Source organism: Cervus canadensis, chromosome 1 (assembly GCF_019320065.1).
Source record: "Cervus canadensis isolate Bull #8, Minnesota chromosome 1, ASM1932006v1, whole genome shotgun sequence".
Taxonomy (NCBI): Eukaryota; Metazoa; Chordata; class Mammalia; order Artiodactyla; family Cervidae; genus Cervus; species Cervus canadensis.
The window spans coordinates 45973495-46045583 of record NC_057386.1 but is presented as its reverse complement, the minus strand read 5'-3'; the positions used below and the strand labels follow the sequence as shown (position 1 = coordinate 46045583).

The 72089-nt window shown below is 43.7% G+C and overlaps 1 pseudogene; it reads right to left on the bottom strand.

Moving 5' to 3' along the window:
- Positions 1–20651: 20651 nt before the first annotated feature.
- On the bottom strand, positions 20652–57367 carry LOC122434720 (annotated as a pseudogene).
- Between the last annotated feature and the right edge of the window lie 14722 nt (positions 57368–72089).

Here is a 72089-nt window from a genome sequence, read left to right as displayed (position 1 = left end):
TAGAGAAAGCTTCTGACATAGACATCAGAAGGGGGCAGAAAGAGTATCCGGTTGCTAGTGTTGAAGGAGGAAACAGACAGAACAGGCTCCATCTTGAAAGCAGGACTCCATCTTGGCCTGGACTGTGGCCTTTGAGCTATATGCCCAGTATCTATGGAAATGACATACCAACTGGAAAACCAGGCCCCCCAGATGGAAGAGCCCCAGGGCGTGTACCTAGATCTCTGTTGCCTAAAAGAATACCCTAATTATCTGTGTAACCAAATGGAATCATAAATTCTATTATGCTTATTGGGGTATGACCACAGGCCTATTGATAATTGTCCACTGTTAAATACCTAGGCTTAAGGCATATGAATCATGGGTTAACTTTGACTGTATCTTTCTTTTCCTTTGTTCAGACTAGTTTCAGGGAATTTGGGGAGGTGAGTTTGGGCACGTACACTTAGGGTATATAAGGTTTTCAGAAAAACTAGTCAGGGTCCTTGTCTAAGAGGAGACTCTGCCTTGGGCCCGCTGGTGTAATAGTGGCCCGCACTCCACTATCTGCATTGTCCTCCTGAGTGAGTTTGTTTCCCAGAACGCGTGGCTACAACATTTGGTGCATGAGTCGGGAAACTCCTCACTTTGAGGAGACAAGTCCCATTTGGAACTCCTCCGAGGCCTTGCGGCTTGAATCTTCTAGAGGGGGGAAGGTGCCTCGCCCTTCTGGAAGGATTCTGCTTCTCAACGCCCAGACCTTTCACGTTAGCACGTAGTGGATGGCAGCAGGGGAACTGAGCGCTCAGGTGAGGAGGAACCCACCCAGCAGGGTGGAAGAGGGGTCCTGATCAACCCCCTGGGAGGGAGTAGAAGGGGCACAGACCCACAGGAGCCTGGAATAAGCAGGTGGCAACGATTGCTTGGTACACAGGTCGAGGAGTGTGCTAGGGCTTAGGAAGGAAATTTGTGAAGGTCGTTTAGGAGGTGGTGTCCATGCCGTCTTGGGGAAAATTATTACCAAGCAATCTCCAGGGCATTGTTAGGAGAAGAAACTTGGCTTTTGTGTGCTTGTATGCTGCCCTCCCCAAGGAGGTGTCCCATCTGCTATGAAATTCTTGACCCCCTTGGAATTGTCAGGCTAGAAGGAGGGGGATGCATAAGTATATATTGGCTTTTCCGGAGATGGCCTGGGACGTGGGATCTTTAACCCATCTGTATTTTCATCTGCACCTGATCAAGCCCACCAAGGCAGAATGGACTTTAAGAGTTAAGGGAGAAACAGTCTTGGACCACGTGGTGTTCTGGTTGGGCCGTGCTGACCGGCAGGTGAAGACACGCCGATCCCCCTTCTCCCTCTGGGATCTGGCAGGTAAGGCTCTTCTAACCCCAATTAGGAAGGAGGCAGAATGGCAATTTAAGTGTCATTGAGTGGAAATATCAGAAGCACATATGGTACTGAGAACTTCATAGAACAAAAAGGAAAAGTAGAAGAAGGTCTGAGAAGGTAAGCAAAATGGGGGGAAGTGAATCTAAGGCGACTGTATTGGAGTGCATGATTAAAAATTTAAAGAAGGGATTAGGAGGAGACTATGGGGTGAAGATGAAGCCTAACTGCCTCCACATACTCTGTGAGGTCGAATGGCCCCCTGTGGGAGTAGGACGGCCACCAGAGAACACCATGAACTTAAAAATAGTGGAAGCAGTCTATACAGTAGTCACAGGAGAGCCAGGACACCTGGATCAACATCCATCTATTGACTCATGGCTGGGGTTAGCTCAAGACCCTCTTACTTGGACAAGGTTCTGTATCCAGAGGGAAAGGGAAAAATATTAATGGCACAAAAATCGACTGATGATAAAAAAGGAAATTCTAAAGGATTTGGACTGAGATGACCTGACCCCTCCCCCATACTGGATAATGACGCGCCTGCCTCCCAGTGCTCCACCAGGACCAGAGGCCGCCTTAATGCCTGATCCAGGGCCAGGTGAAGTTCCTGCAGTAGCCACTGCTCTTCCACCAGCTCTCCCGGAGTTCATAGAGCCGCCCTTTCGGCAGGCTCCAATCCCAGCAATGGAGACCTCTGGTCAACGCCCTCAGAATTCCACCTCAGCTGGACCTCCTAGATTGTATCCACCTCTCCCGGTGAGTACCAATGGGAAGGGGGAAGAAAACACAGCAATTAGACAGAGGCTGCGCTCCGCCAAGGAACAGGGGGAAAGAACCGCACTTCAGATGCCCCTTAGAGAGCTACAACAGCCTCCGGTTCAGGACGCATGTGGGCACTACCATCAGCCCCCCTGTAGCCTGTTATTACCAGCCATTTTCCTCTACGGATGTATTAAACTGGCAGAGACACACTCCACCGTACTCGGAGGGGCCACAGGTCATGATTAGGCTAATGGAGACTATTTTTCAAACCCACAGCCCTACATAGGATGACATAATCCAACTACTAGTCTCCCTTTTCAGCCCTGAGGAAAGACACAGGATCCTAACTGAGGCCAGAAAATGGTTCAGAGAAATGGCACCTGAGGGTACTGCAAAGCCGGGGCTGTGGGCAGAACCAGCCACCCCCGATGAGAGGCCCGATTGGGACTGTGACCCAAGGAAGTGAGGGGCCACCTGGAGAGATATCGGGTGACTATTTTACAAGGTCTCAAGAGGAGGGCCTGAAAAGCTATGAGTATCGCAAAGTCCGCCGAAGTGATTCAAAGGGAAAGCGAATCACCCTCTGAGTTCTGCGAAAAGACTGTGCGAGGCCTATAGGCTTTATATGCCAATAGACCCAGCCAGAGGCTCCTGGGTCTCAGATGGTGATAAATGCAGCCTTTGTGTCTCTAGCCTACCCTGAAAATGTCAGCTGGGGGCACACCAAGTGACTCATGAATTTTTAATACATCCCTGAACACCCAGTACCTTTGTTTGGAAGAGACTTGCTGTCTAAATTGCGGGCACAAGTGACCTTTCCCCCCACAAAAGACCCAGTGTTCGAGTGGGCTCAACCACCTATTTACTCTTCCTCTCAGTAACCCCTCAAGATGAATGGAGGTTGCACAATCTCCCGGAAAGGAAACCGGACAGGCTAAACAGTCGCAAAAGAGAGTTAACTCAACAATTCCCTGAGGTCTGGGCGAAAGACAACCCTTCCCCTCCCCCAGGCTTGCAAAACTAGTCCCACTGGTAATAGAACTCAAACCCGGTACAATTACGTAAGCACCCGCCTTGGGCCTGCCAGACTTTGCTAAGCCGTTCACTCTTTATGTGACTGAAAAGGATAAGGTGGCTATGGGAGTGTTGTCCCAGACTATGGGGACATGGAACAGACCGGTGACTTATCTCTTGAAACAGCTGGACAATGTTGCCCCTGGGTGGCTGGGATGCTTATGGGCAGTTGCTGCAGTTGCCTTACTGGTCCGGGAGGCAACCAAGCTGACTTTGGGCCAAGATCTGTTCGTAGAAGTCCCGCATGAGGTCAACATTCTCCTGTGAGGGGACCCCCATAAATGGCTGTCAACATCCCAGATTACTCAATACCAGGGACTGTTATGTGAGAATCCCCATGTTACTACCAAGCCTTGTCAGGCCCTGAATCTGGCCACTCTCTTTCTTGTGGGAGAAGGTGGGCCCTCACATGATTGCAAGGAAATATGCCAGCAGACCTGATTTGAGAGACCAGCCAATCCCGGACCCAGATTTGGTCCTGTACACCAGTGGCACCAGCCTGGTGAAATGAAGACTGTTGGGATATGCAGAAGTCATGGAAGAAACCATCGTTGAGGCTAGCTGTCTGCCCTCACACTGGTCCGCTCAGCTATATGCTCTAATCCAGGCCCTCCAAGCTGTCAAAAGGACAAATTCTCAGAAATGCACTGCCTGCTCACAGGTCAATGCTGCCTCTCAGCACAGACAGAAACCTCCAGGGATTCAGCTAAAAGGCACACTGCCCTTTGAACACCTGGAAGTGGACTTCAGTGAAATGAAACCTCACTGACACTACCATTACCTGTTGGTCATAGTATATACGTTCTTGGGATGGATAGAAACTTTTCCTACCTGGACTGAAAGAGCATCAAAAGTAGCCTGGTGCCTGCTTAGGGAGATAGTTCCCAGATTTGGATTTCTTACCAGCATTGGATTGGACAATGGCCCGGCTTTCATAGCTGATTTAGTATAACAAGTAAGAAAGACTTTAAACATCAAGTGGAAATTACATACAGCATATAGCCCCCAGAGTTCTGGGATGGTGGAAGGAACCAATCGGACACTTAAAGAGACTCTCCAAGTGGATCTTAGAGACTGACTGTTCCTGGGTGGACTTGTTGCTGATGGCTCTGCTCAGACTCAGGATGACCCCATGGTCCCATGGCTCTTCTCCTTACAAAATTGTGTATGGGAGGCCCCCTCCCATAATAAAGCAGGTGTCAACAAATTTGCCTTAAGTAAGAGGAGATGAGATTTCACAGCAGATGTAACAACTGGGTAAGGTAATAAACCAGTTAGCTAAGTTTTCACAAGAAAGGCTGTCATTCCCCCTTGGAGAACAGATTAATGAATTTGTGCCCGGGGATCAGGTGTGGTCAAGGACTGGAAACACGACTCCTTGGCCCCACATTGGAAGGGTCCATATACTGTTATTCTAACCAGCCCTCTTCAAGAAAATTAGAGATACCAAGGGAACATTCCATGCAAAGATGGGTTCGATAAAGGATAGAAACGCTATGGACCTAACAGAAGCAGAAGATATTAAGAAGAGGTGGCAAGAATACACAGGAGAACTGTACAAAAAAGATCTTCATGACCCAGATAATCACGGTAGTGTGATCACTCACCTAGAGCCAGACATCTTGGAATGTGAAGTCAGGTGGGCCTTAGAAAGCATCACTATGAACAAAGTTAGTGGACGTGATGGAATTCCAGTTGAGCTATTTCAAATCCTGAGAGATGATGCTGTGAAAGTGCTGCACTCAATATGCCAGCAAATTTTGAAAGCTCAGCAGTGGCCACAGGACTGAAAAAGGTCAGTTTTCATTCCAATCCCTAAGAAAGGCAATCCGAAAGAATGCTCAAACTACCGCATAATTGCACTCACCTCACATGCTAGTAAAGTAATGCTCAAAATTCTCCAAGCCAGGCTTTAGCAATACGTGAACCGTGAACTTCCAGATGTTCAAGCTGGTTTTAGAAAAGGCAGAGGAACCAGAGATCAAATTGCCAGCATCCACTGGATCATTGAAAAACCAGGAGAGTTCCAGAAAAACATTTATTTCTGCTTTATAGACTATGCCAAAGCCTTCGACCGTGTGGCTCACAATAAACTGTGGAAAATTCTGAAAGAGATGGGAATACCAGACCACCTGACCTGCCTCTTGAGAAACCTGTATGCAGGTCAGGAAGCAACAGTTAGAACTGGACATAGACCAACAGACTGGTTCCAAACAGGAAAAGGAGTACATCAAGGCTGTATATTGTCACCCTGCTCATTTAGTTTATATGCAGAGTACATCATGAAAAACGCTGGGCTGGAAGAAGCACAGACTGGAATCAAGATTGCCAGGAGAAATATCAATAACCTCAGATATGCAGATGACACCCCCTTATGGCAGAAAGTGAAGAGGAACTAAAAAGCCTCTTGATGAAAATGAAAGAGGAGAGTGAAAAAGTTGGTTTAAAGCTCAACATTCAGAAAACTAAGACCATGGCATCTGGTCCCATCGCTTCATGGGAAATAGATGGGGAAACAGTGGAAACAGTGTCAGACTTTATTTTGGGGGGGGCTCCAAAATCACTGCAGATGGTGACTGCAGCCATGAAATTAAAAGACGCTTACTCCTTGGAAGGAAAGTTATGACCAAACTAGATAGCATATTAAAAAGCAGAGACATTACTTTGCCAACAAAGGTCCATCTAGTCAAGGCTATGGTTTTTCCAGTGGCATGTATGGATGTGAGAGTTGGACTGTGAAGAAAGCTGAGCACCAAAAAATTGATGCTTTTGAACTGTAGTGTTGGAGAAGACTCTTGAGAGTCCCTTGGACTGCAAGGAGATCCAACCAGTCCTTCCTAAAGGAGATCAGTCCTGGGTGTTCATTGGAAGGACTGATGCTGAAGCTGAAACTCCAGTACTTCGGCCACCTCATGTGAAGAGTTGATCATTGGAAAAGACCCTGATGCTGGGAGAGATTGGGTGCAGGAGGAGAGGGGGATGACAGAGAATGATATGGCTGGATGGCATCACCAACTCGATGGACATGAGTTTGGGTAAACTCTGGGAGTTGGTGATAGACAGGGAGGCCTGGCGTGCTGTGATTCATGGGGTTGCAGAGTTGGACACGACTGAGCGACTGAACTGAACTGAACTGAACTGAACCAGCCCCACTGCAGTTAAAGTTGCAGGTGTCACCCCCTGGATCCATCACATGAGGGTGAAGAGAGCATACCACGCAGACCTGGAGGACACTGAATGGACTACATAAAAGGACCCCACTGATCCTCGTGAAACCAAGATCATCTTAAAGAAGAAAAAGAGATGAAGCTCTACAATCAACTGCTGCTACAAGGACTTGCTGGTATCATCTTGAGATTAACCATAGTTTCATTACAAAGAGGGACCTGTGCTATAATTAAAGTTGAATGTTGTGTATATATTTCTGATGTATCTGGCTATATATCAGCCAACCTAGATGACATGAAAGGTCAGGTAAAAGTTATGTCTGATGATAATCTTCCTTTTTGGACTTCAGTCCTATCTTGGGTGAAGGGTGATTGGTGAAAAACTATATTTACTATTGTTATAGTTGCCTTGATAGTTCTGCTTTGTGGACCCTTTATTTTACAATGTATTATGAACTTTGTAACACAAAGGTTGATGTCATTCTCCCAAATTGGAGGTCGGAGAGTCAGGGTGCAATTATCCCTAAGAATGATGCTCATACTATGAGTTAAGAGCATCAAGAGTGGGGAATGAAGGAGGAAACAGACAGAACAGGCTCCATCTTGAAAGCAGGACTCCATCTTGGGCCATACTGTGGCCTTTGAGCTATATGCCCAGTATCTATGGAAACGACATACCAACTGGAAAACCAGGCCCCCCAGATGGAAGAGCCCCAGGGCGTGTACCTAGATCTCTGTTGCCTAAAAGAATACCCTAATTATCTGTGTAACCAAATGGAATCATAAATTCTATTATGCTTATTGGGTATGACCACAGGCTTATTGATAATTGTTCACTGTTAAATACCTAGGCTTAAGGCATATGAATCACAGGTTAACTTTGACTGTATCTTTCTTTTCCTTTGTTCAGACTAGTTTCAGGGAATTTGGGGAGGTGAGTTTGGGCACGTACACTTAGGGTATATAAGGTTTTCAGAAAAACTAGTCAGGGTCCTTGTCTAAGAGGAGACTCTGCCTTGGGCCCGCTGGTGTAATAGTGGCCCGCACTCCACTATCTGCATTGTCCTCCTGAGTGAGTTTGTTTCCCAGAACGCGTGGCTACAACATTTGGTGCATGAGTCGGGAAACTCCTCACTTTGAGGAGACAAGTCCCATTTGGGACTCCTCCGAGGCCTTGCGGCTTGAATCTTCTAGAGGGGGGAAGGTGCCTCGCCCTTCTGGAAGGATTCTGCTTCTCAACGCCCAGACCTTTCACGTTAGCACGTAGTGGATGGCAGCAGGGGAACTGAGCGCTCAGGTGAGGAGGAACCCACCCAGCAGGGTGGAAGAGGGGTCCTGATCAACCCCCTGGGAGGGAGTAGAAGGGGCACAGACCCACAGGAGCCTGGAATAAGCAGGTGGCAACGATTGCTTGGTACACAGGTCGAGGAGTGTGCTAGGGCTTAGGAAGGAAATTTGTGAAGGTCATTTAGGAGGTGGTGTCCATGCCGTCTTGGGGAAAATTATTACCGAACAATTGCCAGGGGATTGTTAGGAGAAGAAACTTGGTTTTTGTGTGCTCGTATTCTGCCCTCCCCAAGGAGGTGTCCCATCTGCTATGAAATTCTTGACCCCCTCAGAACTGTCAGGCTAGAAGGAGGGGGATACATAAGTGAGTATGAACTGGCTTTTCCAGAGATGGCCTGGGATGTGGGATCTGTATTTTCATCCGCACCTGATCAAGCCCACCAAGGCAGAATGGACTTTAAGAGTTAAGGGAGAAACAGTCTTGGACCACGTGGTGTTCTGGTTCGGCTGTGCTGACTGGCAGATGAAGACATGCCGATCCCTCTTCTCCCTCTGGGATCTGGCAGGTAAAGCTCTTCTCAAATGGCAATTTAAGTGTCATTGAGTGGAAATATCAGAAGTACATGGGGGTACTGAGAACTCCGTAGACAGAAAGAAAAGGAAAAGTAGAAGAAGGTCTGAGAAGGTAAGCAAGATGGGGGGAAGTGAATCTAAGGCGACTGTATTGGAGTGCATGATTAAAAATTTAAAGAAGGGATTAGGAGGAGACTATGGGGTGAAGATGAAGCCTAACTGCCTCCACATACTCTGTGAGGTCGAATGGCCCCCTGTGGGAGTAGGATGGCCACCAGAGAACACCATGAACTTAAAAATAGTGGAAGCAGTCTATACAGTAGTCACAGGAGAGCCAGGACACCTGGATCAACATCCATCTATTGACTCATGGCTGGGGTTAGCTCAAGACCCTCTTACTTGGACAAGGTTCTGTATCCAGAGGGAAAGGGAAAAATATTAATGGCACAATAATTGACTGATGATAGAAAAGGAAATTCTGCAGGATTTGAACGGGGATGACCTGACCCCTCCCCCATACTGGATAATGACGCGCCTGCCTCCCAGTGCTCCACCAGGACCAGAGGCCGCCTTAATGCCTGATCCAGGGCCAGGCGAAGTTCCTGCAGCAGCCGCTGCTCTTCCACCAGCTCTCCCGGAGTTCATAGAGCCGCCCTTTCGGCAGGCTCCAATCCCAGCAATGGAGACCTCTGGTCAACGCCCCCAGAATTCCACCTCAGCTGGACCTCCTAGATTGTATCCACCTCTCCTGGTGAGTACCAATGGGAAGGGGGAAGAAAACACAGCAATTAGACAGAGGCTGTACTCCGCCAAGGAACAGGGGGAAAGAACCCCACTTCAGATGCCCCTTAGAGAGCTACAACAGCCTGAGGTTCAGGACATATGTGGGCACTACCATCACCCCCCTGTAGCCTGTTATTACCAGCCATTTTCCTCTATGGATGTATTAAACTGGCAGAGACACACTCCACCGTACTCAGGGGAGCCACAAGCCATGATTAGGCTAATGGGGACTATTTTTCGAACCCACCGCCCTACATGGGATGACATAATCCAACTACTAGTCTCCCTTTTCAGCCCTTAGGAAAGATACAGGATCCTAACCGAGGCTAGAAAATGGCTCAGAGAAATGGCACCTGGGGGCACTGCAAACCTGCAGCGTGGGCAGAACCAGCCACCCCTGATGAGAGGCCCGATTGGGACTGTGACCCAAGGAAGTGAGGGGCCACCTGGAGAGATATCGGGTGACTATTTTACAAGGTCTCAAGAGTATCAAAAAGCCCGCCGAAGTGATTCAAAGGGAAAGCGAATCACCCTCTGAGTTCTGCGAAAAGACTGTGCGAGGCCTATAGGCTTTATATGCCAATAGACCCAGCCAGAGGCTCCTGGGTCTCAGATGGTGATAAATGCAGCCTTTGTGTCTCTAGCGTACCCTGAAAATGTCAGATGAGGGGACACCAAGTGACTCATGAATTTTTATACATCCCTGAATGCCCAGTACCTTTGTTAGGAAGAGTCTTGCTGTCTAAATTGGGGGCACAAGTGACCTTTCCCCCCATGAATGACCCAGTGTTCGAGTGGGCTCAACCACCTATTTACTCTTCCTCTCAGTAACACCTCAAGATGAATCGAGTTTGCACAATCTCCCGGAAGGGAAACCGGACGGGCTTAACAGTCGAAAGAGAGAGTTAACTCAACAAGCTGAAGGAGTCACACCCAAATCTATACCCTTAGGACACAAGCCTGGCATATTTCACAGAGAGAAAAAGGGCGACACATATGCTACTTCTACCCATTTCCCTTGTTTTCTACAGAACCAGTCTAATTGTAAAACAGTATTACAATTAAGAGACCCTCCAACCGGCCACCGTTTGCCATCCTCCAATGGATACGTGGCCATGCAGTATCACATAGGAAGACCAGGTGTGTCTTCTTTAAGCCCTGGGGATCAAATCTATCCCAGTTTTTCAGGATACAGTTCAAAGGAGTGAGGCTCTAATTGTTAGCTCCCATCTGTAAGAGAGAAAAAAAAGCGACCAGTGCCATCTTTCTACCGGAGACATCCCTCCCTGCTCTAGATGGGGGTGTAGACAGATTTTACACCAAAGCTTTCCTTCCCTGGTCGGGCTTAGTCTGTCCCTTACCGACACAGGTGACCTACTTGTCCCTCCCGGTTCTACCACTGAGATGGGGTGGAGATGAACCAGGGGTAGACCTAATGGCATCCCTGAATGACGTCCAGCTCCTCAACATTAAAACCATGCTTACCTCTGATGCCACCCGGGATGCAATCAGAGTAACCTTCCAGAATGCCTCCCAGGCTAAACTGCTGGGGGAAACATTCATCACCTGAGTGCCTGTGCATGACCCTGAGTATATTCCTGACCTCAATAAGACCGATACGAACATAAAACTGAGATGTGTCTTCCAAGTGTCACCACAGCAGTATAAGAGCCTCCTAAGTGTCACCACACCAGTATAAGAGCCTCCTCTGGTCCACTAAGAGCCAGCGTTACCAAAGGGGGAAAAAAAAACCCCATTGCAGTTCCAATCTAAGTAACCTTTAACCTCAGAGATCCTCTTGTAGCTAGACCTCCATCTAACTTCTGAACTTTTGATTCCTAGTGAGGCTAGGTGCTTCCTGACTACCAATGCAAGTTTGGGATCTAAGTAACAGCATAGATCACAAGTCCCTTGAAAGTCTATGATGCGACAGATTAGGTTAGTACTTCTAATTTCCAAGGAGTTATGAAATGGTCAAAGAGACTGAAAAGTTTGACCGAGAAAGGAGAGTTCGGTCCACACGCTTTGCCCACTTCTGGTCGGTCCCCGAAGGAGACGTTGGGTGCCTCTTGGCATTGGCAGGTCGGAATAAACCCCCGACAGGTTTCTGCCATAAGCTGTATGAGGTCACTGTGGAACCACAGAGCAGGGCTCCTCACTTGCTTTGTGCAGGGTGTTTCATTCATTCACACAAGCACACCATAGAGTTAGTAAAGTACAGCAGAAAACGTGTTCGCTAGGAGAACAAAGAACTGGAGCTCCAAGCATCTTTACCTTGTCCTGAGAAATTCCGGACGAGCCCCTAAGATGAAAGGTTGTTGCTGAATCTCGCAAAGACGCCGGGATTCTTGGCCTCTGGAGAAGAATTCAATCCAGGGCCAGAGACGAGGCTTGATCGCTCAGAGCTTTTGTGTAATAAAGTTTTATTAAAGTATAAAGGAGATAGGGAAAGCTTCTGACATAGACATCAGAAGGGGGCAGAAAGAGTACCCGCTTGCTAGTGTTAACAATGGAGTTATATACTCTCCAATGAATCCAAAGAATGTCTGGAGGTTGTAAAGACCTCACCAGACCTACTCCCATAATTTACATTTTAAGATAACAGGATTAGCTGGAAGGTTTAATCCAGAGACTGTCCTCAGGCAGGATACATTATTGTTATACAATCCCAAGGAATATAGAAGGAAAAAAAGTTTGTCCTTTCTTCCTCCTTGAGAATTCCAGACCCCTCTCTCCTTGGGGACCCCTAGACTTCTTATCAACCTGCCTAGGAAATGACTCTTTCAAGACTAGAGATCTCTTCAAGAAAATTAGATATACCAAGGGAACATTTCATGCAAAGATGGGCACAGTGAAGAACAGAATTGGTATGGAACTAACAGAAGCAGAAGATATTTAGAAGAGGTGGCAAGAAAACACAGAAGAACTATACAAAAAAGATCTTCATGACTCAGATAATCACGATGGTGTGATCATTCAACTAGAGCCAGTCATCCTGGAATGTGAAGTCAAATGGGCCTTAGGAAGCATCACTATGAACAAAGTTAGTGGAGGTGATGGAATTCCAGTTGAGCTATTTCAAATCCTAAAAGATGATGCTGTCAAAGTGCTGCACTCAATATGCCAGCAAATTTTGAAAACTCAGCAGTGGCCACAGGACTGGAAAAGGTCAGTTTTTATTCCAATCCCAAAGAAGGGCAATGCCAAAGAATGTTCAAGCTACTGTACAATTGCACACATCTCACAGGCTAGAAATTCTCAAAGCCAGGCTTCAACAGTACATAAGAACTTCCAGATGTTCAAGCTGGATTTAGAAAAGGCAGAGGAACCAGAGATCAAAATGCCAACATTTGTTGGATCATAGAAAAAGCAAGAGAGTTCCAGGAAAACATCAACTTCTGCTTTATTGACTACACCAAGGTCTTTGACAGTGTGGATCACAACAAAATGTGGAAAATTCTGAAAGAGATGGAAATACTAGTCCACCTTACCTGCCTCCTGAGAAATCTGTATGCAGGTCAAGAAGCAACAGTTAGAACTGGACATGGAATAAGAGACTGGTTCCAAATTGGGAAAGGAGTATGTCAAGGCTGTATATTGTCACCGTGCTTATTTAACTTATATACAGAGTTCTTCATGCAAAATGCCAGGCTGGATGAAGCATAAGCTGGAATCATGATTGCCAGGAGAAATATCAATAACCTCAGATATGCAGATGACACCACCCTTATGGCAGAAATTGAAGAAGAATTAAAGAGCCTCTTGATGAAAGTGGAAAAGGAGAGTGAAAAAGTTGGCTTAAAACTCAACATTCAAAAAACAAAGATCATGGCGTCTGGTCCCATCACTTCATGGCAAATAGATGGGGAAACAGTGGAAGCAGTGACAGACTTTATTTTCTTGGGTTCCAAAATCACTGCAGATGATTGCAGTGATTGCAGGTGACTGCAGCCATGAAATTAAAAGACGCTTGTTCCTTTGGAAGAAAAGTTATGAAAAACCTAGACAGCATACTAAAAATCAGAGACATTGTTTTGCTGGCAAATGTCTGTCTAGTCAAAGCTATGGTTTTTCTGGTAGTCATGTATGGATGTGAGAATTGGACCATAAAGAAGGCTGAGCGCAGAAGAAATGATGCTTTTGAACTGTGGTGTTGGAGAGGACTCTTGAGAATCCTTTGGACTTCAAAGAGATCAAACTGTCAATCCTAAAGAAAATCGGTCCTGAATATTCACTGGAAGAATTAATGCTGAAGCTGAAACTCCAATAGTTTGGCCACCTGATGCCAACAACTGACTCATTGGAAAAGACCTTGATGCTGGGAAAGATTCAAGGTGGGAGGAGAAGGGGATGACAGAGGATGAGATGGTTGGATGGCATCACCGACTCAATGGACTTGAGTTTGAGCAAGCTTGGGGCTTGGTGATGGACAGGGAAGCCTGGCGTGCTGCAGCCCATGGGTTTGCAAAAAGTCAGACACGACTGAGTGACTGAGCTGAACTGACTGAAGGACACAACATACACCGATGAGAATCAAATGGGTCCAAGATGGCAGACAAGTGGACTTTGGTGAGACCTTGATCCTCAATCAGCAATCTAAATCACACACCCAGAGGCACCGTGACAGTTCCAAGGCACTGTCAAAAGGCCAAGGAGTGGGCAGTGGCCCAATTCCTGGAAATCTCCACCCCTTCCCCAAAATAGTTGGGGTAATCTCCCACTAGTTAGCATATGAAATTACCCAGGTTATAACAACTAACCTGCCACACTCACCCTCTGCGATGACCCACACTCTGTCTGTGGTGTGTGCTCCTCTCTAAATCTGAATAAATCAACTACTTATTTATCACTATCTCTCACTGAATTCTTTCTGCAATGAGACATCAAGTACCTGAGCTTCTTTAGGCCCTGAAACCAGGAACGGGGTGGAGTTTTGGCTGGGTTTGAGTCCCAGTCACATAGGTTCAAGTCCCAAGCAGGATTTTGGCCAGGTTCAAGTCCTGGCTGTTGGGACCAGCCCAATAACGAATCGACCTGAAGGAGCGGTGCCACAGAAGAATAAGGAAAATTAAGACTCAGAAATAAAAGTGGGGATCAAGGGGCTGATGCCATTCCCAGGCAAAAGCCCAGATCCTAATCCTTGCATGCCTTTTATGGCTACCATCTACTTCCTTGTTCATGCTCTAGAGATATCTGTTGTTTCCAATCTCAGATCAGAGATGAAGATATACAAAGCATAGTCCTCAGTGTCATTTCTCAGCAACTCCCTCTGGTTATGAGAACAGTCACTAATAGTTTTCCATCAGTCACATCAGTACTTCAACATCTTGTTTTCAAGATGTCTTTATACAATGTACATTTTACTGCTCCCAGCCCTTTGAGTGGAGGTGATGAGAAAGTCATTCTTATTTTTCAAAGAAGCCCTGTTAATTATAGTACAGGCCTGTGCATAGCATATTCCCTACACTGGCCACACGGGTTCACGTGCCAAACAGGATTTTGGCTGGGTTTGAGTCCCAGCACATGGGTTCAAGGCCCAACCTGAGGTAAACAGTTTCACTGCCAGGACGCCCCAATCACCTTTCGAGTTTTGAGGGCAGACCCTGCAGCTCTATGTTGATGGTGGGGAGGATGACAGGCTCGACCCCCTGCACTCACATCATGCTGCTGCATGGACTCTCCTTTGAGGACAACACACATGGGCAGCAATGGGCTGTGAGTTATACTCATTCTCTCTGAGCTCTGCATCTTGGATCCTGGATCAGGACACAGGTAACTGCAACTGTAATCCCTGATAGGCAGCTGACCTTTCTGGTTAATCAGACCTGGGTTTAGTGTTGAGTAATGTTCTTTCAAGTAAGCTCTCTGAGCCAAAAGAAATAGCTTGTTCCACCATCAAAACTACTAAAGAATGGAGGCTACTTTGAGTGACAGAGGAAAAGGAGGTGGGAAGAAAGGGACCTGGTATATACCTGGCACTTCTATGTAACAGATTTTATAAACAGATGCACATTGATACATATATGTATTTTAAATATATATAATTGTGTGTATGTGCTCAGCCAGCCAGTCACGTCTGACTCTTTGCAACCTCATTGACTGGGGCCTCCCAAGCTCCTCTGTCCATGGAATCTTCCAGGCAAGAATATTGGAGTGGGTTGCCATTTCCTATGCCTGGGGATCTTCCCGGCCCAGGGATCAAACCTGAATCTCTTGCATTGGCAGACGGATTCTTTAACACCACGCCACCTGGGAAGCTTCAATATACATATAATTACATGTCCATATAATTATATATATACACACACATTATCTTCACTCCTTTTCAATATCAAAAATACTCTCTCAAGGGTTATCTCCATTTCACACATGGGGAGATAGTCACTTCCCCAGATTCACACAACTTCTTAATTACCCAAGTCTTTCTGACTTCAAATCCCAAGCTCTGTCCTCCACCCGACACTGTTTCTGCCTTTTCCTTACAAATTGCCACTCACTAGAGTCTAGACCCAAATGTTAATTTTACAGGGCTCAAGGCTTGACCTAAGAATGGGCACTGGCACCCTCTCATTTCCCCCAACCTCCATGGAACTCTAGAATTCCTTCCTGAGTCACATAACCTGAACTGCTAACAAGGAGAAATTCCCTTTGGTAAGTTAAGTTTCAAGCAATGCTCAGGTGGAAGGAAAACCCCATATCTGAGTATAATAGCTGTTTTCCCTCCTTCTACCTTGTACAGAATCCTCATGGCCCCTTTTACCACAGGTTCTCAGAAATGTGGACCTAGTTTTTCCACCTGCCAATGCATGAGACATGGGTTCAATCCCTGGTCCAGGAAGATCCCACATGCTGTGGAGCAACTAAGCCCGTGGGCTACAACTGCTGAGTCTGCGCTCTAGAGCCTGAGAGCCACAACTAATGAGGCCAAGTACTGCAACTGCTGGTTCCCAAAATACCACTTGGAGGAAATCTTGCCTGCTGCTCAAGAGTACCCGTTTTCAATTTCACATATATGATGAGAAAACATAACTGATTTAAGCCAGTAAGATTTGCAGATTTATTTGTTCCAACAGCTATTTAATACACTGTGAACTCTAATTAGTCCCATCACTCTTTTTTAATTTTTCTATTTTGATCACATAACATGCAGGTTGGTTCCCCAATCAAGGATCAAACCTCAGCCTCTGCAGTGAAGGTGCTGAACCATGGCCACTAGACCACTGGGGAACTCCCCTGTACCATATCACTCTTGACAAATCCTTTTAATCTCTTGCCCCATCCTCCCCCCGCACAGCTCCCCCCACCAGTCAACATATACACACACTCCACTCCTAAAGATATTTGAGGGGGGGTGGAAATTCCAATTTCTTGAAGTCACTTATTTTTCCTGAATAATGGTGGTAGTGCAGCCATTACAGAATACTGCATTCTTATGGCATTTAGGATGTGCCAGCCTGTGCTATAATTCAGCTGTGATTTCCTTCTTTCCTTATAGGCTATGAGGTTAAGGACTTTGGGATAACCCCATTGTGCATTTTATTGGCCTAGGAGAGGGAGTATTTGTGAGCCCTGGGATTTCAGCTTGAGGTTGAGAAAGTGAAGCTCAGTGAAGGGGAGAAAAGGCTAAGGTGGACAAATATTTTGGAGTTGGTCCAGCTGGAAATAAGTACAGATTTCTGGGCTACCGGTGACTTTCCATTGCACAGACACAAATGTACCAGCTGGCTAGCAGGTGCTTCCGCAGGTAGCATCATGTAGGCTTTAGACTCCAGGGACATCGCAATCTTCTGTCGGCTGAGATGGTGCTATTCTCACAACCCAATGTTAGAGGTTCCCTCTCCCTCCCCTCCCCGCATCATGCAGCATGTGGGATCTTAGTTCTCAGACCAGGGATGGACCAGCACTCCCTGCAGTGGAAGCACTCGAAGCATGGAGTCTTAACCTCTGGACTGCAAGGGAAGTCCCAGAAGTTCCCTCTTTATCTCTCAAGCTTTCAGGAGGACCCCGTACCCATACTCTCTCTGTTAGGGATTGTTTGGTTATCTTTGCCCTGAGACTATGTAATTGCTCCAGGTCTTTCAAGCTCTGATGGCTTCCCTGATAGCTCAGTTGGTTAAGAATCCATCTGCAGTGCAGGAGACCTCAGTTCGATTCCCTGGAGAAGATCCCCTGGAGAAGGGATAGGCTACCCACTGCAGTGTTCTTGGGCTTCCCTTGTGGCTCAGCTGATAAAGAATCCACCTGCAATGCAGGAGACTGGGTTCGATCCGTGGGTTGGGAAGATCCCCTGGAGAAGGGAAAGGCTACCCACTCCTGTATTCTGGCCTGGAGAATTCCATGGATTGTATAGTCCTTGGGGCCGCAAAGAGTTGAATGCAACTGGGCGACTTTCACCTTCATGTTTCAAGCTCTTGGTGGCCCAAATTGTAGCATAGATCCTGTAGCAAGTCACTAACCAAGTGTTATGAAACCCTGCTGTGTCAATTCCTAAGGCCTCAAACACAATGAATGCTTCCCACTGTAGGAGCGTGGTGAGTATAATAGCTTTCAAAGTGATTGGTTGGAATTAAATTTCCAGACTGACAGTGGGGACTGGCAGGCTGCAGTCCATAGGGTTGCACAGTGTCAGGCACAAGTGAAGTAACTTAGCACGCACATGCATCCTGCATTTTTGAATGTGGTATAGTGAGAATCCCCATGGACAGAGGAGCCTGGGGTTGCAAAGAGTCAGACACACTGAGCGACTAAGCAAGCACAGCAGAGCACATAGTATAAGAAGAAGAAGGAGTTTGGGAGCCACTAAAATCTGGATTTAAATGCAGGTTCCACCACATCCTGGCCATATGACCTCGACCATTAATCTCTCCATGTTTCTCCATCAAGAGTTAGAGGCTCAGCATACTCAACTCATGGCTGTTATAAGAATAAGGAAATAACATCGGGGAAGTATCTGACATGAATAGTATACCAAATAAAATATTTTCCTTCTCCTCTAAATGCTTCCTTACCCTCAGTTGGATTTTAAACTCCTAGAGGCAAGAGGTTATCCTTTGTGACCTCTCTGGAGCATCTGTTACCATGAAAAGAACCATAGGTTTGAGAGCTGCCCTGAGGATCTAGGCCTGGATATCCACTATGGCGGCCATTAGCCACCCGTGGCGAGTGAGCACTTGAAATGTGGTTTGTGCAACCAAGGAGCAGGAGAGTTTTACCTTTATTTAGTCAACTGTTAGATCATTTAAGTTTGCTTTTAGAAACAGATATTCAGCTTAGTCATTGGAAACATTTAAGCATGTTTGGGACAAATTTGGTACTTGAATCTTCTTTTTCAACTGTACATTTTGTGAAATCTAAGTACAAGTCAAGAATTTTTGATGAAAATTTAAAGCCCAGATTGAGATACACTATAAATGCAAAATACACACTGGACTTCAAAGATTTAGTGTGAAAAAAAGAAGGTAAAATATCTCACTAATTTTTTTTTTTTCACTGACTACATATGAATGCTGAGCTAAATGTTAATTTTACCTATTAAAAGAAGAAAAAAGAAAAGAATTTAGTTGTCAGTCACTACTTTGGGCATCATCCTCCAGACCAGGGGTCCAACAAGGCCCTCAGCTACTCTACTATCTCCAGAGATCATTTGTTTTGGAGTGTGCTAGCTTTCCATTCCATGTGCCCTGCTCAGAGGGTCCCCATGGGAAGTGCTGTTTCAACTACATGACTGGCCTCATGCAAGTTTCAGTGTGTGTGGTAGACCACAGGAACTTTGGTTGGAGTCCCAAAGTGTGTTGAGATGGAGCTTGGAGCCAATCCCAAGGAAGCAGGAGGCATGCACTTTGAGGAAAGAAAGTGGGGGCAGGGGGGACAGTGGCGAGGAGGTAAAGAAGTAAACATAGACAGACAGTGGTAGCTGGGATTTCATCTGTGGAGTGGATGGTTCAGTTCAGTTCAGTTCAGTTCATTTCAGTCGCTCAGTTGTGTCTGACTCTTTGCGACCCCATGAATCGCAGCACGCCAGGCCTCCCTGTCCATCACCAACTCCCGGAGTTTCCTCAGACTCATGTCCATCGAGTCGGTGATGCCATCCAGCCATCTCATCCTCTGTCGTCCCCGTCTCCTCCTGCCCCCAATCCCTCCCAGCATCAGGGTCTTTTCCAATGAGTCAACTCCGCATGAGGTGGCCAAAGTATTGGAGTTTCAGCTTCAACATCAGTCCGTCCAATGAACACCCAGGACTGATCTCCTTTAGGATGGACTGGTTGGATCTCCTTGCAGTCCAAAGGACTCTCAAGAGTCTTCTCCAACACCATAGTTCAAAAGCATCAATTTTTTGGCGCTCAGCTTTCCTCACAGTCCAACTCTCACATCCATACATGACCACTGGAAAAACAGATGGTAGCTGGATTGAAATATGGAGTCATGGGTCTTCCTGGTGGTCCAGTGGTTAAGATTTTGCCTTCTGATGCAGGTGGTACATTGGATCCTTGGTCAGAGAACTAAGATCCAACATGCCTTGGGGCCAAAAAACCAAAACATAAAACAGAAGCAATATTGTAACAAATTCAATAAAGACTTTAAAAAAGGGTCCATATCAAAAACTCTTCAAAAAAATCTCAAAAAAAAAAAAAAAAAAAAGGAAATATGAAGTTAAGGCACAGTTGTGTGAGAAGTAGACAGATTCAGTAGCAAGGGAGACTTCTACCACTGGAGATAACAATTAGAGAAGTCTTTGATGGATAAGCAGGGGTGTTATCCAGACTGTATGAGGAGGCAAGTTAAGCGTTAGTCGTGACTGATTCTTTGCGACCTCATGGACTATAGCCGCCAGGCTCCTCTGTCCATGGGATTCTCCAGGCAAGACTACTGGAGTGGGTTGCCACTTCCTTCTCTAGGGGATCTTCCTGATCCAGGGATCAGATCCCCGTCTCCTGCTTGGCAGGCAGGTTCTTTACCACTGAGCCACCAGGAAAGCAGGGAAGCCCATAAAGCAGAATAAATGGGTACAAATATACAGGGATAGAAAAGGAGGGAATTTCTATTACAAGTTGTAAACTTGCACTTTTTCTCTTTAAAAAAATATTAATATATTTTTGGCTCCATCAGGCCTTAGTTGTGGCTCTTGGGTCTTTGTAGGAGCATGTGGGCGTCTCTCCAGTTGAGGCGGGTAAGCTCCAGAGTGGCATGTGGGACCTTAGTTCTCTGACCAGGGATTGGACCTGTATTCCTCACATTGGAAGGCAGATTCTTAACCACCAGATCACCAGTGAAGTCCCACAGCTCTTTTCTTAATGAAAGATGTGGCGAGAAAGATGGTGAGACTGGAAGGGTGGAGGTTGGAGTAAGAGGTAAGATGACATGGGTGTTTGAAGAAAGAGAAGTGTGACATTGTCACCTTGGTGGTTGGGAGAGTGAATTTTCTGAGGGGGGGGGGGGAAGTGTGGTTAGGTATCCAGACAGTATTGAGTGCCTGGACTGGTCCCAGAAAAAAGGATGAGGAGGAAACAGGCCATGAATTGTGATGGATAATGAAAAAGAGAGAAGGTCCGCGGATTGGGGTTAAATACTTATTTGCAGTGGTGATCCTAATGTAAGTGAACTAGAAATTTTACATAGAAAGGATGACTCAGGTTGGATAATGCCACAGAAATCATTTTATTCAGAAAAAAACACAATTTTTGAAGTAGTCATGCCATGAATCATCAAACAATTGCCAGAATTCAACCCTTAAACTTAGCTATTTTGGATCCACATCCTGTGATCCTGGGGTTCCGGAAAAGACAGTAAGAAAGCACAGATTCTCAGAGTAAAGATGACATTTGGAAACAATTACTGAAGGAGGCCAAGGTTCATTTATCATCCAAATGGATAGTGAAGCCCAGATCCTAAAACACAAAGATCATTATGTTACTTTTCAGAAATTCCTGCTCTTTGCTACCAACCAGCTTTTTCCACGTGCCACCCAGACTCCCATGAGCAGAGGGGCAGCTGGAGTCCCTTCTGGGCTGGCAAAAGCCAGCAGGGACTCAGCCTCCCCGTAAGTAGCTCCCCTATACTCACAGGGACTTGGCAAGATTTTCCACAGCCAATGCTGCAGCATTTTTGGCCCGGGGGACAGGATCCATCTCCTGTGCAGCTTTCAGCACAAGTTCCAACCATTCCTTCTGGCACCCTTGGACACGTTCCAGGTCTCTGTTCTGCTAAAAAACAAAACAGACTTTCCACAACCCAGGCTGGCTCTGTAGAAGGGAGTGGGACCCAGTGTTGAGAGATAGAGAGAGCTTAAGAGTCTCACGTCCTGAGGTACCTCTAGCCTCTTCCCTTCTTGATGTCCCCAGTCACCCTCCTTTCTCAACTTTGGAGGCACACAGGACTGCTTTGTCTATGAGAAAACACACTGATGATCAACCACTGTAGTGTCTTGGCAGAAGAGGAGAGAGCCTTGCCACTAACCCCCTTCTTTTTGTTCCAGTTGAAACTAGATAATTAAATCTCAGATCACAAACAGCGCCAGCTTCCCACCAACTCTACACGCCTTCAGGTGCCAATGAACAATGAGTCCCAAAGTGAGAAAAATCATCAGACCATCAGCAGCATCATTCTAGTACAGGGTTCTGATGGCTGTATTTGGAAAGAAATAGCAGATGAAAGACAAAAGGCCAGGTTTCAAATTTTTAAAAGGGTGCTCCCTGGCAGTCCAGTGGTTAAGACTCGGAACTCTCACTGCCACGGACTGGTTTCAATCCTTGATCGGGGAACTAAGATCCGCAGTCCAATATCCAGTGCTACTCAAATTGGATCCCATGACCTGGCAGGATCAGCATCCCCTAGCAGCTTGTTAGAAATTCGATTCTTGGGCTCCACCCCAGACCTACTGAAACTCTAGGGTTGGGGCAGAGCAATCTGGATTTAACAAGCCTTCCCCCCAGGTTATTCTTACACATGTAGATACTGGAGAAACTCTGCTGTATATCATCCCCCAAAACAGTCTACCCTATTGAGTTGGGGGTGTGGAAAATGCAGGCTGGTTATTACCCTTGTGCATCAAGTGAAATGGGGGTTGACAATTCTCTCTTCTCCGTGTTGGGCAAAGACCTCCTTAATCTGTGGGATTCCCTTACATGCTCCTCCATCACACACCCCTCCTAAAAAACATCTAAGTGTGGTGCTTGAGCCGAGACAATGGAGAGGTGTGTTAGCAAGCTGTTCTTTGGATTATACATGCAGTCTTAACTCTACAGCCTCCCTAATTCCCAGGCCACTTTATTTGTTTGTTGTTTGCACTGCATAGCATGTAGGATCTTAGTGCCCTGACCAGTGATTGAACCAGCGCCCCCTGCATTGGAAGCTCAGAGTCTTAACCACTGGACCACCAGGGAAGTCCCTCTCAGGCCACTTTGATTCACCCACCAAAATTACAGCAGCAATGCTCAACCCTCGCCTTCAGTCAAGAAAGCAAGGGAATTGAAGGTTCTATGGGGAAAGCACAGCCTGGATCATGAGGTAACTGGGACAGTGCACAGAGCAGTTTATGATAAGCTTTAGTCATCAAGATGTATTAAAATAGAAAGATATTAAAATAACCATGTTGAGAAAAATCACAAGTTGCAGAATAATACATGTGGTGTAATATTTATATAATAGTATGTGTAACTCTATCATGCTCATGGAATCACATGTATGTATAAACTTATAAAAACAAGCAAGAAGAGACTAAAAACCAAATGAAGTTCATTATGACCTCTGGGAAGGGAAGAATGGAATGGGAAAAAAGATACTTGTTCAAGTGGTTTCAAGTGTCTTTGAAATGTTTATCTATCGAAAATAAAGATATGAAGCAAATATAGGAAAATGTTAAAAAAAAAAAAAAGAGAGAGAATCAGCCTAGGCAGGTGTACACACCGGTGGACTGAATGAATGGAACTGTGTGTCACACCAGTGTTTGGGTGTGAGACATCAGCTAACTTGGTCATAACCGTGTTCTTTCCAGCCCTTATGGAAGAATAATTTGGTACCTGAATGTTATTTCACTTTTAAGAGTATTTATAGCCTTTTCAAGTTTTCAAATACTTCTAAAGCAAGATATTATCAATGTCTTCATCGTCTTCTAGACTTGGGAGACGGGGCATCTTTTCCTACTTTGTCAGAGGCTCTTTTGGCCCCACTATAGCAATCTCCTCTCTCTATGTGCAGCGGGTCTGATAGCCATTGTCCTAGCAGGGCTGAGCATTCAGTGGGCCAGGGATGTAGAAGCCTTGCAGCTCTTACCTCGCTGGTCCTGGGTGGGTGAGTAGACAAGGCCACATCCATTGCTGACACATTGGCTTCCTGCCGGGCAGTCCCGGTGTCCTTGGCATTGGTCCAAGTAGATACCTACCCCTAGAGAAAATTCAGCTGAAAACTGCTAAGCCTGGCAGGATAGCAGGGGAAGGCTGTGAGAAGGTTTGTTTGTTTTAAACTTTTATTCAATTCAAAAAATATAGACAAGCTATCTACATATTTTGCGTGATCATGAAAGTAGTACATTTCAGAAGTTTTAAAACAAAAAGTACTCAACTATATAAAGTAAAAAGGAAGTCTCTCTTTCCCCCAACCCGTTCAGTCCATTTCCCAGGAGATATCTCCTATTTCCTGTAGCTCCTTCTGGAATCTTCTCTGTGCTTTTACAAATATAAAGGCAAACACACCAATAACGCACACATGTACACACACAATGCAAGGAGATGTTTGTCTATTAAATTACAAATATGTGGCATGAGACTATACATATTTTTGGTATTGAAAGATGTCTCCATTAGGCAATTTAGCAATGTACATCAAAAGCTTTCAAATGTAATTTGGCCATTCCATGTTTAGGAGTTTAGCCTATGAAATGTGATTTAACTCAAGGACATTTATCTTGTACTTGTTATGAAAAAGTAACTCAAAACGACAGATTATCTAATTCTTCAATAGTAGAAGAGGGCATGGAAATAAGGCATATCCACATACTGGGAAACAAAGAAGCTCTTTAAAATGTGTGATAGAATTGTGTTTATTTATTAGGGATGGTCTATGACACCATATTTGTAAAAATCATACATCCTGGATTTTTGTTGGTTTGTTTGTATGTCTGTCTCTGCTACTATGAGATCTTTAAAGATGCAGATCTCTGCTTTGCTATCTCCCAGCACTCAGCACAGTCCCAGGCACGCAGTAACTACAAAAATCAATATCTATTCTCTGTGAAATCTGAAAAAAAATATATCTGTGTGCATATGAAATATGGAAGCTTTTATTGTAAATGCTAACATGGTTATCTGAGAAACGGGATCGTGGATCATTTATCTTTCTAATTAGTAGTATTTGAGTTGTTTTTTTTTAAATAACGAGTATTATAAGTTGTATAACAAAATAAAAGAAGGAGTTTCTGTGTTCAAAACGTTAAGACACATAGCTCTGTGATATGCTTTTCCCTCCAGAAGGACAAGCCTGACCGTGGAGACTGTGGGAATTAACCATCTAAGGAGGGAAGCCTGGGCAGAGCTAAGCACAGCGTTGTGCTAAGCTAAGTCTCCCTGGGTTGTGTGGGGTGTGGGGACCTGGGCAGGGCTGGGTGTTTTTACCTCCTGTGTGGACTGGAGAGCAGACCCGACTGCATCCCTTCCTGATACATCGTTCTCCAGCCCCTCAGTCCCAGTTTCCTCAGCAGCATTGCACACAGATTCCTAACATCAGAAAAAGATCAGTGAGTTGGTGGGAATGTAAATTGGTACAGTCACTGTGGAGAACAGGATGGAGGTCACGGTAACCAGTGGCCTTTTGGTTCAAAGGAATGTTTCCTCTTTAAGCGACTTGACTGAATTTGCTGCTTGTGCTTCTAGAGTCACGTGGCTCAGTGGTAAAGAATCCTCCTGCCAATGCAGGAGATGCAAGAGACATGGGTTTGATCCCCGGTCAAAGGAACTAAGATCCCACATATTTTGCAGCCAAAAAACCCCAACATAAAACAGAAGCAATGTTATAACAAAGTCAATAAAGACTGTAAAAATGGTCCACATTTTTAAAAATCTTAAAAAATAATTTAAAAAAGAAAGAAAATCACTCAGAGGAACAAAGGTTTGATCTACAGACCTTGCTTGAGGGCAAAGTGGGGGAACAACTGGGGATGTAACTTGTTAAGGAACCTCTCAAATTTTCTTCTGCTCCAGCTGTGCAGAGAATTGAGCAGAATGGTTGCTAGGGGGATGGCGGGGGGCGGGGTAGGATGCCCTGAAAAAGTGAGCCAAATTAAAGGGAATGTGCAACCAAAGCCTTTTTAGGGGGTGGGGAGTGGGGCCCCAGAAGAGGCAAGGGCAAGAAGGAGGAAACGTCAGGTCCCAGCAGCCTACAGGGAAATGGACATCTTTGATCAACAGTGAGACTGTCACCCCTGTGGCTTTGAGAAACCAAGCTGATGTGGGCACCAGCTCATGGCCAGTGAGTTTGGCTGGGAAACCTTGGCTTGGGGTTCTGGTCAGAGGCCCCCAGGCCTGACTGGAGGAGAGTTCAGGTCCCAGGTTTCCAGCTCCTGGCTCCTGTCTGGAGGATGGTCTAACCCTGCACACCCTCATTCTCTGGTCTGGTGGGACTGTTCCATGAATGAGCTCATCTCCTGTAAGATTTCCAGAGCTTTGCCATTAAGGGAAGAGAAGAACAAGTAATCCCTGCGAAAACTCTGCAAGTTGAGCCTGTATGCTCATACCAGCTTCCTGTAGCATCTATTTCGTCTCCAGGATAGATTTGTCATCTGAAATGTGGAGTTTCTTACACAAAGAAAGTCATCTGGGAGTAGAGGCTGATCCATATGCAACAGACTATGTGTCAAAGCTGAGTCTCATCTGTTCCTCTCCAATTTGTATTCCATTTCCCTCTTCTGGGTGACCCGAATTAAATTAGCCAGGTTTAGAGGGATAAAAGGTATAGGTGAGGTGGACACTAAGATTCTTTTTGTTTGTCCCAGCTCATGAATTCAGGCACAGGGCGGCCCCATGCAAGGAGTCACTGGTTATCTGAGCACATATGCTTTGCCAGAAGTTTATACTGTGAAAATGTGTTAAGGAAACCTAACTCAAAATCAGAGTGAGGATGGGAGGAGAGTTTGGGGGAGAATGGATACATGTATATGTGTGGCTGAGTTCCTTTGCTGTCTACTGTAACATTGCTAATCAGCTATTGTGTTGTGTTAGTTGCTCCCTTGTGTCCGACTCTTTGCAACTCCATGGACTATAGTCCTCCAGGTTTCACTGTACACGGGATTCTCCAGGCAAGATTAGGTTGCCATGTCCTCCTCCAGGGGATCTTCCCAACACAGGGATCGAACCCAGGTCTCCTGCATTGCAGGCAGATTCTTTACTGTTTGAGCCACCTGGAATTCCAATCAGCTATACTCTAATATAAAATAAAAAGTTCAGAAAACAAATAGAGTGAGGAAACCATGAAGGGAGGGCTCACACACAGGTACCACTCAAGGCAGCTTGTATTCCCCAGCAGGGAAGAGGGAGATTTCCTGTCCGCTGGCAACTGGGAGCCGCCCTTGCCTGCAGCCAATGAGAAGCTACCACCACTTTGGACTCTCACTTTCCTCCAATGAACTTCTGTTTAAAACAACCCTTCCCAAATTTCTCCTGTCCACTGTAAAAGTGCTGCTCTCCTTCGCTCTCCTGACTTACCCCTAGTTTACCGCATTTTTCTTGTCTCCAATTCTAAGTTCTCTGCTGTTCTCAAAAAAAATTGATTTTGCTGGCTGAATTGCTTACCATTTTCTTGTAAAAGGCTGGCAATACTGTATAAATTCATATATTTCATTTAGTCCTCACACAATGCAGTAACAGAGATATCATTTTCTGGTTTCCTTGATGTGGAACTGAGGGTAATAAAATATTACATATGGGCTTCTCTGGTGGTGCAGTGGATGGGCATCCGCATGTCAATGCATGAGAAATGTGTTCTTATCCCTGGTTGGGGAAGATCCCACATGCCATGAAACAGCTAAGCCCATGCACCACACCTGCTGGGTCTGTGTTCTAGAGCCCAAGAGCGACAACTAATGCACTGGTGTGCTGCAACTACTGAACCCTGAGCACAAGAGCCCCTGCTCTGCAACAAGAGAAGCCACGACAATGAGAAGCCCACACACCACAGCTGGAGAAAGCCCATGCAAAGCAAGGAAGACCCAGTGCAGTCAAAAACAAGATAAATAAATACATGAATTTTTAAAAAAATTATATACCTTTCCCCAGTGTTCCCAGAACAACATTTTGAAGTAAATTCCTAATTGCATGAGGTGTTGCCTCTTACTTACAGTGTTTCCTGTTACTCCATTCTTTTCCCTACTGGTAATTTTCTTTTTAGAAAGTATGTGCTATGGTCAGGACCAAATACAGATCTACATTAGCTCATTGAGCCTTCACCATATCCTCTGACATAGGTATTGACCCATGTAACAGCAGAGGAACTTGAAGTTAAGTAACTTGCCCTGAACCCCACATTGGTGAGCTGTAGAGGTAGAATTTGAAGTGTCTGAAGCCCTGTCTTCCACTTCCCTCGATGCCAAGCACAGACCTGGGGGCAATCCTGACTCACTGGTTTTATAACTATGAGCAATTTATGGTCACTTAGACCTAAGAAACTTCAGTTTCTTCATCTAGTATGATAAGGAGGTATGTAAAATCTAGTGAGAAGAACCAGCATTGAAGTATTGCTTAGAATACTTTGCTTAGAATAGCAACAGTAAACAAAATCCCACCTGAAATGTCCACTAGAAGGTGATTTACTGAGGTGATGTAGTATATTCTACATGGTGGGATAGAGTAAATTTAGTTAGATAAATAAATTTACTACATTTAGTAATTAGATATGTGAAATAAAGTAAAACTAACCATATTAAGTGTTGACACATATTATATTATAGTTGAAAGATGCTCCCATAAAACTAAAGTGACAAAAAAGTATGGGGTGACTTTTGGGAGTTAAAAATATAATAATGGTAAATATTATTAATATTTAATAAATGCAAATAATAAGTACAATGCTGCAGAAATGTTCATTATTTTCTAGGCAGTCAAAATATTATTATTATATAAGCATTGTAAGAGAGCTTATTCTTAGATAGATTGATAAGGAGTTTGGGGCTCTGCAGGAGGAGAAAAGGACAAACTTTTTTTTTTTTACATTTCTGTGTCTTAGTCACATAAGATGTTTTTTCTCAACCTCTAAGATTGTATTTCTCCTAAGACTAACTTTCATTAAGCCCAGAGCTAATGGTTTTTCTTGGGGCTCCAAAATCACTGCAGATGGTGACTGCAGCCATGAAATTAAAAGATGCTTGCTCCTTGGAAGAAAAGTTATGACCAACTTAAGCAGCCTATTAAAAAGCAAAGACATTACTTTGCCAACAAAGATCTGTCTAGTCAAAGCTATAGTTTTTCCAGTAGTTATGTATGGATGTGAGAGTTGGACCATAAAGAAAGCTGAGTGCCAAAGAATTGATGCTTTTGAACTATAGTATTGGAGAAGACTCTTGAGAGTCTCTTGGACAGCAAGGAGATCCAACCAGTCCATCCTAAAGGAGATCAGTCCCAAGTGTTCCTTGGAAGGACTGACATTGAAGCTGAAACTCTAATACTTCGGCCACCTGATATGAAGAGATGACTCATTGGAAAAGACCCTGATGCTGGGAAAGATTGAGGGTAGGAAGAGAAGGGGATGACAGAGGATTATATGGTTGGATGGCATCACTGACTCAATGCACATGAGTTTGAGTAAACTCTGGGAGTTGGTGATGGACAGGGAGGCCTGGAGTGCTCTAGTCCAAGGGGTCAAAGAGTCGGACTGAAGGACAGAACTGAATGGTTACCCAGCACAACAGCACATCTTGCCCAAGGGTATGTTTTTTCTTAAGCTCTGTACTGATGATTATATAAAACAATGGATCTTGCTTGAGGACATGTTTCTCCTTAACAAAAACCTTCTGACCGATCCTGTTCTCTTAAGATGCCTGTTGTGGGAGTGAGTCTGGTAAGAACTTTCTATTGTTAGTAACCAATGCAAAAAAGTATATGATGCCCCACCCAAACTAGTAAGCGGGACACACTCTGCCCGCAACTGATGTCTAAGTCAGGAGCTTTCCCTATCACTTTTTCACTGTAATAAAACTCTGCTACACAAAAACTGAGTGATCAAGCCTTATCTCTGGCCCTGGATCGAAATTCTCTCCTATGGACACCACAAGTCTGACACCGTTCACCATAAGCTATCAATTGTTCAGTCACTAAATCATGTCCAACTCTTTTTGACTTCATGGACTGTAGCCGCCAGGCTCCTCTGTCCTGGCATTTCCCAGGTAAGAATAGTGGGGTGGGTTGCCATTTCCTTCTCCAGGGGTTTCTCCCAGACCAGGGATCAAACCTGTGTATTCTGCATTGGGAGGCATACTCTTTACCACTGAGACACCAGGGGAGTCCTTATAAAAGCATACCATATATATATATGTAAAACAATTATATCATAATCATACTGTGTATATATATATATATGCACACACATATATATAGGCTTATCATTAGTTTCTGATTTTTATATAATGAGTATGACTTGTAATGAAGAAGGAATTCATAGGGCCTGGACTCCATCTCAGGCCTGTCTGTGCTGATCATGCGCGGCCACCTCTCCAGTGGACTCTGAACTCTGTGCTTAGCACCTGTGGGAATGACAGTGGAAGGATAAGACCCCCCTCTGGGCAGGGGAATCTTGAAGAAGAGAAAACAGACACTAATCACCCCTGCCTCCGGACACTATCTATCAGAATGTAAGCACAGGCTTAACTATTTGGAATGTAACTGCGGGCTTATTGATTATTGACTGTTTGAACACATAACACGTGAATGATGGGGTTATTGTAGTTGTATTTACCCTTCCTTTGTTTATGTAAGTCTCAAGGGAATTGGGGTAGTGGGTTTGGACGCGTGCACATGGGGTATAAAAGATTTTCACAAATGCTGGTCGGGGTCCTTGGCTAAGAGGAGACTCTGCCTTGGGCCCGCCGGTGTAATAAACTGCACTCCACTATCTGCATTGTCCTTCTGAGTGAGTTTGCTTCCCGGAAAGCGTGGCTATAACATTTGGTGCATTGGCCGGGAAACTCCTCACTTTGAGGAGACAGGTCTCATTTGAGGCCACCCCGAGGCTTTGTAGCTTGAACCTCCTAGAGGGGGAAAGGCGCCTCGCCCCTCTGGAAGGATTCTGCTTCTCAACGCCCGGACCTTTCACGTCAGCAGGTAGTGGACGGCAGCAGGGGACCTGAGCGCTCAGGTGAGGAGGAACCCACCCAGTAGGGTGGAAGAGGGGGCCTGATCATCCCCCTGGGAGGGACTAGAAGGAGCGGGGACCCACAGGAGCCTGGAATAGGCAGGTGGCGATTGCTTGGTACACAGGTCGACGAGCGTGCTAGGGTTTAGGAAGGAAATTTGTGAAGGTCATTTAGGAGGTGTGTCCACGCCGTCTCGGGGAAAATTATTACCAAGCTATCGCCAGGGGATTCTTAGCATAGGAAACTGGTCCTTGTATGCTCGTATTCTGCCCTCCCCCAGGAGGTGTCCTGTCTGCTGTGAAATTCTTGACCCCCTCGGAATTGTTGGGCTAGAAGGAGGGGGAAACAGAAGTGAGTATGAATTGGCTTTTCCGGAGATGGCCTGGGACATGGGATATTTAACCCATCTGTGTTTTCATTCGCACCTGATCAAGCCCACCAAGGCAGAATGGACTTTAAGGGAGAAACAGTCTTGGACCATGTGATGTTCTGGTTCAGCTGTGCTGACCAGCAGGTGAAGACACGCCGATCCCCCTTCTCCCTCTGGGGTCTGGCAGGTAAGGCTCTTCTCACCCCAATTAGGAAGGAGGCAGAATGGCAATTTAAGTGTCACTGAGTGGAAATATCAGAAGTACATAGGGTACTGAGAACTTCGTAGACAGAACGAAAAGGAAAAGTAGAAGAAGGTCCGAGAAGGTAAGCAAGATGGGGGAAAGTGAATCTAAGGCAACTGTATTGGAGTGCATGATTAAAAATTTAAAAAGAAGGGATTAGGAGGAGACTATGGGGTGAAGATGAAGCCTAACTGCCTCCACATACTCTGTGAGGTCGAATGGACCCCTATGGGAGCAGGATGGCCACCAGAGAACACCGTGAACTTAAAAATAGTGAAAGCAATCTATACAGTAGTCACGGGAGAGCCAGGACACCTGGATCAATATCCATCTATTGACTCATGGCTAGGGTTAGCTTGAGACCCTCCTACTTGGACAAGGTTCTGTATCCAGAAGGGAAAGGGAAAAATATTAAGGGCACAAAAATTGACTGATGATAAAAAAGGAAATTCTACAGGATTTGGACGGGGATGACCTCACCCCTCCCCCATGCTGGATACTGACACGCCTGCCTCCCAGTGCTTCACCAGGACTGGAGGCTGCCTTAATGCCCAATCCAGGGCCAGGTGAAGTTTCTGCAACAGCCACTGCTCCTCCGCCAGCTTTCCCGGAGTTCGTAGAGCCGCCGTTTGGGCAGGCTCTGATCCCGGTGACAGAAGCCTCTGGCCAACACTTCCAGAATCCGGCTCCAACCGAACCGCCCAAGCTATACCCGCCTCTCCCGGTGAGTACTGACAAGAGGGGGAGGGAGATGTTGGAATTAAGCAGAGACTGCGCTCTGCCAGAGAGCCGGAGGGAATAAAAGAGAACAGACAAGAGACTTACAGTGCTAGCTGCGGCTCTGGAAAAGTCTATCTTGGGCCCTCCGGAAAACCTCATCTGCCCCAGGGACAGGACAGTCCTTCAACCGGTCCCAAGGGAGGCCCTAGGCCCAGTTACAGCCAAACCAGTGTGCCCGGTGCCGAGCTTTTGGCCACTGGAAGAATGAATGCCCTAAGGCAAGGAAGGAAGAGGAAGCTCCCGCAGTTGTGGGTCTTGCTGACCTGGAAATTAACTAGGGCTGCCAGGGCTCAGGGATATCAGGTCCCTGAGAGCCCATGGTGACCTGAAAAGTGGGGGACCAAAACATTGACTTCATGGTGGATACAGGAGCAGAACTGTCAGTAGTAATAAAACCTGTGGCACCTCTGTCCAAAAAGACTACCGCTGTAACTGGGGTATCGGAAGAGATGACTAAATCGTTTTGCCAGCCCAAAAAATGTCAGATGGGGGGGGCACCAAGTGATTCATGAATTCCTCTACATTCCTGAGTGCCCAGTACCCCTGTTGGGAAGAGACTTGCTCTCCAAACTAGGAGCACAAGTGACTTTCTCCCCTGAGGAGAGGCCAACCTTCTGGACGGACTCTATGACTTATTTGCCATCTCTCTCAGTGCCAACCCAAGATGAGTGGAGGTTGCATGAGCCTCTGAAGGCAGAACTGGGTGGGCCGGAAGAGCATGAGGGAGCTAACTCAATTATTCCCTGAGGTCTGGGTGGAAGACAACCCCCCCTCCCCCCAGGCTGGCTGAACATCATGCCCCAGTGATAATGGAACTCAAACTAGACACCATCCCGGTTAGAGAGCGCCAGTACCCGCTATGGATGGAGGCCTGAACCGGCATATTGCCCCACATCAATAGATTGAAACAAGCAGGCATTCTAGTAGAGTGCCAGTCGGCTTGGAATACGCCAATCCTGCCAGTCAACAGGGAAGGAGGACAGGACTATAGGCCTGTACAAGATCTCAGGCTAGTCAACCAGGCTACTGTGACTTTACATCCCACTGTTCCAAACCCCTATACCTTACTTAGCCTCCTCCCACCGAGGACTAAAGTTCACACTTGCCTAGATCTCAAGGATGCCTTCTTCTGCATACGCCTCGCCCCAGCCTCACAGCCCATCTTTGCCTTTGAATGGGAAGATCCAGTGGGGAGCACCAAACAACAGCTCATCTGGACTCCCCCACAAGGGTTTAAAAACTTCCCAGCCATCTTTGGGGAAGCCTTGGCTTCTGATCTGGACTCATTCCATCCGCAAGAGTATGGATGTCAGCTCCTACAATAGGGGGATGACCTGCTGCTGGCTGCCTGAGACTGAGAAAAAATGCTGGAAAGGGACAAATGCACTGCTCCAGCTGTTGATGGAAGCAGGTTACCGGGTGTCGAAGAAGAAGGCACAGATCTACAAAGAGGAGGCCCAGAGTTCTGAGATGGTGGAATGAACCAACCGGACACTTAAAGGGACTCTCCAAGTGGATCAGAGAGACTGACTGCTCCTGAGTGGACTTGCTCCCAATGGCTCTGCTCAGACTCAGGATGACCCCACAGTCCCAAGGCTATTCTCCACACGAAATTGTGTATGGGAGGCCTTCTCCCATAAGAAAACAGGTGTCAACAAATTTGCCTCAGGTAAGGCGGGATAGAATTTCACAGCAGATGGAACTGGGTAAGGTAATAAATCGGGTAACTAAGTTTGTACAAGAAAGGGTGCCGTTCCCCCTTAGGGAACAGATTCATGAGTTTACACTTGGTGACCAAGTATGGGTCAAAGATTGGAAACATGATTGCTAGCCCTTTGGTGAAAGGGCCCTTATGTTATTCTAACTACCCCTGCTGCAGTTAAAGTTGCAGGTATTGTCCCTTGATCCATCACACCAGAGCGAAGAAGGCATACCACGCTGACCCGGAGGACGCTGAGTGGACCACCCAGAAGGACCCCACCAACCCACGGGAAACCAAGATCATTCTGAGGAGGAAGAAAACAAGGTCCCGGACGAGCCCTCTACAGGATGGAGCTGGGTAAACGACTCCTGCTGCTTGGCCTCACCAATGCAATTCTGAATTTGGGTATGTGGGGCTATGCCCCTGTCAGTAATAGACAGACTCCCCTGGTGAGTATCGCCACTCCGTTATGGGGACTTTAACAACAGAAAGGAACTTTCCTCTCTCTCACCAACCATAACCTTTCTTTGCCCTCTGGTGTTAGAAGAAGCCATCAATGGGCCAGGGACATAGGGTTACATTTAACATGAACACCAGCCTTACGGAGATAACAAAGGCTTATACCTCATATATGAGAATTAAAGAGGAAAAGGGCTCCCTTACAAAAGGGGGACAGGCCTCCCGGTGCCTTGAGCAATACTACCAGGTCTGGGATGAATATTTCTGGATGACTCCTGAGAAGGGACAGTTGATTGCCCCTGCTACTATTTGCTGGGAACAAAAAGAACAGAAAGTTGGATTTGGAGACCATCCCCTAGACCCAAAAGAATTGTTATTTGTCCCCTGAAAAAAGTAAACAAATCTTGGAGGTTACCTATCACCCCAATCAGTCTGCTCAGTGGCCCGGTTCCGACTGGAAATATAATCCTGGAATCCGCTGGGTAGCCCCCAATGGGACCCAGTGGCTCTGTGGGCTTAACTTATGGCCATGGTTACCAGTTGGCTGGGTGCGGCGTTGCACATTAGGATTTGCTTTCGCCCATGGCAGAATTAAGCCTAGCCTACACCAGCCTCCAGTAAACCTGCCTTATCTGCATGCAAGATGGACACGATCTGTGTTCCAATGGTATGACTATCTTGCTGCCTTGTTTATACCCTCTGTAGGGACAACGGATATCATGGTTAAGGTAGAGGCCTTAACTAATTTCATTAAACAGGCCCTCTTAGACAGTACTAAAGCCATTCAAGCTTTGAACGAAGAACAGATTCAGATGAGGAAGGCAGTAATTAAAAATAGGATGGCATTAGACATACTCACAGCAGCCCAAGGAGGGACTTTGGCGAATGGTGTGTACATCCCTGACCTGTCTGAAGATGTATCTGCTGCCTTGGAGGATATGCAAAATCAAGTGAAAGCCATGTCTAATGAACTGTTATAGTAATCTTGATCATACTGCTTTGTGGGCCCTGCTTCCTACAATGCCTTGTGAATTTTATAACCCAGAGATTGATAGCATTCTCTCATGTGGGTGGCAGGAGGGCTAAGGTACAATATATCTCAATAAATGATGCTCGTTATGGAAACTAAGAGCATCAAGAGGGGGGAATGAAGAAGGAATTCATAGGGCCTGGACTCCATCTCAAGCCTGTCTGTGCTGATCGTGCGCGGCCACCTCTCCAGTGGACTCTGAACTCTGTGCTTAGCGCCTGTGGGAATGACAGTGGAAGGATAAGACCCCCTCTGGGCAGGGGAATCTTGAAGAAAAGAAAACTGACACTAATCACCCCTGCCTCCGGACACTATCTATCAGAATGTAAGCACAGGCTTAACTATTTGGAATGTAACTGCGGGCTTATTGATTATTGACTGTTTGAACACATAACACGTGAATGATGGGGTTATTGTAGTTGTATTTACCCTTCCTTTGTTTATGTAAGTCTCAAGGGAATTGGGGTAGTGGGTTTGGACACATGGGGTACAAAAGATTTTCACAAATGCTGGTCGGGGTCCTTGGCTAAGAGGAGACTCTGCCTTGGGCCCGCCGGTGTAATAAACTGCACTCCACTATCTGCATTGTCCTTCTGAGTGAGTCTGTTTCCCGGAAAGTGTGGCTATAACAGTAAAAAGAAAAAAAAGGAAATGATTAAGGGTCTTTTTAAGGGATATTTATTGATGAGATGCTGGGTACCTGGCCCTCTGACCTGTTTTCCCCCATAAGGGCAAGAGTGGAGGAAGGGGCCCCAAGAACGTTGATGGGTTTCTGTCTCATTTCTGATCAGCAGCACAGTTTTGAAAAGGCCAGGCAGGGCTAGCCTGGCACACCTGGTTAGGGAACTAGACAGGGCTCTTGTCTTACCTATTGGTGCTTGTGGTGCGGGGGAGCAGACCCGGTTACAGCCTTGGCTGACTCACCGTCTTCCAGCTCCACAGTCCTGATCTCTGAAGCACTGGGACTCACAGACGCCTGCATGAGAAGATGCATCAAAAACTTACGTCGGCACACTGGGATGACCCAGAGTGATGGGATGGGGAGGGAGGTGGGGGGGGGGGTTCAGGATGGGGAACACATGTAAATCCATGGCTGATTCATGTCAATGTATGGCAAAAACCACTACAATATTGTAAAGTAATTAGCCTCCAACTAATAAAAATAAATGAAAAAAAAAAAAAAAAACCCTTATGTCTCATAAGCAGGTACTAGAAAGGGGCTGCAGCAGAGAATAAACAGACCCTTCTTAAGAGGCAGCACCTACATTTTATCACTTTAACAAACAATGTAATTTACAAAATGTCTACTATTGCAAAACAGTTCACAATCTATATAGAACTTTACAGCTTGAACACTGCTTTCACAATGTACACGATGTAATGGAGATGATATTATTCAGAGGTGCTGATCCCATGTATCTTCTTGTTCCTGATTCTTCCTAGTTTCTGCCTTTCCAATCCCCACCCACAGCCACACCTCATCCAGTCAATGGCAGCCCCCCACTTTGCGGGGAAGGCACACCAACCTGAAAGAGGCCAGGGCTTGGCAGTGAGTTTTGAGTTAGGCTTTGTTGAATTAGACAACAGGCTCTGCTGAGAGAGAAAAGATTTTCTAAATTTCAGAAGCGCCTCTTTACAAGGCTTAGAAATCTGAACAGAGAGAAAACGCTGGAGATGATGTGAGTTCTCATCCCATAGAAAATGGGAAAGTCCTTCTGGTCAATGGGGAAGAAAGCGTGAGGAAGAGGGTATCAGAAAGGAAGGAGAGAGTGGGGAGACAGAGAGGGAGGGAGAAACAGGAGGAGAATGGGAGAAAATACTTATGGAAACAAACATAAACTTGACCTTTTTGTTTCACTCTTAAGAAACATATACTACAGAAAACATTTCCACTGACGGACAAAACTATTAAATCACGTTCATTATACCATCCTGGGCAACAGCAAAAAATTGTCAAGCGAATAAAACGACCATCAGATGGGAACTGGTTAAATCAATTAAAGTAAATGTATTCACTAGTCATCATATAATCCTAAAATTATGAAATCTGCCTGTCTGGACATGGGAAAATGTCCACAACTCATGTTAAATTGTAAAAGACATATGTTCATGCAGGGCTTCCCTAGTGGCTCAAACAGTGAAGAATCTGCCTGCAATGCGAGTTCAATCCCTGGGTTGGGAAAATCTCCTGGAGGAGGGCGGGGCAAACCCACTCCAGCATGCTTGCCTGGAGAATGCCCATGGACAGAGGAGCCTGGCTGGCTACAGTTGCAAAGAATCAGACACGACTGAGCGACTAAGCATAGCACAGCACATATGCCATGCATGATAGGACACTTTATAGAAGGGAATATGATATATGCTAATTTGTGCAACTGGAGGCCACAAGAGAGAGCTTATGCTAATTTCAACACGGTTCACAGACAGACCCAGGTTCTCTCTGATTGTCTATGTGGCTACAGGTAAGTCTTTTCACTAACATAAGCCTTGGTTTCCTCATCTGTATAACAATATCTGTTACTACTTTACTTCTGAGATTTAAAAGCAACAGTCTCAGAACATGCCTGGAAAATAGCAGGAACTCAGAATTTGGTGTTTCTTCCCACAGTGACTATGTATCTGTCAAGGAATCAGTTAATGCAGGAGGTTGGCAAATCCTTCCAGACACCAAGTATTGTCAAATAGTAGACATGTCAAGTTTTCAAACACATGTGGAAACTACCATGCTCAATAAATTACTAAACAGTTTAATAGCATCACTGAGTTAACTGGATAATCAACCACCATGTGGACTGCCTGACACTTTTTACATAATTACATTGTCCTCATGGGGCGATTTTGAACATTTGAATCCAAAACACTTAAAGTGTTCAGGTCTCTAGGTTTGACTGAAGGCTTGTTAATTGTCCTCTGAACGGAGACCAAGGTGAAAACAGGGGAGGGCCCATGGCAAGACTGGGATTTCATTGGAGATTTTTGGACTCTGGATATCCTGGTTTTTCACAATCACATAAGAGTGATGCTCCCTTTCGATGAATGGCATCTTCTGAAATGGTGCATATTTGGCTCCCATACTGCCAGGGTCTTTTTCTACCATTTACTGAGCCCTTGTTATTGTGCCAGTTCTAGGCAAGTGACTCACATCTGTGACCTCATTTATTTGTCACAAGATCACTAGGAGATGGGCCTTCTTAATCTCAATGTACAGAAACCGAGACTCTGGGAGCTTGTGTAACTTCCACAAGGCCCCAGAGCTAGAAAAAAGCAGACACAGAATCTGAGACACGCAAATCTTTCAAAAGAAAGATTTGAAAAGAAGGTTCCTTGTTACCGCTGCCACCTCTCTGTAGCACTAACATCTGTGTTCACGCATGAACTAGGACGGGAGGACAGCCCCAGAACGCTGCTTCGATCAGAAGACCTTCTCAGGATGGTGCTGTGGTTCCTGACTAAGGGAAGGGAAGGGAGCTGGGGAGGAAGGCAGGCAGCTAGCAAGATGTGGGGAAATCCCACGGGGACAGGGCCTGCTTGCTTCAGTTGGGACTTTCAGAAAAAAAGAACAGAACACACCATATGACATGTGCAGGTCCTTTCCATTCAGCCTTCTGTGCCTTGAGGAAATGAATGAAGAAAAAGATGGAAGTGGGTAAATGATGACTCTTGAAGAGTTCTTCCTGCAGGGAGGCTGTAGAGAAGTGTTCAGGGTTTTTCAAGTTGAGGACACCAGCTTTGCCATGTATTAACAAGTCACATAACTTTTCTGAGCTCAAATTTCTATGTCTAGGAAATGAGCGTGACACGACAGCTTAAAAAGATGTCATGAGGAATCAAGGCACTCACACTTCCCCCTCATCCACTCCACCCAGGCCTGCCATGTATGGTTTTACAGGTTGTGCACTGCACAATTATGTCTGGTGACAGGATGAGCAGGACTATAATCCATCCCATCTTCATCCTGAAGCCTTCCGCCTGGGCACTGCCTCCACCCAGAGAAAAGGGCAATTTTTCCATATGGATAAAAGTAGTTGGTCACCAAACTAAGCACCCACTGGACTCTGTCCACTGTAAGAGGCCTTTTTCTTATTCTCCCAAAGGTGACATTTGAGCTTGTGGTGATTTCCATCCATCCTCAGTGGCCCAGCCAAAAACCAAGTGGACGTCTGTCTGTGCTAATGCTCCCACCTGACTAAGGGGGCCTTGGGGAAGGTGCATATCTGGCACTTGCCCTTCACTTGTTTCTGGGCTACCATTTATTGAGCACTGACTAAGTGCCAGGCACCTGGCTACATATTTAGCGCAATCTCACTTAACTCTTAGAATGACCTTGTGAGATAGGGACTACTACCTTTGTTTTAGGATGAGCAACTTGCAACCATCTCAGAGCTGGGAAAGGAGTGGCCAGGGTTTGAATGCGGTCTGTGTGACTGTGAACCTCCCCATTACCCTCTACTGCTGCGAAGGCTCTCTTGAGCTAGCAGCGGTGTTCTCATGTGAACCGGGACAATGATGTCAGCCCCAGCACTAGCCTTCCCCATCAGAAGCCTCCTGTCCTAGCTCTGCAGAGTGGGGCTGTGCAGGTCAGGAGGGGAGTCCCAGGGGAAGCCCCATCAGCCCGCCAGAAGTGGGGAAACACCCGCCCTGGGACAGAGGTGGCTGCTCCAGTTCACCTTGCAGAGAACAGGACAAGAAGATCTGAGCAGGAAGGAGATGTCCTAAGCGGGCAGCGTGGCCATGAGAAGGAGCCAGAGTGCGGCCAGCAGCTGCCATGCTAGGGACACACACTTGTGGCCACTTCATGCAAAGATGCAGGGTGGGCTTTTTCCTGATAGTTTGAGTGTGGAGGAAAATACAGGCCACGTGGATAATGTCCCTTCCTTGTTACTTCTTTGGGAGGCAACGTGATCAGCTGGGAAGTACTCTGGCATTGGGTACGAACAGACCACTGCTGCCGTGTATTAACTGCCTGATAACTAGGAGGAGCACACAACCTTCCTGAGGCCCAGATTCCAAGCACTTGAAATATGGGTGATTACATTTACTTCTTGAAGGTGTAATGGAGATAAAGTGCAAAAGTGAGGTCTCCAGACATTTCTACCTTACCCGCTTTAGCCAGTACTGTTATGATTGGGGAGGTCATGCAGTGGTCAGTGGCAGCCAGCAGATGGCGCCACGGTAGTTCACACTACAGACCTAGCTCCCGAGCCCGGCGGCCTGGCATCGCCCTTCCTGAATGGGGGCTACAGCTGGGGGCGCTGTTAAGGCACCCCTTGGGCTCACTGTCTGCAGCGTGAGCCAGGTAACTTAAAGAAGAGGGTGGGCACAAATCACGGTAGTATGAGAAAGAGGAACAAAATATATTTGGTTCATTCTTAAGTTTCCTCATCTGGCAAATGGAGGTGAGATGAATACCTACTTCTTTCATACATAAAGTTCTCAAGGTTAAACAACAGAATGAACTTTGAAAAGACCTGACACAGAGGGGTTGCCAAATATGGGTTTTTCCCTCTTTTGCTATTCTTTGGGATGCCAACTCATTGCAAACGATCATTGAAATAATCCCTAAGAGCCGTCTTTCATCAACATCACTCATGTTGTTTTAAAATTGCATGTAGTTTAAAACAATAAACTCATATAAAATTATTATCATTGTCAAACAGTGAAAACTTGAACTATATGCAGCATTTTAAAGTTCATGAAACTTTTTAACCTAAACAATACTTCCTGAGAATAGCAAATTAGCCAAGTGTGTTTGAATTAAAAAAACAAACAAAGATACATGCCCTTTGAGTGAGCAATATCACTTCTAGGAATGTTTCCTAAGGAAAGAATCAAGCTATACACATAAAGATTTAGTTCCAAGGGGATCCTTTGATAGAAAAGTATTAGAGAAGTTGAAAAGTCCATTGATTAAGGATTAGTAAACAAAATGTGGTATATTTACAATAAAAATGCTTTGAAGTCTTTAAAAAAAATAAAGTTGTATAACATATGTCCACGCTTGTGACAAACTATTCACTACATATTACTGAGTGTTAAAAGATAAGGGAAAATTTAAAAATATATTCGTGGAGGGTGATGCCATGATTATTTGGCACCATACCCCCTGAATATACATGTGGAAGAATATGAATATACATGTAACTCTGTTTATCTCTGGGTAATAAGATTATAGACACATCTTTCATCAATTTGTTCTGTGCAGGCATGCTAAGTTGCTTCAGTCCTGTCCTACTCTTTGCGACCCTATGGACTGTGGCCTGCCTAGCTCCTCTACTGTGGGATTCTCCAGGCAAGAATACTGCCTCCAGGATATCTTCCCAATCCAGGGATTGAACCTATGTCTCTTATGTCTCCTGCATTGGCGGGTGGGTTCTTTACTACTAGAACCACCTGGGAACCACGATTTGTTCTGTAGTTCCTGACTTTTCTATAGTAAGTATGTATTTCACGTGAAAAATTAAGATTCAGTAGTGGTCTATGAAATTGCTATATGCTTTGACAATCTACCTATTAAAAATGAGGGAGGACAAAGGAAAGAACATACGAAAAGCAGAGTAAGCTTGGTAAGTAACTTAACATGACTCAGGGGAAATGAAAGAATATTGCTTAAAATCAGCTGCTGGGGTCAGAGGAGTGGAGAGGAAAGAAGGGAGGAAATTAGCTAATTTTATTATGTCTGTTACTCACAGTAGCAAACCTATAGATGATAAGCTAAAAAAGAGGGGGACCAAAGAGAAAACTTCTGAGAGTCCCCTGGACTGCAAGGAGATCAAACCAGTCAATACTAAAGGAAATCAACCCTGAACATTCATCGGAAGGACTGATGCTGAAGCTAAAGTTCCAACACTTTGGGTACCCGGTGTGAAGAGTCAACTCATTGGAAAAGACCCTGAGTCTGGGAATGATTGAGGGCAAGAGGAGAAGGGGGTGACAGAGGATGAGATGGTCGGATGGCATCACCAACATAATGGACATGAGTTTGAGTAAACTCTGGGAGATAGTGAAGAACAGGGAAGCCTGGCGTGCTGCAGTTTATGGGGTTGCAAAGAGTTGGACACAACTCAGCAACTGAGCAATAGCAAAGGGTAGTACTCTAAGCATTGGTATAAGGTAACTATCAGAACAAAAACCATAAAGCTTTCTAAATGCAAAGCATGCAGTAAGAGGCAGGCAAAAGGAGAGACAGATGACACAAATAAAATAGGCTCTATAATCAATGGCTATACATCTGATAAATATATTCACAACAGTAAATAAAATAGCAACCAAAAAAGGTAAGATAAACCTCATGTATCTCTTTCAGAGGTGTATAAAGAAATAATATGTAATCCCAGCCAGTACATCCTAAAGGAGGTCAGTCCAGGGTGTTCACTGGAAGGACTGATGCTGAAGCTGAAACTCCAATACTTTGGCCACCTGATGTGAAGAACTGACTCATTGGAAAAGACCCTGAGTCTGGGAAAGATTGAGGGCAAGAGGAGAAGGGGGTGACAGACAATGAGATGGTTGGATGGCCTCACCGACTCAATGGACATGAGTTTGAGTAAACTCTGGGAGATAGTGAAGAACAGGGAAGCCTGGCGTGCTGCAGTTTATGGGGTTGCAAAGAGTTGGATACCACTCAGCAAGTGAACAATAGCAAAGGGTAGTACTCTGACGTCTTGATATAAGGTAACTATCAGAACAAAAACCACAAAGCTTTTGAAATGCAAAGCATGCAGTAAGAGGCAGGCAAAAGGAGAGACAGACGACACAAATAAAATAGGCTCTATAATCAATGGCTATATATCTGATAAATATGTTCACAACAGTAAATAAAATAGCAACCAAAAAGGTAAGATAGACCTCATGTATCTCTTTCAGAGATGTTTATAGAAATAATATGTAATAAAATGCTGTCTGGAATTGGCTTGAAAATATCAGGGGATGAGGGGAGGTGGGTGGGATTAGATCTGAAAGAAGGATGACCACATGTTGATAATGGTTGAAGCTGGGTGATGGGTACATGGTCTATCATTCCACAATGTGTCTGCTTTGTGTGAAGAATTTCCCCAAATAGAAAGTGACATTGAAATCTGCTTAGGGACATTCAAAATACCTTAGTGAGTAAAAAATGTGCAATCACTAACATGTCCACACACAGACAGACAGAGTGAGTGTGTAAAGATTAAGAATGGTGTTTCTCTGGGTGATGATATTGTGGGTGTCATTTATACGGTTATATAGTTTTAGCTGTAGAGTCTTGTTTTGCAACCATAAATATATATCTGGGGCGGGGAGGGGATAAAAAGGAGAGTTGTTCTTAAAAAGAAGTGCCCAGGCTGAAAAAGTTGACAATTAAGGAATGCAATGAGATCGTGATGGAAGAGTCCAAAAGATCTCCTTTTTAAAAATATTTTATGATGAACGCATTCAATACCATACTCAGGAGTTAATTACTATTGAACAATGGTTGAAAAATTGGGCAGAACAAAGCATATATTCCTGTTGGGACCAGGACATCAGGCAGGGCACTCAGCCTTACTTGCTCGCGGGGCTGGTGAGCACATGTGGCCACAGCCATTGCTGATGTACTTCTCTCCTGCCGCACAGTCCCCGTCTTCTCTGCACTCCTCCACACAGATACCTTCACGGTCAGAAAAGACTGGGTTGAGACACTCAAGCTAAATAAATGCTTATAAATGACCACGACATAACAATAGCAGCATACACTTTGATCTAGGACTCCGCTGCTTAAATGAGGTCTCACATAGAACCTCATCTGACCCTTCCAGCAAATAATAGCTGAGGTATTTGGAGTAAGTCCTTAGGACTGACGTCTTTGTAGGAAAGAAAGATGCAAGGAAAGCAGGTTAATGGTAACCCCAATGAGCTTTAACCAGTAGGTTTTATTTTTGGTATTTTATAAATGAGGACATTGAGAGATTGTCTGGTCCATGACAGAGTTGGAATTTGAATTCCGGGTTCTTTGCCTCTAAAGCACATGTCCCTTTTTCCTTAAAATTCAGTGAAATTAACCTTGAATATAGAGTTGAGCCCCCAAATGTCCAGAAATTATTTCTGATGCAAGTAGAAGATTTACTGGATTCTAATCCCTAAAGATAGCATGTTAAAAAGCAGAGACATCACTTTGCCAACAAAGGTCCATATAGTCAAGGCCATGGTTTTTCCAGTGGTCATGTATGGATGTGAGAGTTGGACTGTGAAGAAAGCTGGGTGCCGAAGAATTGATGCTTTTGAACTCTGGTGCTGGAGAAGACTCTTGAGTGTCCCTTGGACTGCAAGTAGATCCAACCAGTCCATCCTAAAGGAGGTCAGTCCTGGGTGTTCACTGGAAGGATGGATGCTGAAGCTGAAACTCCAATACTTTGACCACCTGATGTGAAGAACTGACTCATTGGTAAAGACCCTGATGCTGGGAAAGATTGAGAGTAGGAGGAGATGGGGACGACAGAGAATGAGATGGTTGGATGGCATCACTGACTCAATGCACATGAGTTTGGGTAAACTCCAGGAGTTGGTGATGGACAGGGAGGCCTGGAGTGCTGCAGTCCATGGGATCCAAAGAGGTGGACATGACTGAGCAACAGAACTGAATGGTTACCCAGCACAACAGCACATCTCGCCCAAGGGTATGTTTTTTCTTAAGCTCTGTACTGATGATTATATAAAACAATGGATCTTGCTTGAGGACATGTTTCTCCTTAACGAAAACCTTCTGATGGATCCTGTTCTCTTAAGATGCCTGTTGTGGGAGTGAGTCTGGTAAGACCTTTCTATTGTTAGTAACCAATGCAAAAATGTATATAACACCCCACCCAAACTAGTAAGCCGGACACTCTTCCCGATTCTGATGTCTATGTCAGGAGCTTTCCGTATCACTTTTTAAGTGCAATAAAACTCTGCTACAGAAAAGCTGAGTGATCAAGCCTGGTTTCTGGCCGTGGATCGAAATTCTCTCCTGTGGAGGCCAGAAATCCAACACTGTTCACCATAAGCTATCAATTGTTCAGTCACTAAGTCATGTCCAACTCTTTTTGACTTCATGGACTGTAGCCGCCAGGCTCCTCTGTCCTGGCATTTCCCAGGTAAGAATAGTGGGGTGGGTTGCCATTTCCTTCTCCAGGGGTTTCTCCCAGACCAGGGATCAAACCTGTGTATTCTGCATTGGGAGGCATACTCTTTACCACTGAGACACCAGGGGAGTCCTTATAAAAGCATACTATATGTGTGTATATATATATATATATATATATATATGTAAAACAATTATATCATAATCATAGTGTGTATATATATATATATATGCACACACACATATATAGGCTCATCATTAGTTCCTGATTTTTATATAATGAGTATCACTTGTGAAAAATAAAAGGAAATTATTAAGGGTCTTTTTAAGGGATCTTTGTTGATGAGATGCTGGGCACCTGGCCCTCTGACCTGTTTTCCCCCATAAGGGCAAGAGTGGAGGAAGGGGGCCCAAGAACGTTGATGGATTTCTGTCTCATTTCTGATAAGCAGCACAGTTTTGAAAAGGCCAGGCAAGGTGAGCCTGGCACACCTGGTTAGAGAACCAGACAGGGCTCTTGTCTTACCTATTGATGCTTGTGGTGCGGGGGAGCAGACCCGGTTACAGCCTTGGCTGACGCACCGTCTTCCAGCTCCACAGTCCTGATCTCTGAAGCACTGGGACTCACAGACGCCTGCGAGAGGAGATGCATCAAAAACTTACATCTCATTGATTTCTTTCATCAGTGTTTTATAGTTTTCTATGTATGGGTCTTTTGTTTCTTTAGGTAGATATACTCTAGTATTTTATTCTTTTTGTTGCAATGGTGAATGGCATTGTTTCCTTAATTTCTCTTTCTGTTTTCTCATCGTTAGTGTATAGGAATGCAAGGGATTTCTGTGTGTTAATTTTATATCCTGCAACTTTACTATATTCATTGATTAGCTCTAGTAATTTTCTGGTAGAGTCTTTAGGGTTTTCTATGTAGAGGATCATGTCATCTGCAAACAGCGAGAGTTTCACTTCTTCTTTTCCTATCTGGATTCCTTTTATTTCCTTTTCTGCTCTGATTGTGTAGCCAAAACTTCCAAAAGTATGTTGAATAGTGGTGGTGAGAGTGGGCACCCTTGTCTTGTTCCTGATTTCAGGGGAAATGCTTTCAATTTTTCACCAATTAGGTAATGTTTGCTGTGGGTTTGTCATATATAGCTTTTATTATGTTGAGGTATGTTGTTTCTATTCCTGCTTTCTGGAGAGTTTTTTTTTTTTTTTTTTATCATAAATGGATGTTGAATTTGTCAAAGGCTTTTTCTGGATCTATTGGGATAATCATATGGTTTTTATCTTTCAATTTGTTAATGTGATGTATTACGTTGATTGATTTGTGGATATTAAATAATCCTTGCATTCCTGGGATAAAGCCCACTTGGTCATGATGTATGATTGTTTTAATATGTTGTTGGATTCTGTTTGCTAGAATTTTGTTAAGGATTTTTGCATCTATGTTCATCAGTGATATTAGCCTGTAGTTTTCCTTTTTTGTGGCATCTTTGTCTGGTTTTGGAATTAGGGTGATGGTGGCCTCATAGAATGAGTTTGGAAGTTTACCTTCTTCTGCAATTTTCTGGAAGAGTTTGAGTAAGATGGGTGTTTGCTCTTCTCTAAATTTTTGGTAGAATTCAGCTGTGAAACACTGATGAAATAAATCAAAGAGGACACAAATAGATGGAGAAATATACCATGTTCATGGATTGGAAGAATCAATATTGTGAAAATGAGTATACTACTCAAAGCAATCTATAGATTCAATGCAATCCCCATCAAGCCACCAACGGTATTCTTCACAGAACTAGAACAAATAATTTCACAATTTGTATGGAAATGCAAAAAACCTCGAATAGTCAAAGCAATCTTGAGAAAGAAGAATGGAACTGGAGGAATCAACCTGCCTGACTTCAGACTCTACTACAAAGCCACAGTCATCAAGACAGTATGGTACTGGCACAAAGACAAAAATATAGATCAAGGAACAAAATAGACAGCCCAGAGGTAAATCCACACACTTATGGACACCTTATCTTTGACAAAGGAGGCAAGAATATACAATGGAAAAAAGACAACCTCTTCAACAAGTGGTGCTGGGAAAACTGGTCAACCACTTGTAAAAGAATGAAACCAGAACACTTTCTAACACCATACACAAAAATAGACTCAAAATGGATTAAAGATCTAAATGTAAGACCAGAAACTATAAAACTCCTAGAGGAGAACATAGGCAAAACACTCTCCAACATAAATCACAGCAAGATCCTCTATGACCCACCTCCCAGAATATTGGAAATAAAAGCAAAACTAAACAAATGGGACCTAATGAAACTTAAAAGCTTCTGCACAACAAGGGAAACTATAAGCAAGATGAAAAGACAGCATTCAGAATGGGAGAAAATAATAGCAAATGAAGCAACAGACAAAGGATTAATCTCAAAAATATGCAAGCAACTCCTGAAGCTCAATTCCAGAAAAATAAATGACCCAATCAAAAAATGGGCCAAAGATCTAAACAGACATTTCTCCAAAGAAGACATACAGATGGCTAACAAACACATGAAAAGATGCTCAACATCACTCATCATCAGAGAAATGCAAATCAAACCCTCAATGATGTACCATTACACGCCAGTCAGAATGGCTGCTATCCAAAAGTCTACAAGCAATAAATGCTGGAGAGGGAGTGGAGAAAAGGGAACCCTCTTACACTGTTGGTGGGAATGCAAACTAGTACAGCCGCTATGGAGAACAGTGTGGAGATTTCTTAAAAAACTGGAAATAGAACTGCCATATGACCCAGCAATCCCACTCCTGGGCATACACACCGAGGAAACCAGAACTGAAAGAGACACGTGTAGCCCAATGTTCATCGCAGCACTGTTTATAATAGCCAGGACATGGAAGCAATCTAGATGCCCATCAGCAGATGAATGGAAAAGAAAGTTGTGGTACATATACACAATGTAATATTACTCAGCCATTAAAAAGAATTCATTTGAATCAGTTCTAATGAGGTGGATGAAACTGGAGCCCATTATACAGAGTGAAGTAAGCCAGAAAGATAAAGACCAATACAGTATACTAACGCATATATATGGAATTTAGAAAGATGGTAACAATAACCCTATAAAGAAAGAAAAAGAGACACAGATGTATAGAACAGACTTTGGGAGACTCTGTGGGAGAAGGCGAGGGTGGGATGATGTGAGGGAACAGCATCGAAAGAGGTATATTATCAAGTGTGAAACAGATCACCAGTCCAGGTTGGATGCATGAGATGCATGAGCACCAGCTAGGGGCTGGTGCTCTTGGATGACCCAGAGGGATGGGTTGGGGAGGGAGGTAGGAGGGGGGTTCAGGATGGGGAACACATGTAAATCCATGGCTGATTCATGTCAATGTATGGCAAAAACCACTACAATATTGTAAAGTAATTAGCCTCCATCTAATAAAAATAATTCTGGGGAAAAAAAACAAAAAAAATACCTTACGTCTCATAAGCAGGTACTAGGAAGGGGCTGCAGCAGAGAATAAATGGAACCCTTCTTAAGAGGCAACATCTGCATGTTATCACTTTAACAAATTATGTAACTTACAAAATGTCTACTATTGCAAAACAGTTCACAATCTATATAGCACTTTACAGCTTGAACACTGCTTTCACCATATACACGACATAACAGAGATGATATTATTCAGAGGTGCTGATCCCATGTATCTTCTTGTTCCTGATTCTTCCTAGTTTCTGCCTTTCCAATCCCCACCCACAGCCACCACCTCATCCAGTCAATGGCAACCCCCACTTTGTGGGGAAGGCACACCAACCTGAAATAAAGAGGCCAGGGCTTGGCAGTGAGTTTTGAGTTAGGCTTTGTTGAATTAGACAACAGGCTTTGCTGAGAGAGAAAAGATTTTCTAAATTTCAGAAGCACTTCTTTACTTTTACAAGCTTTAAAAATCTGAGCAGAGAGAAGACGCTGGAGATGATGTGAGTTCTCATCCCATAGAAAATAGGAAAGTCCTTCTGGTCAATGAGGAAGAGAGGGTAAGGAAGGGGGTGTCAGAAAGGAAGGAGAGGGTGGGGAGGCAGAGAGAGAGGGAGGGAGAAAGAGGAGGAGAAAGGGGGAAAATATTTATGGAAACAAACATAAACTGACCTTTTTGTTTCACTCCTAAGAAATATATTCTACAGGAAACATTTCAACTGATGGACAAAACTATTAAATCACGTTCATTATACCATCCTGGGCAACAGCAAAAAATTGTCAAGCGAATAAAACGACCATCAGATGGGAACTGGTTAAATCAATTAAAGTAAATGTATTCACTAGTCATCATATAATCCTAAAATTATGAAATCTGCCTGTCTGGACATGGGAAAATGTCCACAACTCATGTTAAATTGTAAAAGACATATGTTCATGCAGGGCTTCCCTGGTGGTTCAAATGGTAAAGAATCTGCCTGCAATGAGGGTTCGATCCCTGAATTGGGAAGATCTCCTGGAGGAGGGCAGGACAACCCACTCCAGCATGGTTGCCTGGAGAATGCCCGTGGACAGAGGAGCCTGGCGGGCTACAGTTTCGAAGAATCAGACACGACTGAGTGACTAAGCATAGCACAGCACATATGCCATGCATGATAGGACACTTTATAGAAGGGAATATGATATATGCTAATTTGTGCAACTGGAGGCCACAAGAGAGAGCTTATGCTAATTTCAACACGGTTCACAGACAGACCCAGGTTCTCTCTGATTGTCTATGTGGCTACAGGTAAGTCTTTTCACTATTGTAAGCCTTGGTTTCCTCATCTGTATAACAATATCTGTTACTACTTTACTTCTGAGATTTAAAAGCAACAGTCTCAGAACATGCCTGGAAAATAGCAGGAACTCAGAATTTGATGTTTTTCCCCACAGTGACTATGTATCTGTCAAGGAATCAGTTAATGCAGGAGGTTGGCAAATCCTTCCAGACACCAAGTATTGTCAAATAGTAGACACGTCAAGTTTTCAAACACACGTCAAAACTACCATGCTCAATAAATTACTAAACAGTTTAATAGCATCACTGAGTTAACTGGATAATCAACCACCATGTGGACTGCCTCACACTTTTTTCATAATTACATTGTCCTCATGGGGCGATTTTGAACATTTGAATCCAAACACTTAAAGTGTTCAGGTCTCTAGGTTTGATGAAGGCTTGTTAATTGTCCTCCGAATGGAGACCAGGGTGAAAACAGGGGAGGGCCCATGGCAAGGCTGGGATTTCACTGGAGATTTTTGGACTCTGGATATCCTGGTTTTTAACAATCACATAAGTGTGATGCTCCCTTTCAATGAAGGGCATCTTCTGAAGTGGTGCGTATCTGGCTCCCATACTGCCAGGGTCTTTTTCTACCATTTACTGAGCCCTTGTTATTGTACCAGTTCTAGGCAAGTGACTCACATGCAAGTGAACCTATGTTTCTTATGTCTCCTGCATTGGCGGGTGGGTTCTTTACTACTAGCACCACCCGGGAAGCACAATTTGTTCTGTAGTTCCTGACTTCTCTGTAGTAAGTATGTATTTCACATGAAAAATTAAGATTCAGTAGTGGTCTATGGAAAGAGTCTATGAAATTGCTATATGCTTTGACAATCTACCTATTAAAAATGAGGGAGGACAAAGGAAAGAACATACAAAAAGCAGAGTAAGCTTGGTAAGTAACTTAACATGATTCAGGGGAAATGAAAGAATATTGCTTAAAATCAGCTGCTGGGATCAGAGGAGTGGAGAGGAAGGAAGGGAGGAAATTAGCTAATTTTATTATGTCTGTTACTCACAGTAGCAAACCTATAGATGATAATTACAAAAGGGGGGGCACCAAAGAGAAGACTCTTGAGAGTCCCCTGGACTGCAAGGAGATCAAACCAGTCAATACTAAAGGAAATCAACCCTGAACATTCATCGGAAGGACTGATGCTGAAGCTGAAGTTCCAACACTTTGGGTACCCGGTGTGAAGAGTCAACTCATTGGAAAAGACCCTGAGTCTGGGAAAGATTGAGGGCAAGAGGAGAAGGGGGTGACAGACAATGAGATGGTTGGATGGCCTCACCGACTCAGTGGACATGAGTTTGAGTAAACTCTGGGAGATAGTGAAGAACAGGGAAGCCTGGCGTGCTGCAGTTTATGGGGTTGCAAAGAGTTGGATACCACTCAGCAAGTGAACAATAGCAAAGGGTAGTACTCTGACATCTTGATATAAGGTAACTATCAGAACAAAAACCACAAAGCTTTTGAAATGCAAAGCATGCAGTAAGAGGCAGGCAAAAGGAGAGACAGACGACACAAATAAAATAGGCTCTATAATCAATGGCTATATATCTGATAAATATGTTCACAACAGTAAATAAAATAGCAACCAAAAAGGTAAGATAGACCTCATGTATCTCTTTCAGAGATGTTTATAGAAATAATATGTAATAAAATGCTGTCTGGAATTGGCTTGAAAATATCAGGGGATGAGGGGAGGTGGGTGGGATTAGATCTGAAAGAAGGATGACCACATGTTGATAATGGTTGAAGCTGGGTGATGGGTACATGGTCTATCATTCCACAATGTGTCTGCTTTGTGTGAAGAATTTCCCCAAATAGAAAGTGACATTGAAATCTGCTTAGGGACATTCAAAATACCTTAGTGAGTAAAAAATGTGCAATCACTAACATGTCCACACACAGACAGACAGAGTGAGTGTGTAAAGATTAAGAATGGTGTTTCTCTGGGTGATGATATTGTGGGTGTCATTTATACGGTTATATAGTTTTAGCTGTAGAGTCTTGTTTTGCAACCATAAATATATATCTGGGGCGGGGAGGGGATAAAAAGGAGAGTTGTTCTTAAAAAGAAGTGCCCAGGCTGAAAAAGTTGACAATTAAGGAATGCAATGAGATCGTGATGGAAGAGTCCAAAAGATCTCCTTTTTATAAATATTTTATGATGAACGTGTTGAAAACCATACTCAGGAGTTAATTACTATTGAACAACGGTTGAAAAATTGGGCAGAACAAAGCATATATTCCTGTTGGGACCAGGACATCAGGCAGGGCACTCAGCCTTACTTGCTCGCGGAGCTGGTGAGCACACGTGGCCACAGCCATTGCTGATGTACTTCTCTCCTGCCGCACAGTCCCCGTCTTCTCCGCACTCCTCCACACAGATACCTTCAGGGTCAGAAAAGACTGGGCTGAGACACTTCAATACCATGAACATTTATGTTGTAGACGACCATGACCTAATAATATCAGGATACACTTTGATCTAGATCTTCATTGTTTAAACATGATCTCACAGAGAACCTCATGTGAACCTTCCATCAAATCATATCTGCAGGATTTGCAGGAATATTTGGATTTGAACTCAGGGACATTTCCTTTTAAAGCACATGTCCGTTTTGCTATAGAACTCAGTGAAATTAGCCTTGAATACAGAGTAGAGCCCCTAAATTTCAGAAATTATTTCAGATGAGAATTTATTGGATTCAGATCCCTGAGAAAGGCCTCAGTGTGGCTCTTTGATACTCCTCCAGACAGAGTTTAAAGATGGAAGCACATTGGAAGCTGATCAAAGACTTGGGCGGAAGAATAACACCTCCACCACGAATCACATCACCACCATCAAGAGAATTCTCACTGTGGTTCCTGCCACAGGGTTGACCTGCTTCTGCCATGCACATTATGAATCTCTTCCGATCTCACTTTTACACTCTGTAAATGGAGACTGTCTGGTATTGTGGTTTCAGCAAGTAAAGGGAGGCTAGACTAGATGAGTGACTCCCAAATGTGGCTGATGATAACAATCATCTTTAAAATGAGCTATGGATAGTAGGAGCTGTTCAGGCCTAATTACTCAGCTTCTCCAGGGTTGAGCCTATACACGTATATTTTAATGAGGGCTCCAGCTGATGCTGATGCTGAGATGTACTAGAGATTCTTCCAGAGCCAGTATGTCTGACATTTTAGGATTTCATCAGCTTTTGCCAATTTGTGGAGGAAGGTTGGGGACCACAACTCTTCATCAATATCCAACCATTCATTCATTTGCTCATGGTTCATTTACTCATTCATTCATTCCCTTGTTTCCAATTCATTAGCTTATTCTAAGAAAAATATCAACTCTATGTAAGGAACAGGATTAGATGTTTCAGGAAATTGGGATGTTTAGTTTTCATATCAACAGGGCAGATTAACACTAGGATGGGAAATCAAGTTTGCTCTGAAATAACAACAGTTCATAGCACTATGCATGTTTAATAGTAAGTGACATGAAAAAGGGACTGCAAAAACTAGATAGGAGTGGTTTAGTGATTACTGTGCTAGAGAATTAGCTGGGATTTGAACTCACAAATACAGTCACACACCTTGACAAAGACCATCCAACGGGGAAAGAATGGTCTTTTCAATAAATGGTGCTAAGAAAATGGACTTCCACATGCAAAAGAATAAATTGGGATTACAGCCTCAAATCATATGTATACATACATACTTATAGTATGGGCTTCCCTGGTGGCTCAGATGGTAAAGAATCTGCCTGCAATGCGAGAGACTTGGGCTCAATCCCTGAGTCAGGAAGATCCCCTGGAGAAGGGAATGGCTACCCATTCCAGTATTCTTGCCTGGAGAATTCCATGGACAGAGGAGCCTGTTGGACTATAGTCCATAGGATTGCAAAGAGTCAGACACGACTGAGTAACACATACCCATACAGTATACACACACGTATACAAAAATTCACTCAAAATGAATCAAAGACCTAAATGTAAGAGTTAAAACTATAAAGCTCGTAGGAGGAAACATAGGTGTAAATCTTTGTGACCTTGGATTGGGCAATGGTTTCTTAAATACGACACCCAAAGCAAAAGCAAAAGAAGAGGCATATAAGTTGGCCTTCAAAAAATTAAAATCTCTTGTGCATTAAAGAACACTGTCAAGAAAATGGAAAGAAAATCCACAGAGTGGGAGAAAATATTTGCAAATCATATGTCTGATAAGGGTCAAATATCTAAAACATGCTTCTAAGGTGTCTCAGTGGTGAAGAATCTGACTACAGTGCAGGAGACATGGGTTGGTTCCCTGGGTTAGGAAGATCCCCTGGAGAAAGAAATGGCAATACACCCTAGTATTCTTGCCTGGGAAATCCCATGAACAGTGGAGCCTGGTGGGCTATAGTTCATGCAGTTGCAAAAGGGTCAGACACATCTTAGCAACTAAACAATGACAACAATCCAGAATATATAATGAATTCCTACAACTCAGCAAGAAAAGGACAAACACTCCCATCTTGCAAAGGGAGGGCTTGAACTGACATTTCTTGAACAGACCATATACAAATGAACATTAAGCATATGAAAAAGCACCCAATATCATTAATCACTAGCGAAATGCAAATTGAAACCACAATGAGGTATCACAGTAAGATATCCCACAATCACTATGACAGCTATAATTAATAGACAGGTGTCAACAAGTGTCAGAAAAGATGTGGGAGGGATGAGAACTCTCACAGATTGATGTTAGGTAAACTGGTACAGGCTCTGTGGAAAACAGAGCTTGGCAGTTCCTCAAGAAATTAATCATAGACTTGCCACTTGACTCAGCAATTCTACTCTTTGCAAATCCACCCAAGGGAACTGAAAGCATGTTCACACAAAAATTTATACACAAATGCTCATAGCAGCATAACTTCCTTACTAGCCACAAAGTAGAAATAACACAAATGTCCATCAACTGATGAATGTATAAATCATACCTGGTAGAACTATACAATCCAGCCATAAAAAGGAATGGAGTACTGGTAGATGCTACAATTTAGATAAACTTTGAAAATGTTGAAGAAGCCAGACACAAAAGCCCACATGATTATATGATTTACTTTACATGAAATATCTAGAATAGAAAAATGCTTCAAAGATGGAAAGTGGATTAGAAGGGGGTGGGGGGAGGAAAGAACAGGGAGTTTGACAATGGGTATGGTCTTTCTTTAGGGGGTGATGAATGGTCTGCAATTAGATGGTGGTGATGTCTGCACAACGTTGTGAATATATTAAAAACCACTGAGTGGTACACCTTAAAATGGTAAATTTTATCTCAGTAAACACACACAAGCAAACACAGAGCTTGAGACCTCAGAGAGCCTGCTTTAATTGGTCCAGCCGAGGGTCTTGGCATTGGTCTTTTTAATACACTTCTGGGGTGATTCTAAAGTATTGGCAGAGCCTCTTCCAAAATGTGGTCTGTAGGCCAACGTCATCAGCATCACTTAGAAGCTTGTTAAGAATGCAGAATTTTGGACCCCATCCCAGACCTGAATCACAGTCTGCAGTTTAACAGGATCCTTGGGTAATTCATGTCATATTAAAGTTTGAGAACTACTGCAGTAGTCTAGAAGAACTGAGCATGTCCATTATGCTTATGGTGGAAATAGTACAAAGGGGCTTTCAAGGATTAAGGAGATTTCCACAGTTTGGGGTTGGGGAGGTTGTCAGATATTTGCATTTTGAGGAAATCAGTTGCCTGATTAGAGCTGCACTTTGGGAAGAACAATCTCATATTCAAGAATAGAGTTGGCTGGAATTCAACACACAACATGTGTTTTAGAGGAGAGAGAGTTCCAGTAGTATTGCAAGGGTCCAGGGAGGTAACTAGGGTGGTGGCAATCAGATTGCAAAGGCTGTAAGAGAAGCTGTGAAAGAAGATTTGACAAAGTCTGGTCATTGATTATATGGGGGGAGCAAGACAGCCAAAGAAATCATCTTTGGCTGTGGAAGTGTAGGAAAAGAAAGCCAGAGGCACAGAAAAGGAAGAGCAAAGAGAGAAGCCGTGGAAGAGGGTTTCAGGCTGAAAAATCGTGAACAATGGCAGATTCTGCAGAGATACCAAGGAGGTTAACTATTGAAGAAGATTATTAGATTGTCAACCAGGAAGATATTGATGCTTAGGAGAGTGAAGTGGGGGGATAATTGATTGGGGGGGTATGTTAGTGGTGATTGTAGTGGTGGTGGTTGGAGTGATATTAGAAGGGCTGAGGTGTGATTGGTAACTGTCAAGAAAGAAAACAGAAGCAAGTTCAGAAGCATGTTTCTCAACAATGCAGAAATGTATTTGTTTGTAGGTAGAAGCAAATGCAGAGAAGAGGGTAGAGATGCTGGGAACAGGCCCAGAAGCTGATGGAGCAGAGTCAGAGGGGGAAGTGAGGGCAGTGCAGATGCAAAGGTTGGCCTTTGGAGAAAGGGAGAGAGGAGGTCGGCAGACACAAAGGGATGCTGGCATGGGGACTCGTCGGGAAAATTAAAGTGTGTCCCAGTGTCTCCTCATGTGGACTGTTCTCCATGTTTACTCATCCCCGCTCCATCCCCTCTTTAGACTGCACAGGACAGTCCTAGATTTCCCACTTCCTGACTCTCTTGTTCTGGGAGGTGGGACAAGACTTACCAATTGCGTGGAGCCTTGTGTTGAGGGTGAGGAGACTGGCCAGGAGGAAGAAGCGCCCAGCTTCATGTTGCTAGTTGAGGACATCATGTGCAGACGATGCAGCAAGGCCCAGGCAGCTGAGATTTATACACTGCTGGACAGAGAGCCTGACCTGCATTCAAGGCCACCATCGGCACTTAGGAAGGCGTTTAGGAAACTTGAAACTTGGACCTCTGCCAAGCAGCTGACTTTGGTGGAAAAAAAAGAACCCTCCCCCCCCCACCCCCCCCCAAAAAAAAAACCTCACACCTGTGAGGTGTTGGGCAATGTTTGTTTTCCAAGCAAGTTCTTTGAGACATGGTTCTTAGTGTAATTTTTTAAAAAATCTATCAGATGAGAAAGTGAGAGACGTGAGGGCGGGTAGAGAAGACAGTGATAGAAGATAGATGAATATAGATAGACAGACAGATATACAGACAGACAGATATACAGACACGGCCATGCCATGCCAAGTGGCTTCAGTTGTGTCTGACTCTTTGCTGCCCCATGGACTTTAGCCTGCCAGGTTCCTCTGTCCATGGGATTCTCCAGGTGAAAATACTGGAGTGGGTTGCCATTTTCTCCTCCAGGAGATCTTCCCAATGCAGGGATGGAACCAGAGTCTCACGCACTGCAGGCAGATTTTTTAGCATAGGAGCCACGACAGAAGCTCATAGAGGAGGTAACTCAACAACCTCTGCGTGCAAGGAGCTTTCCTCTTTAAGCATCACAACCGAGGTACCACAAGGTTAAATAGCTTGCTTGAGGTTACAGAGCTACTAAATGGGGTTGAGACTCCGATGTTATTGGCTTCATGTTTCATGACTCCTTTCCTACAACCCTCTGTCTCTGCATCAGCACCTGGGTCCAAATGTTGTATTGCATCGTATGATACTGTTAAGGGACACATCTTTTTCCTTCTTGCCTAAAAGCGGTGCTAAATATTTGTGCATCTATATGGTCGTAGATGTATGTGGATGTGGATTGATAGGTGCATGAGAGTGCAGAGAAATTCTGGAACAATAACCTCTCAAGTAGTACCAGCACTCGCCTCCTCTTCAGAGTAACAGAGTGAGTTGGGGGATTTAGGTACCCAAGAGGTCTTTAGTGTCAACTGAAATAAGACTAAGGTAAGGAGGATACATTGACATATTACTTGTACAATGAACAATGAATGACGGAAGAAAGAAAAACTCCCTAAAATACGGAGACTGGGTTAGAGAGTTGCAGGACTAGTGTCAGGAAGTACTGTTAGGAAGGCTTATTAAACATATCATATTGCAACATAGAGAAACATATCCCTCCAATCTGTCTCCCATACCCCTGACTTCCCCTAAACTCTTTGATACCGTGTTTACCCTACAGGACTTAAGAATCCACCAATTAGGGCTCCTCATGATGCTGGGAGAGAAATGAGCAAACCTGTCTCTGGACGCCAAGCCCTCTTTCTTTAGCCTAGGTGCCACTGAAAGTCATTTACTCTCTCTTCTCACCCTCACAAATTCAGAAGAAATAAAATTGGAATCCTTGTGCAATCAGTCAAAAAAATAGCTGAGCCAAGTCTCATGCATAAACAAGTTTTGACTCTCCTTTCTTGCCCCAGCTGTCCTGCACAGAAATTACCACGGTGGGGTCAGAATGCCTCAGCTTTTGCTTTCTTTATCTGGGAAGATGGGACACTGGGGAGATGAAAACCCAGATGCTCATTCTAGTAAATCACGTGGCTGTAAATCAGTGCAAACTCCTCTCCGCTTTTGATTTCTCTTTCTAACCCCATCAATACCTTGAAGTACCTTCACTCTGATCTCATTTGTCAATAGCATCTACTGGCAAAATCTGCACTGTTGGAGACACCTATGGAGTTTATGCTTCCCTGCATCAAAGTACCACCCAGCAGGGATGGGTTCCACCATAAATTCATGATCAACAGCTTCAATGATGCCCTGCAATTTTAGTACAATTTCAACACAAGCTCCCACTCTTCATAAAGTGAAGTGACGTGAAAGTCATTCAGCCATGTCAGACTCTTTGTGACCCCGTGGACTATACAGTCTGTGGAATTCTCCAGGCCAGAACACTGGAGTGGGTAGCCTTTCCCTTCTCCAGGGGATCTTTCCAACCCAGGGATTGAACCCAGGTCTCCCGCATTGCAAGTGGATTCGTTACCAGCTGAGGCACAAGGGAAGCCCACTCTTAATAAGGACTACTGAAAGTCTTGTCCATGCTTCTCAAACTTCAGTCTCTTCCAGTCCTTCATACTCAGCAGCTGACCTTGACTCCTCCTTTACAGGTAAAAAATTTAAACTACTAAATCAATTTCTTTAAGAGATATAGGACACTTAGTAGCAAAGTGCCTCTGTTAAGATACCTTGTGGTGAACAATTTTCCCAGCCTTATAGGGTGGATTTCTGGCGGGTTCTGCTGGTGCAGCACCAAACTGATCATGATTGCATGAATCTGATCTTGCCTTTTCCAAGAAGTCCATATCTCATCCCTGGGGTCAAGGATGCCTTGGGCACTCTATCTTAGTCCTCGAGTTAGTGGCTGTTTCTTATATCTGCCACCCTCATACTCTTTAGAATTCTCTTTACTCCTGCTAGTCAATCCCTCAGTCAACAAAAGAGTCCAAAATGCAGTACTTTTGGGTGCAGTCTCAAAAACAACAGAATGATCTTGGTTTGTTTCCAAGGCAAACCATTCAACATCAGAGTAATATAAGTCAATGCCTCAACTACTGATGACAAAGAAGCTGACATTGACCAGTTCTATGAAGACTACAACACCTTCTAGAACTAACACCAAAAAAAAAAAAAAAAATGTCCTTTTCATCACAGGAGATTGGAATGCAAAAGTAGGAAGTCAAGAGATACTTGGGATAACAGGCAAGTTTGGCCTTAGAGTACAAAATGAAGCAGGGCAAAGGCCAACAGTTTTGTCAAGAGACCATGCTGATCATAGCAAACACAATTTTCCAACAACACAAGAGATGACTCTACATATGGACATTACCAGATATCTGGTCAACATGAAAATCAGATTGACTATGTTCTTTGTAGTCAAAGATGGAGAAACTCCACACAATCAATAAATACAAGACCTGGAGCTAACTGTGGCTTGGATCATCAGTTCCTTATTGCAAAATTCAGGCTTAACTTGAAGAAAGTAGGGAAAACCACTAGGCCATTCAGGTATGATCTAAGTTAAATCCTTTATGATATGCAGTGGAGGTGATGAATAGACTCAAAAGATTAGATCTGATAGAGTGTCTGAAGAACTATGAACTGAGGTTTATAACATTGTACAGGAGGCAGTGACCAAAACCATCTCAAAGAAAAAGATGTATAAAAAGGTGAAGTGGTTGTCTGAGTAGGCTTTACAAATAGCTGAGGGAAGAAGAGAAGTGAAAGGCAAGGAAGAAAGGGAAAGATATACCCAACTGAATGTGAAGATCCAGAGAATAGCAAGGAGAGATAAGAAAGCCTTTTTAAATGAATAATGCAAAGAAATAGAGGAAAACAATAGAATGGGAAAGACCATAGATCTCTCCAAGAAATTGGAGATATCAAGGGAACATTTCATATAAAGATGGGCACAATAAAGGACAGAAAAAGCAAGGAACTAACAGAAGCAGAAGAGATTAAGAAGAGGTGGTAAAAATATTCAGAACAGCTATACAAGAAAGGTCTTAATGACCCAGATAAACTCAATGGTGTGGTCACTCACCCAGAACCAGGCATCCTGCAGTGTGAAGTCAAGTGGGCCTTTGGAAGTACTACTAGAAATGGAGCTAATGGAAGTGATGAAATTCCAGCTGAGCTATTTAAAATTCTAAAAGATGATGCTGTTAATGTGCTGCACTCAATATGTCAGCAAATTTGGAAAACTCAGCAGTGGCCACAACTGGAAAAGTTCAGTTTTCATTCCAATTCCCAAAGAAAGGCAACGTCAAAGACTATTCAAACTGCCGTACAATTTTTCTCATTTCAATGCTAACAAGGTTATGCTCAAAATCCTTCTAGCTAGGCTTCAGCAGGACATGAACTGAGAACTTTCATATGTACAAGGTGGGTTTAGAAAGTGTAGAGGGACCAGAGATCAAACTGTCAAAATTTGTTGGACCATGGAGAAAGCATGGAAATTCCAGAAAAAACATCTACTTCTGCTTCACTGACTATGCTAGATCCTTTGACTGTGTGGATCACAACAAACTGTGGGAAATTCTTTAAAGAGATAGAAGCATCAGACCACTTTACCTGTCTCACGAGAAACTTGTATGGGGCTCAAGAAGCAGCAGTCAGAACCAGACATGTAACAACTAAATGACTGGTTCAAAATTGGGAAAGGAGTACATCAAGACTGTATATTGTCACCCTGCTTATTTAACTTATACAAAGTGCACAGCATGCGAAATGCTGGGCTGGATGAATCACAAGCTAGAATCAAGATTGCTAGGACAAATATCAACAAACTCTGATATGCAGTTGATACCACTCTAATGGCAGAAAGTGAAGAGGAACTAAAAAGCCTCTTGATGAGGGTGAAAGAGGAGAGTGAAAAAGCTGGTTTGAAACTCAATATTAAAAAGAAAACTAAAATCACAGCATCTAGTTCCATCACTTCATGGCAAATAGAAGGGGGAAAAGTGGAAACACTGACATGTTTTATTTTCCTGGGCTCCAAAATCACTGTGTGGTAACTGTAGCCGAGAAATTAAAAGATGCTTGCTCCTTGGAAGGAAGGCTATGATGAACCTAGACAGCATACTAAAAAGCAGACATATCACTACCTAGAAAGGTTCATATAGTCAAGTTCAGTTCAGTTGCTCAGTTGTGTCTGACTCTGCGACCCCATGGATTGCAGCATGCCAGGCTTCCCTGTCCATCACCAACTCCCAGAGTTTACTCAAACTCATGTCCATCAAGCCAGTGATGCCAACTCATCCATCTCATCCTCTGTCATCCCCTTCTCCTTCTGCCTTCAATCTTTCCCAGCATCAGGGTCTTTTCAAATGAGTCAGTTCTTTGCCTCGGGTGGCCAAAGTATTGGAGTTTCAGTTTCAGCATCAGTCCTTCCAGTGAATATTCAGGACTGATTTCCTTTAGGATGACCTATGGCTTTTCCAATAGTCATGTATGAATGTGAGAGTTGGACTATAAAGAACTTTAAGCTCCAAAGAATTGATGCTTTCAAAATGTGTCATTAGAGAAGACTCTTGAGAGTCCCTTGGACTTCAAGTGGATCAAACTAGTCAATACTAAAACGTATCAACCCTGAATATTCATTGGAAGGGCTGATGCTGAAGCTGAAGCTCCAATACTTTAGCCACCTAAGGGGAAGAGCTGACTCACTGGAAAAGACCCTGATGCTGGGATAGATTGAGGGCAGAAGGAGAAGTGGGCAACAAAGGAGGAGATGATTAGATAGCATCTCTGACTCAATGGACATGAATTTGAGCAAACTCTTGGAGGGAGAAAGTGGAGGACAAAGGAGGCTGGTGTGTTGCAGTCCATGGGGTCGCAAAGAGTTGGACACAACTTAGTGTCTGAACAACAACAACAAAGTAAATTCTTTGTTACTCTAATCCCTCTTGCAGTTAGTCATTCTTTATATTAAACTTTGTTCAAGTGACTGAATTGTCCCTTTCTCCTGGTTGAATCCAGATTGGTACCCTACCAAGGCTAACTCAAGATGAACTAAATAACCTGAAAGCCCTATATCTCTTAAAAAGTTGTACCAGTAGCTTAAATGTTGTGGGTTTTTTTCCTGTAAAGGAGGAGGCAAGGACTTCTGCCAAGTGTGAGGGACTGAAAGAGATTGATGTTTGAGAAACACAGACAAGATCTTCATTAGTCCTTTGCAAGAGTGAGAGTTTCTGTTGAAATTGTACTAAAATTGCAGGGCAAAGTTGAAGTCCTATATGAAGCTGTTGATCATAAATTTTTGGTGGAACCCATCCCTGCTGGGTGGTACTTTGGTGCAGGGAATCATAAAGCCCATAGTTAGGGGTCTCCTACAGTGGGATTTTGCCAGTAGGTGCTATTGACAGAGGCCAGAATTAGGGTACTTCAAGGTAAAGAGGTTAGAAAGAGAAATAGAAAGCAGAGAGGAGTTTACATTGATTTTCAACCACATGATTTACTAGAATGAACATCTGAGTTTTAATTCATCACCCCAGATCCTTGTCTTCCCAGAGAAAGTGAAAGTTCTTGCAATCTAACCCTACTGTGGTACATTCTGTGCAGGACAGTTGGGGCAGGGAAGGAAAGCCAAAACTTGTTTACACATGAGAGCTGGCTCAGATATTTTTTCGACTGATTGCACAAGAATTTCAGTGAAGCTGGGAAGAGTGAGTAAAGGCCTTTCAGTGGCACCCAGACTGCAGAAAGAGGGCTGCCATCCAGGGACAGGTTTGTTCATCTCTCTCCCAGCAACTAAAGGAGCAAAGTTGATGGATTCATAAATCCTGTAGGGTAAACACAGCACCAGAGAGTTTAGGGCAAGTCAGGGATATGAGAGACAGATTAGGTAGATATGTTTCTCTATGTTGCAATATGATATGTTTATTTTTTTTTAATTTCTTAAATGTTTTTAATTAGATGTAGCACTTTGAAGCATTTCATATGACATTATAACTTTTTTTTTTAGTAGTTTTTTTTTCTTTTTTTTTTTTAAATTTTTATTAGTTGGAGGCTAATTACTTCACAACATTGCAGTGGGTTTTGTCATACATTGACATGAATCAGCCATGGAGTTACGTGTATTCCCCATCCCGATCCCCTCTCCCACCTCCCTCTCCACCCGATTCCTCTGGGTCTTCCCAGTGCACCAGGCCCGAGCACTTGTCTCATGCATCCCACCTGGGCTGGTGATCTGTTTCACTTTAGATAATATACATGCTGCTCTCTCGAAACATCCCACCCTCGCCTTCTCCCACAGAGTCCAAAAGTCTGTTCTGTACTTCTGTGTCTCTTTTTCTGTTTTGCATATAGGGTTATCATTACCATCTTTCTAAATTCCATATATATGTGTTAGTATGCTGTAATGTTCTTTATCTTTCTGGCTTACTTCACTCTGTATAATGGGCTCCAGTTTCATCCATCTCATTAGAACTGATTCAAATGAATTCTTTTTAATGGCTGAGTAATATTCCATGGTATATATGTACCACAACTTCCTTATCCATTCGTCTGCTGATGGGCATCTAGGTTGCTTCCATGTCCTGGCTATTATAAACAGTGCTGCGATGAACATTGGGGTGCACGTGTCTCTTTCAGATCTGGTTTCCTCAGTGTGTATGCCCAGAAGTGGGATTGCTGGGTCATATGGCAGTTCTATTTCCAGTTTTTTAAGGAATCTCCACACTGTTCTCCATAGTGGCTGTACTAGTTTGCATTCCCACCAACAGTGTAAGAGGGTTCCCTTTTCTCCACACCCTCTCCAGCATTTATTGCTGTAGACTTTTGGATAGCAGCCATCGCTGACTGGCGCGTAATGTACCTCATTTGTTTTGATTTGCATTTCTCTAATAATGAGTGATGTTGAGCACCTTTTCATGTGTTTGTTAGCCATCTGTATGTCTTCTTTGGAGAAATGTCTGTTTAGTTCTTTGCCCATTTTTTGATTGGGTCATTTATTTTTCTGGAATTGAGCTGCAGGAGTTGCTTGTATATTTTTGAGATTAATCCTTTGTCTGTTTCTTCATTTGCTATTAATTTCTCCCAATCTGAGGGCTGTCTTTTCACCTTACTTATAGTTTCCTTTGTAGTGCAAAAGCTTTTAAGTTTCATTAGGTCCCATTTGTTTAGTTTTGCTTTTATTTCCAATATTCTGGGAGGTGGGTCATAGAGGATCTTGCTGTGATTTATGTCGGAGAGTGTTTTGCCTATGTTCTCCTCTAGGAGTTTATAGTTTCTGGTCTTACATTTAGATCTTTAATCCATTTTGAGTTTATTTTTGTGTGTGGTGTTAGAAAGTGTTCTAGTTTCATTCTTTTACAAGTGGTTGACCAGTTTTCCCAGCACCACTTGTTAAAGAGGTTGTCTTTTTTTCATTGTATATCCTTGCCTCCTTTGTCAAAGATAAGGTGTCCATAGGTTCGTGGATTTATCTCTGGGCTTTCTATTCTGTTCCATTGGTCTATATTTCTGTCTTTGTGCCAGTACTATACTGTCTTGATGACTGTGGCTTTGTAGTAGAGTCTGAAGTTTCAGCAGCGTTGATTCCTTCCAGTTCCATCTTCTTCTCAAGATTGCTTTGCGCTAATTCGAGGTTTTGTATTTCCATACAAATTGTGAACGATTATTTGTTCTAGGTCTGTGAAAAAATACTGTTGGTAGCTTGATAGGATTGCATGAATCTATTAGACTGCTTGGGTAGAATAGCCATTTGACAATTATTATTCTTCCATCCAATGAACACGGTATGTTCCATCTGTTTGTTCCTCTCTGATTTCTCTTCATCAGGTTCCTATAGTTTCTATGTATGGGTCTTTGCTTTCTTTAGTAGATATCCTAAGTATTTTATTTCTTTTTGTTGCAATGGTGAATGTATTGTTTCCTTAATTTCTCTTTCTGTTTTCTCATTGTTAGTATATAGGAATGCAAGGGATTTCTGTGTGTTAATTTTATATCCTGCAACTTTACTATATTCATTGATTAGCTCTAGTAATTTTCTGGTAGAGTCTTTAGGGTTTTCTATGTAGAGGATCATGTCATCTGCAAACAGCGAGAGTTTCACTTCTTCTTTTCCTATCTGGATTCCTTTTACTTCTTTTTCTGCTCTGATTGCTGTGGCCAAAACTTCCAACACTATGTTGAATAGTAGTGGTGAGAGTGGGCACCCTTGTCTTGTTCCTGATTTCAGGGGAAATGCTTTCAATTTTTCACCATTGAGGGTGATGCTTGCTGTGGGTTTGTCATATATAGCTTTTATTATGTTGAGGTATGTTCCTTCTATTCCTGCTTTTTGGAGAGTTTTAATCATAAATGAGTGTTGAATTTTGTCAAAAGCTTTCTCTGCATCTATTGAGATAATCATATGGTTTTTATCTTTCAATTTGTTAATGTGGTGTATTACATTGATTGATTTGCGGATATTAAAGAATCCTTGCATTCCTTGGATAAAGCCCACTTGGTCATGGTGTATGAATTTTTTAATATGTTGTTGCATTCTGTTTGCTAGAATTTTTTTAAGGATTTTTGCATCTATGTCATATCATGATATAGCCTGTACGTTTTCCTTTTGGCATCTTTGTCTGGTATGGAATTAGGGATGGTGGCCTCATAGAATGAGTTTGGAATACCTCCTCTGCAATTTTCGAAGAGTCTGGAGAAGATAGTGTTACTCTTCTCTAATTTTGTAGATTCAGCTGTGAACCATCAGGTCCTGGCTTTTGTTCTGCGGGAAGATGTTCTGATTACAGTTTCGATTCCTTGCGTTGTGATGGTCTGTTAAGATCTTCTATTTCTTCCTGGTTCAGTTTTTGAAAGTTATACTTTCTAAGAATTTGTCCATTTCATCCAAGTTGTCCATTTTATTGGCATAGAGCTGCTGGTAGTAGTCTCTTATGATCCTTTGTATTTCAGTGTTGTCTGTTGTGATCTCTCCATTTTCATTTCTAATTTTGTTAATTTGGTTCTTCTCTCTTTGCTTCTTAATGAGTCTTGCTAATGGTTTGTCAATTTTGTTTATTTTTTCAAAAAAACAGCTTTTAGCTTTGTTGATTTTTGCTATGGTCTCTTTAGTTTCTTTTGCATTTATTTCTGCCCTGATTTTTAAGATTTCTTTCCTTCTGCTACCCCTGGGGTTCTTCATTTCTTCCTTCTCTAATTGCTTTAGGTGTAGAGTTAGGTTATTTATTTGGCTTTTTTCTTGTTTCTTGATGTGAGCCTGTAATGCTATGAACCTTCCCCTTAGCACTGCTTTTACAGTGTCCCATAGGTTTTGGGTTGTTGTGTTTTCATTTTCATTCATTTCTATGCATATTGTGATTTCTTTTTTGATTTCTTCTATGACTTGTTGGTTATTCAGAAGCGTGTTATTTAGCCTCCATATGTTTGAATTTTTAACAATTTTTTTCCTGTAATTGAGATCTAATCTTACTGCACTGTGGTCAGAAAAGATGACTGGAATGATTTCAATTTTTTTGAATTTTCCCAGACCAGATTTATGGCCCAGGATGTGATCTATTCTGGAGAAGGTTCCGTGTGCACTTGAGAAAAAGGTGAAGTTGATTGTTTTGGGGTGAAATGTCCTATAGATATCAATTAGGTCTAGCTGGTCCATTGTGTCATTTAAGGTTTGTGTTTCCTTGTTAATTTTCTGTTTAGTTGATCTATCCATAGTTATGAGTGGGGTATTAAAGTCTCCCACTATTATTGTGTTACTATTAATTTCCTCTTTCATACTCGTTAGCATTTGCTGTACATATTGCAATGGTCCTATGTTGGGTGCATATATATTTATAATTGTTATATCCTCTTCTTGGATTGATCCTTTGATCATTATGTAGTGTCCTTCTTTGTCTCTTTTCACATCCTTTATTTGAAAGTCTATTTTATCTGATATGAGTATTGCGACTTCCTGCTTTCTTTTTGTTCTCTGTTGCGTGGAAAATATCTTTTCCAGCCCTTCACTTTTAGTCTGTATGTGTCTCTTGTTTTGAGGTGTGTCTCTTGTAGACAGCATATATAGGGGTCTTGTTTTTGTATCCATTAAGCCAATCTTTGTCTTTTCATTGGGGCATTCAACCCATTTACATTTAAGGTAATTATTGATAGGTGTGGTCCCGCTGCCATTTACTTTGTTGTTTTGGGTTCACGTTTATACAACCTTTCTGCATTTCCTGTCTAGAGAAGATCCTTTAGCATTTGTTGAAGAGCTGGTTTGGTGGTGCTGAATTCTCTCAGCTTTTGGCTTGTCTGTTATAAGCTTTTGAATTTCTCCTCAATCTGAATGAGATCCTTGCTGGGTACCAGGTAATCTAGTGTAGGTTATTCTCGCTTTCATTACCTAGTAGTCCTCCATTCCCTTCTGGCTTGGAGGGTTTCTAATTGATACGATCAGCTGCTTATCCTTATGGAATCCCTTTGTGTGTTATTTGTTGTTTCTCCCTTGCTGCTTTTAATATTTGTTTTTTGTGTTTGATCTTTGTTAATTTGATTAATATGTGTCTTGGGGTGTTTCGCCTTGGGTTTATCCTGTTTGGGACTCTCTGGGTTTCTTGGACTTTGGTGGCTATTTCCTTCCCCATTTTAGGGAAGTTTTCAGCTATTATCTCCTCGAGTATTTTCTCATGGCCTTTCTTTTTGTCTTCTTCTTCTGGGACTCCTATGATTCGAATGTTGGGGCGTTTCACATTGTCCCAGAGGTCCCTGAGGTTGTCCTCATTTCTTTTGATTCTTTTTTCCTCTCTGCTTCATTTATTTCCACCATTTTATCTTCTACCTCACTTATCCTATCTTCTGTCTCTGTTATTCTACTCTTGGTTCCCTCCAGAGTGTTTTTGATCTCATTTATTGCATTATTCATTTTTAATTGACTCTTTTTTATTTCTTCTAGGTCTTTATTAAACATTTCTTGCATCTTTTCAATCTTTGTCTCCAGGCTATTTATCTGTAACTCCATTTTGTTTTCAAGATTTTGGATCATTTTTATTATCATTATTCTAAATTCTTTTTCAGGTAGATTCCCTATCTCCTCCTCTTTTGTTTGACTTGGTAGTCATTTTTCATGCTCCTTTACCTGTTGGGTATTTCTCTGCCTTTTCATCTTGTTTAGATTGCTGTGTCTGGAGTGGGCTTTCTGTATTCTGGAGGTCTGTGATTCCTTTTTATTGTGGAGGTTTTACCCAGTGGGTGGGGTTGGACGATTGGCTTGTCAAGGTTTCCTGGTTAGGGAAGCTTGCATCGGTGTTCTGGTGCATGGAACTTGATTTCTTCTCTCTGGAGTGCAATGGAGTGCCCAGTGATGAGTTTTGAGATGTGTCTATGAGTCAGGTGTGACCTTGGGCAGCCTGTATGTTGGCGTTCAAGGCTATGTTCCTGTGTTGCTGGAGAATTTGTGTGGTATGTCTTGCTCTGGAACTTATTGGCTCTTTGGTGGTGATTGGTTTCAGTGTAGGTATGGAGGCTTTTGGACGGTCTCTTATTACGTAAAATTCCATGTAGTCAGGAGTTTTCTGGTGTTCTTGGGTTTTGGGCTTAAGTCTCCTGCCTCTGGATTTCAGTTTTATTCTTCCAGTAGTCTCAAGACTTCTCCTACTATACAGCACTGCTAATAAAACTTCTAGGTTAATGCTGAAAAGATTCTCTCCCGTGAGGGACGCCCAGAGAGGTTCACAGAGTTACATGAAGAAGAGGAGAGGGAGGAGGGAGATAGAGATGAGCAGGAGGAGAAAAAGGGGGACTCAAGAGGAGAGAGACCGATCTATGCAGTTTGTTCCCAGAGTGTTCTCCGTAGCCCAGACACCCACAAAGATTCACAGAATTGGATTGGGAAGAGAAGGGGAAAGGAGGAAATAGAGGTGTTCTGAGGTAGAAAAAGGAGAGTCAAGATTGGGAGAGAATAATCAACACACTCCTGAATAAAAATGGGAACTGAATATTGGATTCTTAAATGTCCACAATTTATATCATATACTGAAAAACAAAGATTAAAAATCTAGAGTAGAGGTTAGACTCTTAAAAACATTATATTAAAAACAAAAACCACAACACACAAAAAATTTTTTAGAAATATATATGAAGTTCGGTTTAAAAATAGGGCTTCTCTCTCTCTCTTTTTTTTTAAGGTTATAGTGTAATGAAAATGAAAATTAAGGAGTAGTAGAGGAGTAATAGAGGACTTTAAAAGGAAATAAGAGAAAAAGAAAAATAGAAAATAGAAGACAAAAAAGAAAAAAAACACAAGAATAAAATTTTTTTTCTAATTAAGAAAATCGTAAAAATCTATGAAAATGAAAGTTAAGGAGTAATGGGGGAGTAATAGGGAATTTTAAAAGAAAATAAAAGAGAAAAAATAGAAAAGAAAAAAGAAAAAAAATTTTTTTTTTTTTTACTTAAAAAAAAAAAAGTAAAAATATATCTAGGAATTTTTCTGGAGCTGTTGCGGTCAGTGTGGGTTCGGTTCAGTTTCAGATAGCCCCTCGTTCCAGCTTACACTTCTGGATATCTACAGGCCCCTTCCGGTGTAGTCGGTGTTTTCTACAGGGATTTTAATCTGTTGCACCGGTCCCTTCTGAAGCGGTTCCCTTTGTTTATTTGGCTTCTGTTTGCCGGTCTCTTCTGTGCCTAATTTCCGCCCTGACACAGGCAGGCGGAGGTGGCCTCTTGTTCAGGTTGCTAGTTCCGTCGCGCTGCAGGGAGGGGCTGGCGCTGCTTTCCCCTCTACCCTGCTCAGGCTCCCGGCTGCTCTATATGGAGCGTGCACTGCGCTGCGCGCGGTTCCAGCCCTCGGGTGTTCCACAAAAGCACGGAACACAAAGCTGCGCCTGCGTTTTGTGCCTACGCCGTCCGAGTGGGTCAGGCAGCCAGGCGCTTGACAGGCGCACTCTCCCTGGGTGCAGCAGGCCTTCTGCCCTCCGCGTCCTCAGCCCCAGTCCCCGCCTGCGCCTGTCGGGTGCGTGCGCCTTCTGCCCTCCGCGTCCCCAGCCCCCGTCCCTGCCCGCGCTGGTCGGGTGCCCCAGCCCTGTGTCTCGCCGCGACCCTCCCGGCTCAGGAGGTCTTTGATTAGAAAGTGGAGGCCTATTTGCAGTGCAGTAGGGGATGCGGTCCTTGGGCCCCAGCCTGCCCCTTCCCCTCCCCTCTGCCTCCTGCCTCTGGCGAGCTCTTCTCTGGACTTGCTCGGTCCCTTTGTTCTGCGATCGGCCGGCAGTGTGTCCCGGCTGGTTAATTTTCTCTCTCTCTTTTATTGTCCCACAGTTTAAGTTGGTAACTCACAAAAGCTGCCTCCGATTGTCCTCAGGGCACTCCGGCCGGTCCTTACCCTAAGCAATGCCGCCTGCTCCTCTCCGTTCCGCCCCCACTTGCTGGTGACGGATGCGGGCGTCTGGGGTACTTTTCTGCTGGGAGTTGCTTTTAGGCACGTAATCTGTGAGTTTTATTTATTGTTCCCCTCCCAGTCAGGTTGCCCTCCGAGATTCAAAAACTTCCCCCAGACCCGCCAGTGCGAGGGTTTCCTGGTGTTTGAAAACTTCCTCTATTAAGAGTCCCTTCCTGGGACGGATCTCCGTCCTTAGCTCTTTTGTCTCTCTTTTTATATTTTGTCCTACCTCCTTTCGAAGACAATGGGTTGCTTTTCTGGGCGCCTGATGACCTCAGCTAGTGATCAGAAGTTGTTTTGTGAAGATTGCTCTGCGTTCAGTTATTCTTTTGATGAATTTGTAGGAGAGAAAGTGGTCTCCCCGTCCTATTCCTCCACCATCTTGGCTCCTCCCCTATGATATGTTTAATAAGCCCTCCTAACTGCACTTCCTGACCCTAGTTGTGCAACTTTTCAACCTTGTCTCCATATTTTAGGGAGTTTTTCTCTCTTTTGTCTTTAATTGTTCATTGTGCAAGTGATATATGAATTTGTCTTGCTTACCTTAGTCTTATTTCAGTTGACATTAAAGACCTCTTGATTACCTAAAGCCCCCAACTCATTCAGTTATTCCTAAGAGGTGTGCTGTTACTACTTGAGAGGTTATTGTTGCAGAATTTTTCTACGACATGTGTATAGATTCACAAATATTTAGCACCACCTTAGGAGAGAGAGAGAACAGATATGTCCCTTAACAGTATCATATGATGCAATACAATATTTAGAGCCAGGTGCTGATGCAGAGACAGAATTTTACAGGAAAGAAGTCATGAAATATGAAGCCAATAATATCTGAGTTTGAATCCCATTTAGTAGCTTTGTAACCTCAAACAAAAGAGTTGGGGTACCAGTTCACCTTACCTGTTTCCTGAGAAACCTGTATGGGGCTCAAGAAGCAACAGTCAGAACCAGACATGGAACAACTGACTTAATCAAAATTGGGAAAAGAGTATGTTGAGGCTGTATATTGTCTTATTTATACCCATTTATTCAATATACCCTGCTTATTTAACTTATATGCAGAGTATATCATGAGAAATACCGGGCTGAATGAGTCACAAACTGGAATCAAGATTGCTGGGAGAGACAACAACAACCTCAGATATGCAGATGATACCCCTCTAATGGCAGAAAGTGAAGAGAAACTAGAGAGCTTCTTGATGAGGGTGAAAGAGGAGAGTGAAAAAGTTGGCTTAAAACTCAACATTCAACCAGCTGAGTTTGGTTGGCAACCAGTCCCATTGCTTCATGGCAAATACATGGAGAAAAAATGAAAACAGTGACAGGTTTTATTTTCTTGGGCTCCAAAATCACTGTGGATGGTGACTGCAGCCATGAAATTAAAAGATACTAGTTCCTTGGAAGAAAAGCTATGACCAACCTAGACAGCATGTTAAAAAGCAGAGACGTCACTTTGCCAACAAAGTTTGTCTAATCATAACTATGATTTTTCCAGTAGTCATGTACAGATGTGAGAGCTGGACCGTAAAGAAGATTCAGCACCAAAGAATTGATGCTTTGGAATCGT